Source organism: Oryx dammah, unplaced genomic scaffold, assembly GCF_014754425.2.
Source record: "Oryx dammah isolate SB20612 unplaced genomic scaffold, SCBI_Odam_1.1 HiC_scaffold_1, whole genome shotgun sequence".
Lineage (NCBI taxonomy): Eukaryota > Metazoa > Chordata > Mammalia > Artiodactyla > Bovidae > Oryx > Oryx dammah.
This window is the reverse complement of record NW_024070185.1, coordinates 75,407,446-75,479,534: the sequence shown is the minus strand read 5'-3', so window position 1 is coordinate 75,479,534 and position 72,089 is coordinate 75,407,446. Positions and strand designations below refer to the sequence as shown.

At 38.3% G+C, this 72,089-nt stretch overlaps 2 protein-coding genes across 3 annotated transcripts; both read left to right on the top strand.

The window, feature by feature from the left end:
* Nucleotides 1-12,709: 12,709 nt before the first annotated feature.
* Nucleotides 12,710-68,113, top strand: UBQLN1 (ubiquilin 1). Of its 2 annotated transcripts, XM_040244469.1 has the most exons (11): nt 12,710-13,197; nt 44,027-44,178; nt 45,575-45,690; nt 51,774-52,036; nt 52,621-52,779; nt 52,951-53,182; nt 59,803-59,945; nt 62,881-62,964; nt 64,157-64,272; nt 64,522-64,690; nt 66,122-68,113. In XM_040244469.1, the coding sequence occupies exons 1-11, from the start codon at nt 13,018-13,020 to the stop codon at nt 66,272-66,274; spliced, it is 1,767 nt and encodes a 588-aa protein (XP_040100403.1). In that variant the 5' UTR covers nt 12,710-13,017; the 3' UTR covers nt 66,275-68,113. The 2 variants fall into 2 exon arrangements, with proteins under 2 accessions (XP_040100403.1, XP_040100408.1); XM_040244474.1 differs by lacking the exon at nt 62,881-62,964 and having other exon boundaries at nt 12,715-13,197; nt 66,122-67,761.
* LOC120866691 (NFU1 iron-sulfur cluster scaffold homolog, mitochondrial-like) lies at nt 49,309-50,202 on the top strand. The gene has a single exon (XM_040244479.1). The coding sequence runs from the start codon at nt 49,322-49,324 to the stop codon at nt 50,081-50,083; it is 762 nt and encodes a 253-aa protein (XP_040100413.1). The 5' UTR covers nt 49,309-49,321; the 3' UTR covers nt 50,084-50,202.
* Nucleotides 68,114-72,089: the final 3,976 nt, after the last annotated feature.

Genomic DNA, 72,089 nt, shown 5'->3' with positions numbered 1-72,089 from the left:
AAGCATTAGCACTCTTGAGGCTCCATCATTTCAGCTACAAGCCTTTGGGACTGATGATTTTGCCCACTGGATACCCTGACAAGGCGAGGCAACTTCCATCTATAGGTGCCCCTTGGGGTTTTGACTCATAGCTTCCTAACAGGGCTGCCACATACACCCCTTTGAAAGAGCAGCTATTATCTTGCTACTGAGCTCTTGTTGAAGCCAGAAGCCTGACTGATAAAGGCCTGTCCACTCAGCCTAATACTTCCATCTTGGGGTGGGTTGACTTGGGCTGAAGGACACCAAGGAGAAGGGTTCAATAAGTCTTGCTCATCAATGGAAATGGTATGTTCAAGCATACCACTGTTTGGGCACCAGTGGCATTTTGGCTTTATATGAGAAAGCAGTTGCTATATCCCAGGAGCAAAGTTATTCTTTGTCTTCTCCTTCCTCAGGCTTTTCTGCTCTAAACAAAACCACTGGTTCAAAGGGACCCTCAATTCAATTTCCTCTAAATGCCTGGGTCTGATTCACTCGCTGATGGTCTGACTACCCTGAGACCTGACAGGGGATCGTGGAGCTGTTCAACCCCAGTGTTAATATGTACAACCAAAAGTGCACAAGGTCACTTCACTCAGTGGGCAGAATTCAAGGCTACTCTCTTATCTCTTACCAACAGTCCTCTTGATGAACCTTGTTATTTGTACTGACTCTTGGGCTGTTGCCAACAGCCTAGCTCTTTGGTCTGTACTTCGAAAACTACAGATTGGCAGATTAAATACACTCTTCTTTGGGGATGTGAACTGTGGAAACCAACCACAGCTGCTGACCCAACCACTGGGGTCTCTCATGTAGATATCTATGCTAGGGGCCGTCCTGATGCGATTGACTGGAGCCAAGCTGCTGACAGCATTGCACTGCCTTTACTGCCACTGTTGCTGCCTGTGTTCATCACTGTACGGGACATGATCCGCACCCATCATCATAAACTGGGCAAAGTAGAAGAGTCTATGTTTCTGATGCAAAGGCTACCACTGCATGTCAGACTTGGACTGCTGACAAAAGGTGACGCGTTCATTTCACAGGGAGTAAGGATACACTGCGTGAGTGTGGTCCCCACCCACTCCTGGCAATTTGATTACATTGGACTTTTGACCCTGTCTCAGGGCTGTTGGTAATGGCTCACTGCGCCTGACACCTTTTCAGCATTATTGGTCTAGTCCAATCAACTGACTCTAACCACACCACTGTGGCCCCTGAAAACTAATCTGTGTCATGTTTTTGGCTTTCTGGACCATGTACAGTCTGACAAAGGTACACTTTTTATTGCAAAAGTCACTCAATAATGGGCTACTGGCTAAGGTACTTAGAGCACTTTCCATGCTGTTATCCATAGACCTCTGGTATTGTTGAGCGTTGGAATGGTCACCTCAAAAATCAACTCAAATAGACCTCTTCTTCTATATCCCTCACCTAGTTCACATGCTTTAATACTAGGTATTTTGGTCACTGAATGGTCTCCAGAAAGGAAGCATCTCCTTTTGCCCACTTCCTCGGTAATGATAAGGATAAAGGGGATAGGAGTTTATAAACCAACTTTGAAAATTCAGAAGTCTACTGTGGGCAGGACACGTCTTTCTTTCCCCTACTGACAACTACTGGCTGGCCGGGTTGGTTCTGAGTTGGTACACTCTCTTGGTGGCAGCCCAGCCAAATGGAGCCTATGGGATTTGAATTCAAATCTAGTTCAGCTCCTTGAATTCTCTTATTGGATGGATATGGTCCTAGATTATAAGGATGATGATTACATAGTGGAATACTTGCTCCCTGAGTCCCCTAACGTGTTCCCTAAGGGCCAAAATGGGAGACATAATGAGTGCCTGTATGTTTTAGAAAAATGTTCCTGTCTTTTGCACCTACTCTTCTGAAACAGGAGGGAAGGGGGCAGGGCACAACCTTTGAAAGAATGACATAGTCCGAGGACACAACATAAATCAAGAATCAAATGGCTCCAAGATGGCAGACAACTCAACTTTGACTAGACCTTGATCTTCAATCAGCAAGCTAAATGACACACCCAGAGGCACTATGACAGTTCCAAGGCACCATCAAAAGACCAAAAAGAGTGGTGGCTCAATTTCTGGAAATCTCCACCTCTTCTCCAAAACAGTTGGAACAATCCTCCCACTCATAAGCCTATGAGATTACCCAGCCCATAAAAACTAACCATGCCACATTTGAAGCTGCACTTGCCCTCTGCAATGGCTCACACTGTCTGTGGAGTATGTTTCTCTCTGAATAAAACCACTTCTTACCTGTCATTTTGTCTCTCACTGAATTCTTCCTGCATTATCATCAAGAACCTTCATTAGGTCCTGAAACCAGGTCTGTGATTTCAGTTGAAAGACCAGGGATTTTGGCTGGGTTCGAGTCCTAGCCACATGAGTTCAAGTCCCAAGCAGGGTTTTGGCTGCGTTCAGGTCCTGGCTACGTGGGTTCAAGTCCCAAGCAGAGATTTGAATGGGTTCCAGTCCCCATCTGAGATAAATTGTTTCCCTTCCAGATAAGAAGTCTTGGTGTGAGTAGGTAGTGACTGGGGAAAAGTGAAGTTACCATTTCTGGAATGGGATACACTGATTTTTTTTGGTGGGGGAGGAAAACAATCCTAGCACTAGGAGAAGAAACATCTTGGACCTTGAGAAGCACAGGAAAAGATGGGGCATTCATGATCTTCTGTCTTTTAGTGAGATCCCTGGGTCTTTACTCATGAAGAAAAACATGGCTGAGGCTCTCCTGAACTAGCAAACACTAAATTTAACTCACTCCTAGGTCTGCCATACCTCACAAGATAACTCTGATCACAACTGCCATTCTCCTTAATTTAATAAGAAGCCAATTGAAAGTGACAGGGAATGGCTGGGTCTCTGCACCTCCCATGTAAAACGTGTCAATACCTCTGGATATCTTTCCCACTCCCATTCTATTAGCCCTTACTAGTCACCGGCAGGTGGCATAGATAAACAGAATAGTTTGGACTGCTGACCTATAGGCATCCCTTCATTAACAAGGACTAGATTCAATTATTCGAACTGAACTAGGAACCCTGAGGCCTTCCAACCAGCTGCCAATCATATTTAAGGGGTTTCAATAATTATCAACAACATTTTATTTCCAGGTACACCATGTGCACTCCCAGGACTGTATGTACTTCTTTTGTGGAAGTTAGGCATTAGCTTGCCTTCTCTTGAAATCACAGCGGCTTGCACCTTAAGGAAGGTCATAAGAGACCTTTAAGAAACACTGTCTGTAGATCACACAGCCCTCAGATTACTGGGAGAACTATCTAGACTGCAGCTGCCCTTGATAATTTGCAGGGGTTTCTCAGTGGGCTTACGCTTGTTTGCTATCTGTATGCAACCTGTGGGCAGTTAATTCTTACAATCAGAACCACTGAATTAGAAGAGGTAGTATAAAATTCTGTCCAGACTTTAGCTGAAGATTGATGACAATCACATCAGCCTGGAAGGCATTCAAGCCAGCCTCAGCTCACTGCTCAGGGTTGTTATGATCAGTAATAATTGCCCTGGATTTCTTTCTTGCAGTCCATGGCAAAATATGTGCAACTGCTAAGACATCCTGCTGTAACTAGAGTAATACCTTGGGCTAAGGGGAAAGTCAATACAGAAGCAATATCTAGGAAGCAGCCAAAGTAGATTCTGATCTTAATTCCAAGAACCTATCTGTCACCTTACATGCCACAGGGACTCGGTAGATGTGATTAAGGATCCTACTATCTGGGAGAAGACAAGAGGAGACTCTACACATGGACATCACCAGATGGTCAACACCAAAATCAGATTGATTTATTCTTTGCAGCCAAAGATGGAGAAGCTCTATACCGTCAACAAAAACAAGACGAGGAGCTGACTGTGGCTCAGATCATGAACTCCTTATTACCAAATTCAGACTTAAATTGAAGAAAATAGGGAAAACCGCTAGACCATTCAGGTATGACCTAAATCAAATCCCTTATGATTATACAGTGGAAGTGAGAAATAGATTTAAGGGTCTAGATCGGATAGATAGAGTGCCTGATGAACTATGGAATGAGGTTCGTGACATTGTACAGGAGACAGGGATCAAGACCATCTCCATGGAAAAGAAATGCAAAAAAAGCAAAATGGCTGTCTGAGGAGGCCTTACAAATAGCTGTGAAAAGAAGAGAGGCAAAAAGCAAAGGAGAAAAGGAAAGATATAAGCATCTGAATTGCAGAGTTCCAAAGAATAGCAAGAAGAGATAAGAAAGCCTTCTTCAGCTATCAATGCAAAGAAATAGAGGAAAACAACAGAATGGGAAAGACTAGAGATCTCTTCAAGAAAATGAGAGATACCAAGGGAACATTTCATGCAAAGATGGGCTCGATCAAGGACAGAAATGGTATGGACCTAACAGAAGCAGAAGATATTAAGAAGAGGTGGCAAGAATACACGGAAGAACTGTACAAAAAAGATCTTCACGACCCAGATAATCATGATGATGTGATCACTCATCTAGAGCCAGACATCCTGGAATGTGAAGTCAAGTGGGCCTTAGAAAGCATCACTACAAACAAAGCTAGTGGAGGTGATGGAATTCCAGTTGAGCTGTTTCAAATCCTGAAAGATGGTGCTGTGAAAGTGCTGCACTCAGTATGCCAGCAAGTTTGGAAAACTCAGCAGTGGCCACAGGACTGGAAAAGGTCAGTTTTCATTCCAATCCCAAAGAAAGGCAATGCCAAAGAATGCTCAAACTACCGCACAATTGCACTCATCTCACATGCTAGTAAAGTAATGCTCAAAATTCTCCAAGCCAGGCTTCAACAATACATGAACCGTGAACTTCCTGATGTTCAAGCTGGTTTTAGAAAAGGCAGAGGAACCAGAGATCAAATTGCCAACATCCGCTGGATCATGGAAAAAGCAAGAGAGTTCCAGAAAAAACATCTATTTCTGCTTTATTGACTATGCCAAAGCCTTTGACTGTGTGGATCACAATAAACTGTGGAAAATTCTTAAAGAGATGGGAATACCAAACCACCTAACCTGCCTCTTGAGAAATCTGTGTGCAGGTCAGGAAGCAACAGGTAGAACTGGACATGGAACAACAGACTGGTGCCAAATAGGAAAAGGAGTATGTCAAGGCTGTATATTGTCACCCTTCTTATTTAACTTCTATGCAGTGTACCTCATGAGAAACACTGGACTGGAATAAACACAAGCTGGAATCAAGATTGCCAGGAGAAATATCAATAACCTCAGATATGCAGATGACACCACCCTTATGGCAGAAAGTGAAGAGGAGCTAAAAAGCCTCTTGATGAAAGTGAAAGAGGAGAATGAAAAAGTTGGCTTAAAGCTCAACATTCAGAAAACGAAGATCATGGCATCTGGTCCCATCACTTCATGGGAAATAGATGGGGAAACAGTGGAAACAGTGTCAGACTTTATTTTGGGGGGCTCCAAAATCACTGCAGATGGTGACTGCAGCCATGAAATTAAAAGAGGCTTACTCCTTGGAAGAAAAGTTATGACCAACCTAGATAGCATATTCAAAAGCAGAGACATTACTTTGCTGACTAAGGTCCATCTAGTCAAGGCTATGGTTTTTCCTGTGGTCATGTATGGATGTGAGAGTTGGACTGTGAAGAAGGCTGAGCGCCAAAGAATTGATGCGTTTGAACTGTGGTGTTGGAGAAGACTCTTGAGAGTCCCTTGGACTGCAAGGAGATCCAACCAGTCCATTCTGAAGGAGATCAACCCTGCGATTTCTTTGGAAGGAATGATGCTAAAGCTGAAGCTCCAGTACTTTGGCCACATCATGTGAAGAGTTGACTCATTGGAAAAGACTCTGATGCTGGGAGAGATTGGGGGCAGGAGGAGAAGGGGACGACGGAGGATGAGATGGCTTGATGGCATCACAGACTTGATGGACGTGAGTCTGAGTGAACTCCGGGAGATGGTGATGGACAGGGAGGCCTGGCATGCTGCGATTCATGGGGTCACAAAGAGTCAGACACGACTGAGCGACTGAACTGAACTAACTGAACTGACTGACTATCTGGGAGGGACCAACATCATCTTTATAAAATCTTTATAAGGGAAAGAGGGAGGCAGAAAAGTCACAGGAAATTGATAATGGAAGCAGATGGTCAAGTGATTTGGCCACAAGCCAGGAATGTGGGCAGTCTGTTGTTGTTCAGTTGCTAAGTTGTATCCAAATCTTTGTGATCCCATGGACTATAGCATGCCAGGCTCCGACCTCCACTATCTCAGGGGCCGTCTTTAAAACCTGGGAAAAGCAAGAAATGAATTCTCCCCTAGAGTCTCCAGAGGAACATAGCCTTTCACGCTTAGCCCTTTAAGATCCATTTTGGACTTCTGACCTCCAGAGTTGCAAGATAAATCTGTGTTAAGCAAAATCTGCGCTGCTTTAAGCAACTAAAGTATGGTTGTTATGGCAGCAATAGGAAATTTATACAATGTCTTTGTTCTATTTTTTCAAGGATATTTGTATAGTGGTTTTTGAAAACATAGTATCTCCTTCCAGAGCAAAGGGCTACAAGTTTACTGCACATTTAAAAGATCTGGGCTCCCTACACTTGACATTACTCTTAAAATGCAACCCACTGCATGTACAGGTGCAAGAAAATGCTAATACACTGGCCACTGCTACCTCTGGAACGAAGTCTTAAGAGTCATGTGTCTTCTCCCAGTATTCCATGAAGCTCTTAGCTTGTACGTAGGGGAAAATCTCAAACCTTTCACGATTCTCATTAGATTATAGAACTCAGATAAGCTATCATATTATCATCTACCTTTCAAGTCATTTGAGAACCAAAGTTTTAAGAATTATTTGGATGAAACGAAAGGACTAGATGACTTAATTTTTCTTTAACAGGTCTCAGCTTCCTTTGTAAAATACATCAATAAATTGCCTTTTTGTGTGTGTGTGTGACTTTGCTGTGCTTCTCTGGGATCTTAGTTCCCTAACCAGGGATTGAAACGTGGCCCTTGGCAGTGAAAGCATACAGTCCTAATCACGGACTGCCAGGGAAATCCCTTTAAATTGCCTTTTTGTGTGTTACAAAGTTTCCCAGCAGCCGGAAACAATTTTTCCTCCCAGAAGCATTATTATTCTCTGAGATTCTTAGATGACTTGCTTTATAGATTTTGTACCCTTTAACTTCCTTCTCTCTGCCTTCAGAGAACACCTAAAACTTCCCCATGGCTCATTTGGTTAGTTTATACAAGATGGCAGACTCTTCACATAAGCTAACCTCTTCTAAGGTCAGGAAAAACATTCCAAATATTATGTGTTCTGAATAAATTTCTCCTCTGAAAAGAAATCATAAGGCTTGGAGTTTTACACAGCATAAAACCAAGCTTGAATCTAATTATAAAAATATTTATCTTTGCATCTGTATGTTTCCAGGAGAACCAGTCTTACCACTTATGTAAGATATTCAGTGCTTGCCCTAGGGACTGTATCTCACATTATCTGTAGTAACCTGTTCATAGGAGAGGTCAAAAGAGTATAGCCTATGAATATTTTTAGGCATTCTCTTAAGGCCTGAATAAATTCAGACTCCTGTTAATAGATGAGCAGATGAAATGTAATAACAGATTAAAAGCAAGTTTATAATGGAATCCTGGCAATACTTACCTATATTGGAGAAAACCCACAGTAAGGTTCATCATGAGTAATATAATCAATTCAGAATTAAATAAACTTGGTAGTAAAATATGATTCTTCGATAACTGATAACACTTGCTATTCCAATTTGTGATAGAGAAAGAGGAAAAATGTAGGTGGTAGGTATGACCCATCAGCTCTCTGTATAGCTTGTTTCCCAAGGGACATTTGGCAATTTTGAGAAACAGTTGTGATTGTCGTAATAGTGGTGGGGTGATAGTACTACCTGCATCTACTAAGTAGAGGTCAGCTTCTCTGGTGGTTCAGATGGTAAAGAATCCGCCTGCAATGCAGCAGACTTGGGTTCAAGCCCTGGGTTGGGAAGTTCCTCTGGAGAAGGAAATAAGAACCCACTCCAGTGTTCTTGCCTAGGAAATCCCAGGGACAGAGGAAACTGGCAGGCTACAGTCTATGGGGTCACAAGAGTTGGACACGACTTAGCTACTAAACCACCACCAGTATTTCTACTGGTTGTTCTTTGTACTGCCTGCATCTACTGAGCAGAGGTCAGGGATGTTGCTAAAAATTCTATAATGCACAGCACCTCCCCATTGCTTTAAACCAAGAATGCTGTGGTCTCAAATGTCAGTAGCATCAAGATTGAGAACCCCTGCTGTATAGGAATGACAAAAAATGGTGAGACTGATGATGGAATAGTTCTGTACCTTGGCATCTAGTTATGGTTACATGAATTTATACACAGGATAAAATTGGACAGATACACATGCACAAATCAATGAAGATTTAAAAATATGATAAAAACTGAATAAGCCTTATAGCCCAGTTAACATGTCAATTTCCTAGTTCAATATTGTGCAGCAAAAATTTAAGATGTCACCATAGAGGAAAATTAGGTGATGGGTACACAGGACTCTTTGGAGTACTGTTTTTGCTGCGTCCATGTGAGTCTATAATTATTTCAAAATAAAAAGTAAAAAAAAAAAAAGATGAGACTGTAACAAAATAAGAACCACAGGTGTTTTCTTCAGAGAGGCTTGCTATATAACTCCTTCTCTCATGCCACTGGTGGCTGGCACAGCTGTGGGAACCAACTGAGCAGCTTGTATTCAAAGTATATAGTGGCTGTAGATCTATTTGTAAATCCTAACCAGTGGTCTAGAGTTTTAGTTGACAAATTAATAAACAACCCTCCTCACCATAAACACTTCTCCAGGATTAAGGTTCAGAAACTTATTGAACATTTCACCGTTTTCCCTTTGCTTTGGAAGTAGCCCTAGAGATACTAATGGACTGTTCCTAGGCTGTGGACCACAGTTTAAGATCAGTGTCCTAGCAGAGTTTCTATTTCTCACCACTGCCTCTTTCTCATGAAGTTGCCCCTTTCAACACACTTAACCAAATCACATCCATTCCTTTACATGTGACTCAAATTCCTTCACTTCACTTTAAAATCCTTCTCTGATTTTCCTTCCTTCCCCTGCACCAAGCAGGAGGTGAAATAACATTTCCTTCCTCTGAAACTATTGCAAAGCAAATAAGGTTCAAGTTAAGTACTGTACATATGTATCGATATCTATCACTGTGACATAAACCTTGCAGGAGACAAAGGAGAATAAAATATGATTTACTGATTTAAATGAATTTCTTCTCTAGTGGTAAAAGGGACAGTTCAATAATTGATTAACTTTAGCAGAAAATGCTATCATGCCAAGAAATTAGCTTAGGCATTGTGTGGTACATATGACAATCAAGACTTGACCCTGTTTTCAAGGACCTTGTCTAATAAAACAAATGTGCACACAACTAAGTATAACACAAGGCAAAATGGGTAAGTGACACCAGAAAGGTAATAAAGTCATATGGGAATATACAGTATTTAGAGAATATGTCTGATCAAAAAAACATTATCAGGGAAAAACTGTTAGAGAAAGTCTCATTTCAGGTAAGTCTTGAAGGATGGGTAAAACAATTAAGTCAAAATGAGAGATAAGAATTTCAATTTGCAGGGAAAATTTTGTGTTGAAGCCTAGAGGCAGGAAAGTGCAAACAAGCTTGGAATGCTTAGTGGACTCACTTGATTTAGGGTTAAGATAGGAATGAGATATTATTTTGAAACTCTGTGGAGAGCTAATAGTGACAATTATCTGGGTATCATAATCAAAGCTTAGTTCTACAGGGATAACATATGGCACCAATAATAAATAGTTTTGAGGATGGTGACTTCAACCTGGAAGCAAGGGAATCTGGAGGAGGTTACTGTTGCAATCTAGGCCAGAATTAATGAGAGTGTGAACTAGACTGGTAACAGGAGAAATAGCTTTAGATAATAGAAGGTATGTTACAAGTGATGAATTGTCAGGTGACGTGTACAAATAATTATGGTGGAAGTCAGAGAAAAAAATGATTCTGCTTGGGTGTTTTCTATTAGGGAAGCAGCAGTAATAATGGGCACATGGGGAAGTGTATTGACTTGAAGGAGTGATCCTAGGTGAGAAAAATACAATGTACAAGTATTTCTAGAGATGAGAATAAACTTGTTTGACTGCAGCAGATCATTTCTATGAGTAATGGGAGTGAAGCTTGAGAGACTAGGAGTTAAGTTGTGGAAGGCCTTGTACCTAGTTAAGAAGCTTGGGCTTCATTTTTGAGACAATGGAAGCATGATCAATGCCTGTTATTTATACCACTTTTGGACATATGTACCATCTTGTGTTACTATGTAAGTTCCTGGACACAGGATTAAAGTTTGCTCAATAAATTCTTGTTAACTGATTGAATCCATTGACTCCTTTTGTCAAGGAAGAATTCTTCTACCATGTGAATAATAACCTCTTATTATAGTTGAATTTTGAATACTGAGACTTAAAAAACGGGATCTATCCACTTACAGATGGCTCATATTCACTTATGAAAACTTAATGATAAAATGTCAGGAATTTTGTAAGCAAGGACCTCAAGTTGGTAGCTTGAGATTGGCCATTTTGCAAGTATTTACATCAAGGGGATTGGGAAATGCTAAAAAAAATATCAAAGCTTATTTTCTGAAGAGTTGGTTTTTAACACATATCAGCATGGCACTGCTTATCTCCCCCTCCTTCCATTTTTTACCCCACATCCAACTTGCTTCTAAGTTTTTTGAGGGCAGAGACTGAATCTTATTCCTCTGTATCTTCAACATTAATGTACTCAGTGTTTATAATGAATGAAGTATGCTCTTGTAATTTTTTTCTAGACTATTAATAAACAAAAGATATTAAACAGAAAATGCCTCAAATAGACATTTAGACCTCCTGGGGCAAATTGGGTTTTTTTGTAAGTAGTTTTACCAGGACACAATCAGGCTTAGTCTTGTATGTATTGTCTATGGTTGCTTCGTCATATGAGGGCAGAGCTGAGTATTTGAGACAGAGAATGCATGGCTCACAAAGTCCAACATACCTAGGATCTAGTCTCTGAAAGTTTGCTAATCCCTGATCTAAACCCATGCCTCAAAGGTTTCTTACAGGGTAGGGCTGTTTCTAAAAAGGTCCATAATGAATTACTATACTGTATATGTTTACAGATAAATTATATTACTTCATAAATCGTGCATAGACATCCAAACTTTTTAGAAATTAATGTAAGACACAGATAATCACAGAGCAATTTCGTAAGTGCAGAGTTAAACGGTTTCCAACGGTGGAACTTTCTACCTTGACGAGTAATGATTACTTCACATCTAAACATATGTAAACAGCCATTCTTTAGCAGAAAGCTCTAATTTCTTCATGTTGTTGAAAAATGCTGCCAGAAACTTCGTTGATATGAAATGACGTCGCTATAGCAATTTACACGTTCAGAACTTTAGACCCAGATTTCAGAGTGGCTTTGCTAAGAAGTGGACTTCACGCAAGAGTACTTAAAAGAGCCAGAACAGAGTAGGACGGTTTAAGAACAGAAACACCAAGTGTATCTTTGCACATCTGGGTCACGGTGTGGTGTCAAAGTTTACATTTGTGCAATACTGGTTTATAAAGTTTATGTCCGGTGTTGTACATTCCTTGCAAGCCATCTTTAAAGGCAAGTGATGAGGTCATTTCAAATTTAATATTCTCTAGGGGAAAATTAACTTCCTGTTTATTTACACATGTATTACACTGAAAATAATTTTTGAACCTTTTGTGTCAACTAAAGTCTGCAACAGAGCAGTAAGTTAATTTGATAGAATATAAAATGAACACCTCAGCTACATCGTGCTGTCCCAGCCGGGAGGGCATGCCTTGGATACTATGTTTCTGCCCCAAACATTTAACGGGACAGTATTCACAGAGAATTCACAGGTGGGCTAGCGCGCCACTGTCAACATAGGAGACCTGATCACCTGACCAAACCTGGCTGACCAGGGTGGGAGGCTCTGGCCCCGGAGCAATGACTGCTCGGAATAGAGAAGGGTGGGCTACAGGGGCGTACTCCATTTTCCTTTCTTTATGATGAGGATTTTTTTCGTCCATTAACTTATCTTTCAATTCTAGCGCACCGTGTAGTAAAAGCAAGCGTTTAAAATTTTTAAAGTACGCGAAATTTAAGCACATTTAAATATCAACTACAAAAACCCTCGCGGGCATTTGTTCCAGACCCTCCTCCCAGTGGGGTACACCATGAAGCAAGCTCAGGCTCCTAGGGGATGCGCACCGTAACCGCCAGAGTGAGGTGAGAGGGTGGGGAACTATCTGGCCTGCCACCGCGCAGGCGCATTTCCGGCCGCAGCGCCCGGTGGTCTAGCTCCCTTTCCAGTAATTTCGCTAGCCGTGACGTCATCCTCGTGCGCCCTTAACGGTGCCTCCCAGAACCCCCAATTTATTTTTTGGTGAAAGGGATAAGGACGAATGAACTGACCTCTTCCACCCCACTTTGTTTTTAGTCCTTCACTCTGGACGCGCCTACGCTTTGAGCAATGGAGCAGGAAAAGGAAAGAAAAGCACTCAGGAAACCAAACCTCGCCGGCCAGGCATGACTCGGCGACGTCGCCAGCCGCCTTACCCGGCGTGCTCCGCGCGGCGCGGGCTGAGCGGCGTAGGGGGAGGGCAAGGGAGGAGGAAGCGGCGGTGGCGGTGGCTGCTGCGGATGTCGCTGCGACTCATCGCCGTCTGAACACACAGCGGCTGCTGAGCGCCCGACCTGGGCCTGCGCCGGAGCCCACGCCAAGCTCCGCGGCTCCTCGCCCGCCAGGGCGGCCCTGAGCCAGTTGTCACTGAGGTAGCGTGCCCCACATTCTCCGCTGCCCGGCCAGGCCGGCTCTGGCGTTGCCTGGCTCCCGCTCGCTCACCCGCTCCCTCCTTTGCGCCTGAGTCACCGCCGCCGCCATGGCCGAGAATGGTGAAAGCGGCGGCCCTCCGAGTTCCCAGGACAACGCCGCCGCGGCCGAAGGTGCCGGCGCCCCCGCCGCCACTGCCTCCACGGAACCCAAGATCATGAAAGTCACCGTGAAGACCCCGAAGGAGAAGGAGGAGTTCGCAGTGCCCGAGAACAGCTCCGTCCAGCAGGTGAGGGCCGCGCTAGGCTCGGGGCGGGGTGGGGATGGCGGCAGGACCTCCGCCAGCGGCAGGAGGAGACTGTTTTGCAAGGGCTTGGGAGGAAGGGGTCGTCTCCGGAGGTGCCCTCGGCCTTTCTCCGGCGTCTGATCCCAAATTAGATCACACCCAGGTTTGTGGGTTTGCTCCTGGGGACACCGCAGAGGTTTGTGGCGGGGCCTCTCGGCCTGTTTATGAGACGCGCCGATGCCCCTCTCCTCGGCGCCTTCCTCTTGCTCCGGCGTCCGCCGACCCCAGCCTCCTCCCTCAGCTCCCCGCCTCCAGCCGCCTCCCTCTGACTCCGCACAAAGGAAAGAGACCCGCCGCCTGGCTCGGGCGGGGTGGAGGCTGGGCCAGGGTTTGGCTTAGCCCGGTCTGCGGTTTTGTCTCTTGAAGGATAAAAAAAAGAGGGGGTGCTCATTGTTTTACCTGCCTGGGGGTTAAAGTAGATTTTTGGGATGAGGAGCACGTGTGCATTTAGTTCTGCGTTTTGACCGCTGAAATCTTTCCCACCTTCCAGTCTTTAAAGAAGAAAATGAGCTATGACGTAGAAATTGCTTTCAGCCAAATCTTAATAAACTAGGCTTAAGGAGAAAGGTGGATGACTTTCATTGACGAAATGCTGGTTCTGTTTTTTTTTTTTTTTTTTTAAGTGTATTTGTCATTCTTTAGATGCCGGTCGTTGGGGAGGTTTTTGTTTGATTTTAGAGGAATAGCAACGTTATTCACATGTTAGCAATTGCAGTCAGATGAAAGAGCACGAACCTGGAGCTAATGGAGGAAATTTAAAAGTATTTTACCGCTTAAAATCTATTCAGGAATACAGTTATTGCAGTTAATTAATGATCTTGAGGAACTTAAATCATTTTAGTTTTTGTTAAATATACGTCCCAGAATATTTCCGTAATTACTGAATTGATCTCAGACAATTGGTCAGCAGATATCAAGACAGTGTGAACAGTTTATGAAGAAGCAAAAATGAAACGTACCTGTAAGTTTCCCTTAAGGAACAATAAATAATTGCGATATTTGTTTATATGATTATGAACGGTGGTGTGTTCTGTCAAGTAGTAAGAATGTGTAGCATCGTGAGAAACTTTGACCACCTTTTGAATCCCTATTTTTTTGGTCTCTCAATTTTCCTATAAAAATTTCCCTTAATTTTTAAAGTATTTTCCAGCATACAGGAAAGTTGGAATAATTGTGCAGTGAACTCTTATGTGTCCATCACCTACATTTAGCATCTTGCTTCATTTGCTTTATCAAACAATTAATCATTTATTGGTCAGTTTTATTTTTTGGATGCAATTCAAAGCAAGTAGTAGTACATGTTACGCTTTTGAAGTGTGGTGTTGGAGAAGACTCTTGAGAGTCCCTTGGACAGCAAGGAGATAACCAGTGCATTCTAAAGGAAATCAGACCTGAATATTCATTGGAAGGACTGATGCTGAAGCTGAAACTCCCAATACTTTGGCCACCTGATGCGAAGAACTGACTCATTTGAAAAGACCTTCATGCTGGGAAACATTTAGGGCGGGAGGAGAAGGGGATGAAAGAGGATGAGATGGTTGGATGGCATCTCGGCTCAATGGACGGGTTTGAGTAAGCTCTGGGAGTTGGTGAGGGACAGGGAAGCCTGGCGTGCTGAAGTCCATGGGATCGCGAAGAGTTGGGTACAACCGAGCAACTGAATTGAACCCTTGAGTTCAGGTTTTCAACTTAAAATTTTTGAAGGTAAATTTGACTTGCGGTGAAATGCAGTCGGTTGCCATTCCACGAGTTTACACAAATACATACACCTGTGTAATCCGAAGTCTTCTGGTGTCTGCTTCTGAATATGCTATCTAGGTTAGTCATAACTTTCCTTCCAAGGAGTAAGCAAGCGTCTTTTAATTTCATGGCTGCAGTCACCATCTGCAGTGATTTTGGAGCCCAAAAAAATAAAGCCTGACACTGTTTCCACTGTTTCCCCATCTATTTCTGATGAAGTGATGGGACCAGATGCCATGATCTTAGTTTTCTGAATGTTGAGCTTTAAGCCAACCTTTTCACTCTCCTTTTTCACTTTCATCAAGAGGCTTTTTAGTTCCTCTTCACTTTCTGCCATAAGGGTGGTGTCATCTGCATATCTGAGGTTATTGAGATTTCTACCAGCAAGCTTGATTCCGGCCTGTGCTTCTTCCAGCCCAGCGTTTCTCATGATGTACTCTGCATATAAGTTAAATATAGAGTTTCACATAAATGGTATATGGTATACACTCTGTTGGGTAAGGCTTTTTCATTCAGCTTAGGGTTTTGAGACTCATTATTATGTTACTCCTTGGAAGAAAAGTTATGACCAACCTAGATAGCATATTGAAAGGCAGAGACATTACTTTGCCAACAAAGGTCCGTCTAGTCAAGGTTATGGTTTTTCCAGTGGTCATGTATAGATGTGAGAGTTGTACTGTGAAGAAAGCTGAGTACTGAAGAATTGATGCTTTTGAACTGTGGTGTTGGAGAAGACTCCTGAGAGTCCCTTGGACTGCAAGGAGATCCAACCAGTCCCTTCTAAAGCAGATCAGTCTTGAGTGTTCTTTGGAAGGAATGATGCTGAAGCTGAAACTCCAGTACTTTGGCCACCTCATGCGAAGTGTTAACTCAATGGAAAAGACTCTGATGCTGGGAGGGATTGGGGGCAGGAGGAGAAGGGGACGACAGAGGATGAGATGGTTGGATGGCATCACTGACTCGATGGACGTGAGTCTGGGTAAACTCCAGGAGTTGATGATGGACAGGGAGGCCTGGTGTGCTGTGATTCATGGGGTCGCAAAGAGTCGGACACGACTGAGTGACTGAACTGAACTGACTATGTATCATCAGTAGTTCTTTCTTTTTTATTGTTTTTTGTCTTCCATTGTATGAATATACCACCATAATTTATCCATTTTCATATTGAAAGTCACCTGGACTCTTTCCAGTTAGTTGCTCTGAACACTTCTGTACAACTCTTTTTGTTGGATGAATGCTTTTATCTCTTGTTAATGCTTAGAAGTGGAATGAGTGTGTGTAACAGGGAAGCTGAATGTTTAGTTTCATAAGGAACTGTGTTTTTTTTTAAAGTGCTTGTACTTTACAATCCCACTGACAGTGCATGGGAATTCCTGTTGCTCCACATTCCTACAAACATTTGATAATATCAGTCTTTTTTATTTTTGTTACTCTAGTCAGTGTGTAGCCACGTTAACTTCTGAAGACTGTAGTTGTTTCTAGGATTTCAAGTTCAGGTCTCCATTATTCTGGCTGCTTAAAGCAGCCATGTTTAAGCATTTTACTGTAAAAGATTAGAAAGAAAGTCAATATTTTATAAATAGAAAAATTCATTTAGATCAGTTTATTATACTATTATCTGTGAGGATTTTTAAACTTTTTTGATGGTGAAACTAGAATTTCTAATTCTGTGGAAGTTTTATTTTTACTCCTCTGTAACCAAAGTAAAAATTTAACAGATAAAGTCTTTCTGCAGCAATTTTTTCTCATGGTAGTTGAATTTTTATTTTGATAAATACTTTATTTTGAAGTAGAAAGTGTGATAAAAATTTAAGCTTATCATTCATTGCATTAAAAACCTGAACACAAATTGAACTACCTGTGGGCTCTGTTAGGGGAACTACATTTGCAAAAATGTACAAGAATAAGAAAAGTTGTTTTCACATGGTTTGAAAAATTCTACTTGAAGCACAAGAGAAGTTCTGTCATCTATAATTTTAAGTTTTTCTCTAAGGGTTTCACAGATTTAAACGGTTTACTACAGATTAAAATTCGTCAATAAAATAAGCTTAATGACGTTGAGATTGCACTGAACGTTTTTTGTAAAAAATTGGGAAGTATTTGGTCCTGAAAGTTCTTATGGAATCTTAAAGGTAAAAAGGATAAGCAGAAGACCTCCAAAAAATACTATTGAAGGCTTAGGCGTTCTGTTAAAACACATCCCATTTTCTGCAGCTTAACAATCTGTTTTCTTTGTGATGTAAATTCTTTCACTACACTGTGCCAAGATAGTATTAGGGCTTCCGTGATAGCTCAGTTGGTAAAGAACCCGCCTGCATTGCAGGAGACCCGGGTTCAATTCCTGGGTCTGGAAGATCCGCTGGAGAAGGGAAAGGCTACCCACTCTGGTATTCTGGAGTATGTATATGACTGTTTTAGTTGATTGGATGAAATTATATTACATATCTTGGATAAGGTATAAACAAGTTGTAAGGTGGTTACTAAGTTTCTTATTTTTCCCTCTGTTTCTGTTTGTAACAGGGAGAAACAGGATACTTTAATACAGTTTGTATTCAATTTTAACTCATTCCAGGTTGATGATAAAGCTTATAGTTTTTGAAATTAATGTGAAATTTATTTTTTCCTTGAGTGCTCAATGGGGTAATGTTTAAATTTCTACCTAAAGGTCATTGGAATATAAACTTTTACTATGTCTTTCCATGGTGGTTTCATTAGTAAGGGTTTTCTTGATATAAGTAAATAGATTTTTTTTAATGTGTAATGGCAAAATCCCTGTGTATGAGATTATGTTTTCTCTTACTTATTCATTATTTGCTATTGGAAACAGTTTGAGGATTTCTAAGTGTCAGCAAGCAAGATGAAGTCCAGGAGAATGTTGTGGTTAACATTAGTGCAGAGAAAGGACTGGACTTCTATATACTAGCTCCTAACTAGGTTGCTCTGGGATTTTTATAGTTCTCTAGACTGTAGTCTTAAGATTTTGAACTACAGTCATCTGAAGTAATCAGGCAGTGTATTGTAGTTTAGGGAAATGTCTTCATCACTTGAATCTTTTAGAAAAATATTAACATAATGTACATGTTATTAACATACTTAGATATAATGTATGTATTGTACTGAATAGAATTGAACTTTTCCTTGATAGGGGAAATTACACTGACTCAGGGTCATTCTCACAAACGTCATTTAAAACAAAGACTTTATAGTGTAGATCTAGAACTTCGGTCCACAGGCATGCCTCAAGCCATGCCTGAGTGTTGAGCCCTTAAAATATGGTTGGACTGATCTGAAATGTGCTGAATGGGTAAAATACACACCAGATTTTGAAAGCTTGTGCCTGGTTTCTTAAGAAGCACAATGTTTCCAAGATTTATCTGTGTTGTAGCATGTATTTTACTGCTGAATAATATTCCAGTGTATGTCACATTTTATTTCTCCAGTTGATTCATTCATCAATTGATGGACATTTAGAGTGTCTCTACTTTTTAACTATTATGAATAACGCCAAGGTGAATACTTACACAAGTTTTTTGTGGACATATTCTTGAGCATATGCCTTTTGCGTTGAATTATTGGGTCATGTGATAGCTGTCTATTGACCTGCTCTTGGGACTGCCAGACTATTTTCCAAAGTGGTTGTACCAGTTTTTATTCCTGCCAACAATACATGAGGATTCCAGTTACTTTCCATTGTCTGTAACACTTGTTACTGTCTGTCTTTGTAGCTTTCCTGCTATGAAGCGTTTTGTTGTGATTACTTGACTTTCTGTTACTCAAGCAGCAGTTCTTAATATGGTCTGGGGGTCCCCATAGCCCTTCTAGGAGGATCATAAGGTCAACACTGCTTTCATAATTTCCCGAGATATTTTTTTCATTCTAATTTTCTCAAAAACAAACAACATACTTTTTCAGAATCTGCAAGATGTGGGATACCAAGACGGATGTAAAACTCCAATTGTCTTCCAGTATAAGACTGAAGTTATTTACAAAAATTTAAAAGTTATTCTTCACACTAGGAAAAGCGTTATTTTTGGTTAAAAAAAAAAATGCTTCTATTAATGTAATGAGTTTATTATTGTGAATTAATATTTTTAAAGATTTCTTAGTTTTAATTTCTAGTATATCAGTGGTTTTAACCTGCTTAAAAGCTCCATGGAGTTTCAAAAGCTCTGTGGGGTTTCAAATCTGTAATAGTGGTGTCCTGAGGCCAAAAATTGCTGCAATGGGGTATTTAATAGATTATGTAGGTAGTTTTAAGATTGAGGATTGACTTCACTAAGTTGCCATTATTTTTACCTAGAAACTATGGTAGCCTACTGGTCAGTTCCCTCCCTGCACCCCCATTAACTCCTAGAGCAGTCTCTGAAAAAATTAATCAGATCATGTTACCCTCTACATAAACTAACAACTCCCCACTGGTCTTGGACTTGACTTTAATGGGGCCATGAGGCCTTGTGTGATAAGGTTCGTTCCTGCCTCTCCAGTCTGATGCCATCTTTCCTCCTTCGTCACTTGGCTCTTGCCTTATTGACTTTTTAGTTCCTTGGTCTGTTAATCACTTTTTTTTCCCCCCTGCCTGAGGAGTTTTGTGCAGTTTGTTCTTGCTACCCAGAATGCCTCTCACTCTTTGGCTATTCCCACTCGGTGCAAAGGTCACTTTCTCAAAGAAGTATCCTTGATTTTCCAGAGTAGGTTGAGATTCCCCATTGTATTTTCTCACAGTATCCTGGTTTGGGTCATAGTTTATTACAACTTAAAGCCTGTAATCATGTGATTATTTGATTAATTTTGTGTGTGTGCGCTAGAGAAGATCTGTGGTTGTTCCCAATAGTGTTACCAAAGGGAACAACCACAGATCTTCTCTAGCGCACACACAAAAAATTAATCAATATCACGATTACAGGCTTTAAGTTGTAATAAACTATGATCCAAACCAGGATACTGGACAGAGAAGGCAATGGCACCCCACTCCAGTACTCTTGCCTGGAAAATCCCATGGACGGAGGAGCCTGGTAGGCTGCAGTCCATGGTGTCGCCAAGAATCGGACACGACTGAGCAACTTCACTTTCACTTTTCACTTTCATGCACTGGAGAAGGAAATGGCAACCCACTCCGGTGTTCTTGCCTGGAGAATCCCAGGGACGGGGGAGCCTGGAGGGCTGCAGTCTATGGGGTCGCACAGAGTCGGACACGACTGATGCGACTTAGCAGCAGCAGTACATGGTATGGTCTAAGTAAATATTTGTTTATAACTGAATCTAGACCATATGCATGATAATATTACTTAGGACTTCCCTGGTACCTCAGCTGGTAAGGAATCTGTGATGCCAGAAACCCCAGTTCGATTCCTGGGTTGGGAAGATCCCGGAGAAGGGACAGGCTACCCATTCCAGTGTTCTTGGGCTTCCCTGGTGGCTCAGTCTGGTAAAGAATCTGCCTGCAATGAGGGAGACCTGGGTTCGATCCCTGGTTTGGGAAGATGTGCTTCCCTGGTGCCTCAGCTGTAAAGAATCTGCCAGCAAAGTGGGAGACACAAGTTTGATCCCTGAGTCGGGAAGATATGCTGGAAAGGAAATGGCAACCCACTCTAGTATTCTTGCCTGGAAAATCCCATGAACAGAGGAGCTTGGTGGGCTACAGTCCATGGGGTTGCAAGAGTCAGACATGACTTAGTGACTGAACCACCACCACCACCAGTTACTTAGTGTTTACTGAGTGCAGTACAGTTGTCCCTCGGTGTTGCCAAGGATTGGTTCCAGGACCCACTGTGGATACCAAAATCTGCAAATGCTCAAGTCCCCAAGTCTCCCTCTGCGTTTGTGAATTTGGACAGCTGGCTATACATAATCTCATTGTTTTCTGCTCTCCTCTCGTGGCTTCATTTGAAGCTGCTCTCCCTGCAGCTCAACACTCTTGACTGCCACAGGATGTTCATTCTCGCTTCTAGTTACTGAAACAATTTTTCTAGAAGAGCCTTTCTTTCTTTCTTTTTTAGAGCAGCCTTAACTGAGAAGCTTCATCTCAACCACAGAACCCAGAAAGATTTGAATCAGTTCATTTCAATCACTCACTTGTGTCCGACTCTTTGCCGACAAAAAAAAAGGAAAGAAAGTTTTAAATGACCGTCTGTTTTTCCAGCCAGTATGCTTTTAAATGCATAAGAGAGAAGTTAATTCTTTACCTAAGCTAAGTGGTGTGCTAGTAGATGGTTATCAGCTAGTTCTTTGTGGGGAAAACAGCACTAATTTGTAGTGTTTGCTGATTTCCATGGTAGTAAATACCTCTCCCTATGGAAGATTTTAGGCTATGACTATAAAACTGGTTTATTCGATTCCTGAAAATTAAGACTGAGCTGGTAGGAGCTGTTGCTTACAGTGAATGTCTTAAGGCACGTGTCAGCTAACTAGCGGAGAAGGCAATGGCACCCCACTCCAGTACTCTTGCCTGGAAAATCCCATGGATGAAGGAGCCTGATAGGCTGCAGTCCATGGGGTCGCTAGGAGTTGGACACGACTGAGCGACTTCCCTTTCACTTTCCACTTCCATGAATTGGAGAAGGAAATGGCAACCCATTCCAGTATTCTTGCCTGGAGAATCCCAGGGATGGAGGAACCTGGTGGGCTGCCGTCTATGGGGTTGCACAGAATCGGACACGACTGACGTGACGTAGCAGTAGCAGCCAACTAGAGTGAGCCAAATTCACCATGCCCATTCATCTTTATATTATCTGTACTTTCAGAACAGCCCATAGAGCTGAAAATATTTACTGTCTATCTCTTTACCGGAAATTTGCTGACTGCTACTATAGGGCATTAGGTCTCACTAGATCCAGATTTTGTCACACGGTTCCTCAAAACCTTTCTTATTGGAAAATTTTGCCATGACTTAAGTTTAACAGCGTGACTGGTAGAGATATAATGCAAGCTGCATATATAATTTTTCTCATAGCCACTTAAAAAATTAATTTTTTATAGAATACTTAGAACATAAAATTTACCATCCTAACCATTTTTGAGTGTACAATTAGTTCAGTGACCTTAAATACATTCATATTGTTGTGCAGCCATCACCACCATCCATCTCTAGAATTCTTTTCATCTTAAACCGAAACCCTGTACCTATAAACAATAGTTCTCCATTATCCCATCCTGCCAGCCTCTGGCAAGAACCATTCTGCTTTTTGTCTCTATGAATTTGACTACTTAGGTTTCTCGTAAGAGTGGAATCATAATATTGGTCCTTTTGTGACTGCCTTATTTCACTTAGCATAGTGTCCTTAAGTTTCATTCATGTTTCAGCATGTGAGAGAATTTCCTTCTTTAAGGCTGAAGGATACTCCATTGTATGGGTATATTATGTTATGTATATATCCCATTTTGTCTATCCATTCAGCTGTCAGGGTCACTTGGGTTGTTTCTGTCTTTTGGGTTTGTAATTGTAATATATATTTTTTAACTTAGTATATCTTAAGTATTATTTCAACATGTAACTGATATTTTAAAAATTAAGATACTTTTCTGTTTCATACCAGGTATTCAAGATGTGGTGTGTATTTTACAGGCACAGCATATCTTAATTTGAACTAGCCACATTTCAAGTGTTGAGTAGCCACTTTAGTTAGAGACTTCAGAATTCTATAGCATAGCTAATAAGGTCTTCATGCTTTGTTTCCTACAATTGTCCCTGGTCATTCACTGCATTTCAGCTGTTTTTAAGTCTTTTCCTCCAGCTATCACTAGCTCTTTGTCCTTTTGAGTTTTTGCTAATGCTGCTAATGACAGTAACATAATATTTACTACAGGCTTATTATACTAAGGCATATTGCCTTAATACTTTTTAAAGTTTCACAACTTTATGGTGAAAGTACTATTGTTACCTGTTATTTAAAAATAAACCAAGACTCAGGTTAGAAAAGTGGTTAAATGTATACACTTGTTATATGGTGAGCCTAGGTTGAAATCCAGTGACTGACTCTGGAGTCCACACCTTCAAGATGCCTTGACTTTTCTCTGGTTGGCTTTTCAGCCTTTAGCTTTATATAAGTATTAGTTCATTGAAGTTTGCTTGGACTTGCCACTGTAAATTAGATCAGTGACTATAATCTCTGATACCATTTTGTGATTAAATGGACTTATCCTTCCCTCCCCATACTGTAAGAATTTACAAAGATAGGGGCTGTTTTGCTTACCTCTTAATCCCATGGTACCTGCCTAGTATTGTACTTGGCACACATTGAGTAATGCAAATATTTATAGAGTGAATGAGCAAATAGTGTGTTAAAGATTTTTTTTTTGCAGTGTTTTGTGCTTAGTTGGGAATATTTTAACTGTGATTTGCTTAGAAGAATGTGACGTTTAGTCTTACTTTATTCAAGTGTCCAATAGCATTATTTATTTAGAAAAATATTTATCTTATTTTTTGGTTGTGCTTGGTCTTCAGTGGTGCACTTGGGCTTTCTCTAGTTGCAGAGAGCGGGGCCTGCTCTCTAGTTGTGGGTGTGCAGGGCTTCTCATTGTGGTGGCTTCTCTTGTGGAGCACAGGTTTGAGGCTTATGGGCTTCAGTAGTTGCAGCATTTGGGCTCTAGTTGTGATGCACGGGCTTAGATGCTTCACAGCAGCATGTGGAATCTTCCCAGATCAGGACTCCAACATATTCCCTGCATTGGCAACTGGATTCTTAGCCATTGTATCACCAAGGAAGTCCCAATGGCATTATTTTAGTTGTTTCTCTAGCTGAGCAACTTCCACTGTAAAAAAAAGAAAATCCCTTTAAAATTAGAATTGGGAGGTTTTTCAAGAGACTAATGTTGCTATCTCCAAATCTACTTGATGCAAAACTTACTGAGTTAGCATATCAGATTCCGTTTATTATAGGTATAAACAATATATATATGTGCATCTATTTTGCAAATAATTTTCATCACCAGAAGATAAGAGCTCTGGTTTGTTCTAGGTAAATTTATGCTGTTCTGAGTGAGTTTGATATCCCGTAGATATGACTACCTAGACTGCTTGATTTATGGATTAAACAACTAATGTGTAGATTTATAGACTGGTATGAGGTCTTCTGTTAGATTTTTTTTTTTTTCATAGCCTTTAAGACTCTCTCTAGTTTTTATAAAGAGTATGGCTTTATTAGTTTTAAAAATACAGACTGCAAGGAAAATGAAATACATCATGCATTCTGTTTAGGAAATTTCAAATGAGAAAAGTGTGAAATAAAACATATATGTGTATGGCTGAGTCCCTTTGTTGTTCATCTGAAACAGTCACAAAATTGTTAATTGGCTATACCATAATACAAAACTCAAAAAAAAATTTTTTTAAAGGAAAACCCATCCTTAAGTGTGTATCTAATTCTGTTCAGAAAAATACTGATATATTTACCCATATGTAATTTTCTACTTATTCCTGTTAAGCAGATAGATCATTACCCACACTTTTACCTTATTCTTTATTTGTATCTTCACAGTCTTTCTATGTTGGCATATGAAGAGCTAACTCATCCCACTGTTATTTATTGATTATTTGTATTTATTAGGTTGGTGCAAGTGTAATTGTGGTTTTGAACTATTAATTTTAATCATTATAACTAGGTTCAAGCACATCTTTATTAATCAAAATTGGAAACATTACAGTGAATACATTTTTGCCAACGAGAAATAAGTTTGTTTTTTCCTGTAGTGTAAAAATCTGTGCTTTAGGATTTGATGAACTTTTGAAAAGTATTTTCTGCCTCCTGTTGGTTGTGGAAGCATTTTGCCCGCAAAAAATTGTCAATACTTGAAGTGGTAGTCAGTTAGCAAGAGGTCAGGTAAACATAGCTAGTGAAGCAAAACTTCGTAGCCCAGTTTGTTCAACTTTTGAAGCATTGATTGTGCAGTGGGCTGTCAGGCATTGTCGTGGAGGGGAATTGGGTCCTTTCTGTTGATCAGTGCTGGCTGTAGGCATTGCAGTTTTCAGTGCATCTCATTAATTTGCTGAGCATACATACTTCTCAGATGTAACGGTTTCACTGGAATTCAGTAAACTAGTGGATCAGACCAGCAACAGGCCACCAAACAGTGAGCATGACCTTGTTTTGGTGCAAGTTTGGCTTTGGAAGTGCTTTGGAGCTTCTTCTTGGTCCAAGCTCTGAGCTGGTCATTGCTGGTTATTATATAAAATCCACTTTTTGTCACATGTCACAATCTGATTGAGAAATTGCTCTTCATTGCTGCATACAATAAAAGATGACGACACTTAAAAACGACGATTTTTTTGATTTACCGTCAGCTCATGAGGCCCCCACTTACTGAGATTTTTCACCTTTCCTATTTGCTTCTAATGCCCAAGACCATAGAATGGTCGAAGTTGAGTTCTTCAACAATTTCTCACGTAGTTGTTAGAGGACCAGCTTTGATGATTGCTCTCAATTGGTTGTAGTCAACTGAGACCAACTGATGGCTGGCCACTCCTCTCATCTTCAAGGCTCCTGTCTTCTTGAACCACCACTGCACTGTACATTCGTTAGCAGTTCCTGGGCCAAATGCATTGTTGTTGCGACTTGTCTCTGCTGCTTTGCAATTCATTTTGAACTCATAAAATTGCTCGATTTGCTTTTTGTCATTTCCATAGTCTAAAATAAAGTTCACAACAGGTAATATTGCTAGCAAAAAACAAGCTAGAAATGCACATTTAAGTGAGGTATAACATAACCACATTTAAGAATGTATTCCAGAATCAAATGGCAAAGTTTGATGCAAAGCCACAATTATTTTTGCACCAGCCTAATGCATAATATTAATATTTTTGAAGAAGGGGAAAGGGTATTGTCATTAGGAATATTGTGGTCTGCATTTTGGAGAAAGCATTAACCTTGGAATACAGCTTTACACCTCTGAGCCTCACTGGCCATATTCTTAACATGTGATTAAATACCTGCTTTACTAGATTATTTGAAGGATTTCATGAAACAGTATGTGAAAGTACCTAACTCAGAGTTTATATACTTGTTAATTGTACACTTGTTAATTATACACTTGAATTGGCTTCTTTCCTCTCGATCTTTTTGTTTGCCAGGAAATTGAGTCTTAATTTTTTGTAGTAGAAGAAAGCTCAGTTTGCTAGCATGTGAAAGTGAAACATTTAGTTTGTAGTTATTTATAAACTGCATTTATTTAAACATACAGTTTTTAAGAGTTTCCATTGATAATGCACTGTAACATTTTCGACTGTTCAGATTTATATTTATAAAAAGGTGCCCTTTTCTCATATAGCTGCTTATGTTTCTGTAGTTTATCTTATGCCCGACATCTTAATGTAAGATTTATGCACTGTTTTTTTAATGAGGGTATTTTAAGGTTACTCAGACCTCAGGCAAACGTATTTTTTACATTTTTTGTTTTTTTTTTTTTGAGAGATATAAGCAGTACTGAATAAAAAACTGATTAAAAAGTAGAGACTCTCAAAGGAACTGTGACTTAAAAATACTGAAGTAGCAAATATTTGAATGCAGTATGTTATTCACACAACTATTAGAAAATTCTTATTAAATGCTATTAATACGTGGTTCTGCAGGAAATGAAATTAAAGTGTTTTAATCTTTAGTTTTGGGGATTTTATTTTGAGCTTGCAAGATTTTTCTGTTTTTTTTTTTTTGTAAGGATATTTAATATAAGCAGAGACTGGCTATTCAAAAGTAAATTTGGATTGTGGGATATTGGTAAGGGATGACTGTTTCATAAAAGGATATTAACTCAATATTTTAAAGAGTTTATAGTTCAGAGTTTATCCTCACACAGTTAGGTTAGAAATATTTAAGTGTTTGCCTGAGTGTATTATGCCCAGATATATTACATTCATCACTTAATTGTCCCATTAGTCCTGCAGAATAATTATAATCTCCATTTTAGTGATAGAAAATTGAGGCTCAGAGACAGGTAACATCTTAGAAGTCATACAACTAGTAAGTGGCAAAAATAAGATTTGAATTCAGGTCTAACTTGTCTCATAAACATTCTTTCCTAATATGGTAATGCTTTGTCTCCACCCTACCCCACCATGTTTGTGTTTCTCATTTTCTTCCCCTAAACAAATCAGGAACAGGGAATAAATGAAGTAGCTGAGATTTGAACAGATGAGATTTGTGTCATAAAAGTTGATACTATATTAAATCTTAGATTTTTTCATTTCATACAGCATTCTATTTTATGTAGCCTTCTAATTCTTGATTATTTATTTGCCTCTTCTCCCTCAGATTAAAAATAGCAAATTTAGGGGGAAGAGAGTATGCTGTAAAGATAAGAATGTACTGGAAGATAAAAGGCAAATATAAGACAGTTTGAGAGTCTGGAACAGTATTTCTATATTGTAGGACAGCAGCTGATACTGTACCAGTAACTAACTCAGTATTGTCAGAAAGTTAAATTGTATTTGGTAGAATGGAAAGCAGTTTTGGTTTTCACATAGGCGTGAACATTAGCTGGATAATCCACTGATGTGAAACACCTTTCTTCGGATGATGTTGAGAAAATGAGAAGGCTACCAAATGTTTTGTAGATGGCTGAGTTGATTTCAGATCATTAAATACCTTACTTTGAAGTATGTTGAAATTTTGATTCTTGAGATTCTTGAGAATGTGTATAGTAGTTTTCACTTTTGAACTTTTAGCCTGTTGGAAATTTCTGTAGGTTGTCAAGAGCAAGACCAGAGTAGGAAACTTACATTTAAAAGAAATACATATCCTTAGAAACTCATTCCAGTATGTTCATTTTGAACTGGTGGTGGCCACATGAGCGGAAGGACAAAAATAAGCATATCTATCAAGGTAGTATAGAAATAACTAAAGGAAATTATGAAAATCCTTTTTGGTTAGGATTCTTCCCTAGATATATGGAAGCATTTTATATAATTTGTTGCAGTAAATTTTATGTTTCTACAGAAGAATATTGTCTGGGCTGCCTCCTGTCTAAAGCTGCTTTGAATTTTTAAGAATGCTAATCAAAGGATTCGTCTCCAAAGATATTTAAGCAGCTCATACAGCTCAATATCAGAAAAACAGCCCAGTCAAAAAATGGGCAGAACACCTAAACGGAGATTTCTCTAAAGAAGACATACAGATGGCCAATAAACATGAAAAGATGCTCCACATTGCTAATTACTACGGAAGTGCAAATCAAAACTACTATGAGGCATCACCCTGCACCAATCAGAATGGCCATCATAAAATCTACAAACAGTAAATGCTGGAGAGGATGTGTTGTTGGTGGGAATGTAAACTGATACAGCAATTATGGAGAACAATGTGGAGATTGCTTTAAAAACCTGGAATAGATCTACCATATGACCCAGTAATCCTGCTACTGGGCATACACCCTGAGAAAACCACAATTGTATAAGACACATGTACCCCAATGTTCATTGCAACAATATTTACAATAGCCAGGTCATGGATACAACCTAGATGTCCATAGACAGATGAATGGATAAAAAGTTGTGGTACATACATACAATGGAATATTTCTTAGTCATAAGAAGAAACAAATTTGAGTCAGTGGTATTAATGAGGTGGATGAACACCTTACAGAGTGAAATTGTCAGAGAAAAATATCGTATATTAACGCATATATATGGAATTTAGGAAAATAGTACTGATGAACCTATTTGCAGGGAAAGGATGGAGACATAGATGTAGAGAATGGGCTTGTGGACATAGCAGAGGAAGGAGAGTGTGGGAAGAATGGAGAAGGTAGCATCGACATATATACACTATCATGTGTCAAATAGATAGCTAACGGAAGTGTGTGTTTGAGTGTGTGTGTGTCTGTGTGTGTGTGTCTGTGTGTGTGTGTGTTAGTCGTGTCCGACTCTTTGCGACACCATGGACTGTAGCTGGCCAGGCTCCTCTGTCCGTGAGATTCTCCAGGCAAGAATACTGGAGTGGGTTGCCATTTCCTTCTCCAGGGGATCTTTCTGACCCAGAGATCGAAGCTGGGTCTCCTGCGTTGCAGACAGATTCTTTACTGTCTGAGCTACAGGGAAGTCTAGTAGCTAATGGAAAGTTGCTGTATAACACAAGGAGCCCATCTTGGCACTCTGTGATGACGTAGAACGGTACGATGGGGCAGGGAGGGGAGGCTTATGAAGGAGGGGATATGCATGCACACATGTGCTAAGTTAATTCTGTTGTATTTGACTCTCTGCAACCCTGTGGACCATAGTTTGCCAGGCTCCTCTGTCCATGGGATTCTCCAAGGAAAAGACTACTGGAGTGGGTTGCCGTGCTCTCCTCCAGGGGATTTTCCTGACCCAGGGATCGAATCTGCCTCTCTTATGCCTCCTACATTGGCAGGTGGGTTCTTTACCACTGGAGCCACCTGGGAAGCCAATGTATAATTAGGACTGATTTTCGCTGTTGTACCGCAGAAAACACAACATAGTAAGGCAGTTTTCTTCCAATTAAAAAATAAATTAAAAAATCCAACTTGATGCTCTTGATTTAAAGTTAAATTTTTCACTTAATGCAGAATTTTGAGCATTCCATGTCAATAAATACAGAATTGCATTATTCTAAAAAAGATTGCTAATTTTTTTCCTCTAAGTCAGTACTACTTAGTTTCTGATTTTTTTCCTTGTGTTCAATAAAAATATAATAGATAAAACAGATAAGTTCAAATATTAGAGATCAAATTGGAAAATTTGAAGCCACTGTAAACTATTTCCTCTACCTTTTGTAGAGTGCAGAATAGAAGTTTAAGGATGTATGAAGTACATGCAGGATTTTTGGCTCTTCTGTAAAAATATAACGTCATATTTGGATTAAAATTTTCTAAAATGTAGCTTATTTGGGAAACTAGAGCATATCTGATTTGGTATAATTAAAATTAAGATTTACTCGTTTTTGTTTTCAGTGGAGTGGCAGGCAGCTGAGAGTTATTGTTATACTTTGTTTTTGTAAAGTTTGTTCCAAGCTTTGAATAATTTACTCAGAGTAAACTAATGTTAGTCTGTTTGGGAGTAGTTCTAATTACCTAAATTGTTTGACATCAGTTATTTGAAATTTAAAATTTATTTTTATAAGAATTGGTTATAATAGGTAGTCACATTACACAGTTTCTCTTTGTACCTTACCTCTATCATAATGCTTTCCGATCTTCAACATGAAGTGCTATAAATTCTTATTTTGAATTTCCTTAGGTGCCCCTCAGAACCGAGAGTTTCATGAAGCTAGAAGATTCTAGTATCAGTGATGTTAATTTTCAACAATGCTGTAATTCTTTAGGAGAAAGTGATTTCTTTGAGTCTGTAAGGACTTTGGTTTCTTGAGATTTTTGTGAAGATTGAATGAGACGATGTGGGGATGTGGTTCGAGGCATGATGTAGCTGCTTAGTAAAATAATGATGGGTATAAGTGCATTTTGAACTGTGTGCCACTAAGATTTTAGCCCTTTGCATCTAGGCTATCAGAGAAGCCCCTAGTATGTCCAGAGAGCCAAACTATCCTTCCCAACATTGACAATTCATGGTTAGTAGGATTCTAGCCCTTAAATATTACTAAGGGCTCAACTAAAGCATTCACTACCATTTTATGATAGAAGCTTTTAAGTTGTGGCTGTTTTGGGATACCAGGTCTCAACTGTCTGTGCTTAATTATGCTCATGGATGACCATCTCTTATTCTTGGGTGATCATCTGTGTTGTGATTTCTGTGTCTCATAGCCACTCTGGTCTGCTACCTGAAACTAGAATTTTTAGACAAACTTTATTTTTAAGGTTTTTATTGAAGTATAGTTGATTTACAATGTGTTAATTTCAGGTGTACAGCAAAGTGAATGAGCTATACATATACATATATATATATCTCCACTCTTTTTTTAGTTTTTTAAGTCCATTGAGCAGAGTTCCCTGTGCTGTTCAGTAGATTTTTATTTCAATAATTCTATTTATTTATTTTTGGTTGTGCTCAGTCTTTATTGCTGTGCAGGCTTTTTTCTCTAGTTGCAGCCAGTGGGGTCTTGTCTCTAGTTATGATGTGTGGGCTTCTCGTTGTGTTGGCTTCAATAGTGGAGCCATATAGGCTTAGTTGTGACTCGTGGGCCTTAGGGTGTGCAGGCTTCAGTAGTTGGCAGTTCCTGGGCTCTACAGCACAGGCGCAGTATTTGTGACAACATAGATTGAGTTGCTCCACGGCATGTGAGATCTTCTTGGACCAGGGATTGAACCCACGTCTTCTGCATTGGTAGGTGGATTCTTTACCTCTTAAGTCAACAGGGAATCCCTGTAACAGTTTTTATATTGGACTATTCAGTGGATATATCACTAGTTCTACTTTGTTTTTTACTTATTCATTTTTTAAAGCCATTTTGTATTGGGGTATATATAGTTGATTAATGGATGGAAGTTTGGGGGAGAATGGATACGTGTGTGTGTGTGGCTGAATCCCTCTGCTGTGTGCCTAAATCTGTTACAGTATTTTTACTTTTTTATTTTTTACATTTTGCTGCGCTGGGTCTTCATTGTGGTGCATGGGACTTCTCTTGTTGTGAATCATGGACTCTATAGAGTGTGCGTGTTCACTGATTGCAGCACACAGACTTCTTTATTTGCAGTGTGCAGGTTTGGTTGCCCTGTGGCATGTGGGATTTTAGTTCCCCAACCAGGGATTGAACCCGCATCCCCTGCATTGGAAGACAGATTCTTAACTGCTGGACCACCAGGGAAGTCCCATGTCAGAGGTTTTAAAGTTACCCAATTATTATTTTAGGATTAGTCCCCTTCCTTTGTTTTTTGGCTATTTAGATTTCATTTTTGTGCAGTTCTTATTTCAGTCTATTGACTGGTTTTCAGTTGGGTTGTATTTTACTGGTTGGCAGGCTTTCTGTATAAAATCTGGGTTTCAGGGTCTCTGTTGGTTTTTGGTATTGTAGATATTTTCACTCTGTTGCTTAACATTTTACTCTGTTAATGATAGTTTAATTTATTGTGGCTTTTTTATGGCTAAATTTTTTTGTGTCCTGTCTGGGAAATCTTTTCCAGTTGAACTAGTATTTCACTGATTTACCTTTTTAATGCTGTTTAATTGCATGGTAGGGCTTACTATGTGGCTCAGTGGTATAGAATCTGCCTGCCAGACAGGAGATATGGACTCAGTTTGTTTCAGGATCTTCCCCTGGAGAAGGGTATGGCAACCCACTCCAGTATTCTTGTTTGGAAAATCCCATGGAAAGAGGACCCTGGTGGGTGGCAGTCCTTGGGGTTGCAAAAGAGTCAGACATGACTTAGTGGCTAAATAACAACAACTCCATGGTTCTGTTTACTTTGTGTGTGGAGTGCATGCTTTAAAAGATTTAAACCTCTTGAAATATGTTGACATGCTTTATGGCCCAGTATTATTATTGTTGTTTAATTGCTGAAAAGTGAAAGTGAAATTGCTCAGTTGTGTCCGACTCTTTGTGACCCCATGGACTGTAACCTACCAGTCTCCTCAGTCAATGGCATCCCACTCCAGTACTCTTGTCTGGAAAAGTCCCATGGACGGAGGAGCCTGGTAGGCTGCAGTCCATGGGGTCGCTAAGAGTCGGGCACGACTGAAGCGACTTAGCAGTAGCAACTTAGTAGCAAGTTCCTCTGTCCATAGCATTTCCCAGGCAAGAATATTGGAGTGAGTGGCAATTTCCTTCTCCAGGGAATCTTCCTGACCCAGGGATTGAACCTGTGTCTCCTGTATTGGCAGAGGATTCTTTACCTCTGAGCCACCGGGGAGGCCAGTAGCCCAGTATGTAAGTTTGTAAATGTACTAGAAAAGAACACTTATTCTGTGGTTGTTGGATACAGTGTTTTATATATGCCAGTTGAGTCATCAGTTAATTAAGTTGTTCAGATCTTTTTTTTCTTTTTGTCTGTTTTATTCTATCAGTTACTGAGGTAAATGTGCTATAAAATATGTTTCTGTACTTTTGGATTAGTTTAATTTTCTCTGTAGTTCTATTTTATTTTTGCTTTATGTATTTTGAAGCTGTATTATGATATACATGTACATTTAAAGTTTTCTTGTGAATTGAACACTTTCTAATGTTGAAATGTCCTAGTAGCTTTTGTATTGTATTAAAGTTTGCTTTGTTCTGGGAACTATTCAGTGTCCTGTGATAGACCATAATAGAAAAGAATTTGAAAAAGAATGTGTGTATATATTTATATATTTACACACAATATGTATAATTGAGTCTCTGCTGAACAGCAGTAATTAACACAACATTGTAAATCAACTACACTTCAATTGTAAAAATAAAATTGTCAAGTCTCATTAACTTTATTTGGTTAGTTTTTGCATAGCCTATCTTTACCCATTCTTTTTTTTTTCTTCCCTTAGTAATTTATGTGTATCTTTTTTTAAGCAACATGAAATTGGGTTTTTAGATACAGTCTGGCAATTTTGTCTTTGTCACATGTTGTCTGTTATGTAATTATTGATACATTTGCTTTACATTTCCCGTTTTACCATTGATTTCTGTTTTTCCTGTCTCTTCGATGTTGCTTTTTTCTCTTTTGATTTGTCTTATTCCAGCTATTCGCCCTCCCCCTTTTCCAGTTGCCCCTTTTATTAGGTTGGTAGATGTATGCTGTTTATGTTGTTTAGTAGTTGTCCCAGAGAATACCATATGCATCTTATAAAATGTCTAAATCAGTAAGTACTTGCACTTCTTTGCTGTTATTACAAGAACCTGAGAACAATTGAGCACTGTTTATATCTGCCTGCAGACTATATTTGAACCCTCCTCCTTCCTTCCTCCTTTGTCCTCTTCTTTTCCTCCTTCTAACACAAGACATTGTTAATACTTTATAAAGTCAGTTTTTATTTTGATTTATTCTTTCCATTGTTTTATTCCTTCACTTAGGAGAGGTTCATTTTTGTCTGTCTGAGGAACTCATTAACATTTCCTGTAGTCTTTATATGCTGGGTAACAAATTCTCTGTTTTTGTGTGTCAGAAAATGTCTATTTTGATTTCATTTTGGGGGAATTTGCACTGGATATGAAATTTTAGATTGCCAGTTACTCTTCCCGCTTTAAAATTTTTCTGAATTTTAAAATCATGGGTAACTTTATTCTTCACTTAAAAATAAATGAAAAAAAAATCATGGGTAATTTTAAATACTTAAAGAAGTAGAGATAATAGTAAGTTGACTCCCCATGAATCCTTCACCCAGATTTGACAGTTAATCTTAGAGCCAGCCTTGTTTTAGGTGTACTTAACCTCAAGGCTCCTCTCAGTTCCATTACCTGACTCATCTCTCACGGCCTTGAATATTTTAGCATGTATCTCTAAAAGATAAGGACCCTCTTTTAAAAAACAGAGTACATTATCCTGCCTTACCAATTAATACTGGCTAAATTGCATCAATCCAGAATTTCCCCATTGTCTCAAAATGACTTTTTAAGTGTAATGATAGCATGAATTTACTATATATTTTTGCCTTTTTAAAAAAAGACTTTTTAGAGCAGTTTCAGGTTTATAGTAACTTGAGCAGGAAATATGGAGTTCCCATACTCCATGGGGCTCCCCCCACACACACACACACACTTGAATCTCCCCATCAATATCCCACCCTGGGATGGTACATTTGGTATAATTGACGGACCTACATTGACGCATCCTTATCATTCAAAATTCTTAGTTTAAGACTCACTCTTGGTGTTTTGACAAGTGTATATAGTGTATATGCTCTGCCTCTACCCTAACTCCTGGCAACCACTGATCCATTTACTGTCTCCATAGTTTTCTCCTTTCCAGAATATTGTCTAGTTGGAATTATACAGTATGTAGCCTTTTAGATTGGCTTATTTGACTTAGTATGCATTTAAGGTTCCTCCATGGTTCTTTTGATGGTTTTATGGCTTATTTCTTTCTATTGCTAAATAATATCCCTTTGTCTGGGTGTACCATGGTTTATTTATTCACCTGTGGAACAATTTCTTGGTTGCTTCCAAGCTTTGACATTAATGAATAAAGCTGTCATATACACCTGTGAGCAGGTTTTGTTTGTCCATAAGTTCTCAACTCCTTTGGGTAAATACCAGGGAGAGGGTCCTTGTTGGACCAAATGGTAAGACTTATGTTTAGTTTTGTAAGAAATTGCTAAACTCTTCCCAAGTGGCTATACCGTTTTGTATTCCCATCAGCAATGAATGAGAGTTCTTGTTTCATTTCCTTGCCAGTATTTGATGATATTTCTGTTTTAGTTTGGCCATCCTAATAGTTATATAGTGCTCTCTTCTTGTTTTAATTGGCAGTTTCCTAATGGCCTATGATACAAATATACTTCTTTGCCATCTGTGTATCTTCTTTGGTGAGATATCTGTTAAAATTTTTGCCTGGTTTTTAAATTGTGTTCAGTTTGTTTTTTTTTTTTAAACCTTTATTTATTTATTTTTGTCTGCACTGGGCCTTTGTTGCTGTGCATGGGCTTTCTCTAGTTGAGTTGAGCTTGGGCTACTTGTCAGTTGTGGTGCATAGGCTTCTTGTAGTGACTTCTCTTGTGGATAACAGGCTGTAGGTGCACGGGCTTCAGTTGTTGTGGTGCCTAGCCTCAGTAGTTGCGGCCCACAGGCTCTAGATGCTGGTCTCGGTAGTTGTGGCACACAAGCTCAGCTGTCCCTTGACATGTGGGATCCTCCCAGATCAGGGATCAAACCTGTGAACCCCACATTGACAGACTCTCAACCTCTGGATCACCAGAGAATTACTTTAAATAACAGTCCTTTATCAGATGATCATTTCTAAGTGTTTTCTCCCAGTCTGGCTTTTCCCATTCCCTTGCAAAACATTTCTGTTTCAAGTGAGATGCAAATAAAGCTCATATGTTGCAAGTAACTGATCAGTGTCCTATTTTTTCCTCTTTTGTACTAATTATGCATTTGTTTTTCCTGCCATGTTGCATTGGCAGGAGGTTTCAATATGATGTTGAATAGAGAGCAGACAACCCCCTTTTTTTCCTTTAAAGTTTGTTTTTATTGTGGTAAAAGTCACATGATGTAAAACATAGCATTTTAACCATGTTTAATGGTACAGTTCAGTGGCACTAAGTACATTCACATTGTTGGACAACTGTCACCATCATCCATCCCCCCAGTTTTTCACCTTCCTAAACTGAAACTCTGTCTCCATTAAGCTTTTAACTCCCCATTGCCCCTCCATGCTTCCCGGCCCCTGGCATCTAGCAGTTAATTCTCTGACTCTGATAATTTGTCTGTTCTAGGTATCTTGTATAAGTGGAATCAATTATTTGGAGAGCAGACATCCTTGCTTTGTTACTGGGCTTAGAGGGAAAACGTTCAATTGGTCACCATTATTACTCCAAAGAGTAGATATTTTGTAGATGTACTTTATCAGGTCTAAGTAGTTTCCTTTTATTCCTGATTTCCTGGGAATTTTCTTAGAAATGAATGCTTTCTAATGCTTTTTTGTTATTGATTGTTAAGATGGTGTGGATTTTCTTTTCCTTTTATCAATATGGTGAATTATATTGGTTTTTCAAATGTTGAAATTTCTAGGGTAAACCTCACTTGGTCATTAAGAATTATTCTTGTTCTATATTGCTGGATTTAACTTGGTGGTATATTATGGAGCATTTCTGTCTGTATTCATGAGGAATATTGGTCTGTGGTTTTTCTTTTCTAGTTTTGGTTATCAGGGTAATATTGCCCTCATGAAATTAATTGAAATTGTTTCCTTTTCTATTTTCAGAAGAGAGTGTGTGAGTTCTAGTAGCTTGAATCTTTGAAGATACCGGTCCATCCAAGTTATCAAACACCTTGCATGGAGAGTTTTTCTTGAGCTTTTCTGGTGGCTCAGTCATAAAGAATCTGCCTGCCTGTGCAGGAGACTTGGGTTCCATCCCTGGATCGGGAAGATCCCTTGGAGAAGGAAATGGTTCATGGTATCGTAAAAGAGTTGGACATGATTTAGCAGCTAAACAACAACAATAAGGAATAAGGAATTTTCCTTATTATCCTTTTAATTGTGAGGTCTGTAGTCATTTCCTTTTCTTATTCCTGATATTGCTAATTTATATCTTCTGGCTTTTTTTTGGCCTTTGTATCTAGATTCTAATCAATTTTACTGATATTTTGAGAGATGTTTTTCTTATTTTTCTGTTTTTGATTTCTGCTATTTTTTGGGGGGGGGTTCATTTGTTGTTTTTCTGTTTTCTAAAGGTTGAAACTTGAGGCTGCTCATTTGTGACCTTTCTTAAATTTATGTCTTTAACGCTATAAATTTTTCTAGGTCTTGCTGTAGCTGCATCTTACAAATTTTGACATTGTAGCTTCATTTTTGTTCAGTTGAAAATATTTTTTTAATTGTTCTTCAAGACTTTCTTAATTGTTCTTCAAGACTTTCTTTTTGACCCTGACTTATTTGGAAGTGTTTTGTTTAATGTGAAAACGGTTCAGGTATCTCTCTGTTACCGATTTCTACTGTTATTCCATTAGTGTCAGAGAATGTACTTACATGGTTTCAAACTTACAATTAGTAACATTTCCAAGGTTTGTTTTAAGACCCAGTTTATGATTTTATCTTGGTTGAGTGTCCCATGTTTACTTAAAGGTTTCATTTTCATCTGTAGGTTCCTTTCTGCTTTTTCCTGTTAGCAAGTTATTTGTTAAGGACACCTTTTTTGTTGTTGATTTTAGTGACTGTTTCCTTTTAATGTCACTTACTATGTTCATTAATCGCCTGCAAATTTGGGGGAAATTTATTAGACCTAGAGCACTGTCCATCAGAACCATCTGATCACCTGGGAAGCTTGTTAAACATAGATTAAAAAAAAAAACAACAACAAAAACCCATAGCTTGCTGGGCTTCGTCCCCAGAGTTTCTGATTTGACTGGGTCCTGAGAATTTGCATTTCTATCAAATTAACCTGATAATGGTGAAAGTTGCTCATCTGGGGGACAGCACTTTGAGAAGTACAGCTCTAGAACAGTTGCTCAATCTCGTTATTGTTGACATTTGGGGTTTTAAAATCCTTTGTTGAGGCTGAGCTGTGTGTTGTAGGTTATTTAGCATTTTCCATCTCTACCCACTAGTGGTCCTTAACCCATGTTGTGACAACCAAAAATGTCCTCAAATATTGCCAGATGCTCCCCAGGGCAGATAGAGACCTCCACTCACTTTGGGAACCACTGCCTTGGATAACTATCTAGTGAAAACCCTTAAGTCCTTATCTCTAAGTTCTTTTGTTTTAGCCTAGTTAGATTTTCCTTGGAAACATTGTATATTATTATCTTTATGCTTGGATGTTTAAAGTCCAGATGCCAGTATTCCCTTTGATAGCTGTGAGGGGAATGGGGAAAGGCTAAGCATCTAGTATGTCTCTGTTGACTTAATCTTCTTGTTTTAGTGTTGTACTCCTGTTCTCGGTGTGTCTAGTATGTTCTTTAGTCTAGAGACCCTGTTCCCCTTCCAGAGGAAAAAAAATCCTTCCTTCTTTTTGTTGGGTTTGGGGAGGGACGATTGCTTGCTTAGCATGCAGTGAAGATATGTCTGCTTTGTCTTTCAAATCCTCTATTTTAGTCCTTCAGCATCTGTCACCTTATACCCTGTTCTCAGCCCCTGGTGGTACCATATTGAGTCTTCTAGGAATTCTGTAGATTGTGGGGATAGATTATGGGGATTGTATTAGCTTGGTTTTCTGTATTGCCAGTTGAGGATTCAGTTCTCCTGGGTCCATTGGATGTTTAGGATCAAAACTTTGTTCTAGTTAAAACCAAAAGGTCTCTATTTCTTCTATTTTATGAGTTGCTGCCTTGAAATGTTTCTTCCTCCAGATCGTATTCTGATTAAGAGACATATCTAGAATATATAAAGAATTTTTATAGCTCAGTAATAGAAAGGCAAATAACCCAATTAAAAAATGGGCAAAGGATGTGAATAAAGTTCTCCAAAGATATAAATATAAGCACATGAAAAGATGCTCAATGTCATTAGTTGTCAGGGGAATGCAAATAAAAACTACAGCACATCTACTAGGGTGGCTATTGAAAACAAATTAGGTAATAAATATTGGTGACAGTGTGGAGAGATTAGAACCTTATACACTGCTGGTAGGATTGTACAATTGTAATAGCCATTAAATACTTAGGATCACAGTCTGATGGTTCCTCAAGTGATGAAGAATTAACAGTAATTTAATTCTGCACCTGAGTATATACCCAAGAGAAATGCAATTATATGTCCACAGAAAAACTTGTACATAAACGCTTGTTGTTGTTTAGTCACTATGTCATGTCTGACTCTTTCAGGACCCCATGGACTGTATGTAGCCTGCCAGCCTTCTCTGTCCATGAGATTTCCCAGGCAAGAATATTGGAGTGGATTGCTGTTTTCTTTCTCCAGGGGATCTTCCCCGCTCAGTTTATAGCAACATTATTCATAATAGCCCAAAGGTGGAAACAGCCCAAGTGTCCATCAATTGATGGATAAACAAAATGTTGTATATTCATACAATAGAATGTTTAGCCATAAAAAGAGATGAAGTATTGATACATACCACAACATGAATGCACCTTTCAAATGTGTTAAGTGAAATCGCCAAGTGCTAACCACTGGACCGCCAGGGAACTCCCCAATTAGTGGTTTCTTATGGTTTGGAGTGATGAGGGGATAGGGAGGTCATAACTAAAAGGTATTGGTTTCTTTTTGAGAACATGAAAATCTCAAAATTGACCATGGTGATGGTTGAATGAAATCTGTGAATATACTAAAAAGCCATTGTACACCAGAAATGGGTGACTGAAGTGACTTAGCACAGAGTATAGTTAATCTGAGTTCATTTGCCCAGTCGTGTCTGGCTCTTTGTGACCCCATGAACCATAGCATGCTAGGCCTCCCTGTCCATCACCAACTCCTGGAGTCCACCCAAACCCATGTCCATTGAGTCGGTGATGCCATCCAACCATCTCATCCTCTGTTGTCCCCTTCTCCTCCTGTCTTCAGTCTTTCCCAGCATCAAGGTCTTTTCAGATGAGTCAGCTCTTCGCATGAAGTGGCCAAAGTATTGCAGTTTCAGCTTCAACATCAGTCCTTCCTTTAGGATGGACTGATCTCCTTTAGGATGGACTGGTTGGATCTCCTTGCAGTCCAAGGTACTCTCAAGAGTCTTCTCCCACACCACAGTTCAAAAGCATCAATTCCTCTGCACTCAGCTTTCTTTATAGTCCAACTCTCACATCCATATATAACTACTGGAAAAACCATAGCCTTGACTAGATGGACCTTTGTTGGCAAAGTAATGTCTCTGCTTTTTAATATGCTGTCTAGATTGGTCATAACTTTCCTTCCAAGGAGTAAGTGTCTTTTAATTTCATGGCTGCAATCATCATCTGCAGTGATTTTGGAGCCCAGAAAAATAAAATCAGTCACTGTTTCCCCATCTGTTTGCCATGAAGTGATGTGACTGGATGCCATGAATTTAGTTTTCTGAATGTTGACCTTTACGCCAACTTTTTCACTCTCCTCTTTCACTTTCATCAAGAGGCTCTTTAGTTCTTCTTTACTTTCTGCCATAAGGGTGGTGTCATCTGCATATCTGAGGTTATTGATATTTCTCTCAGCAATCTTGATTCCAGCTTGTGCTTCCTCTAGCCCAGTGTTTCTCATGATGTATTCTGCATGTAAGTTAAATAAGCAGGGTGATAATATACAGCCTTGACATACTCCTTTTGCTCTTTGGAACCAGTCTGTTGTTCCATGTCCAGTTCTAACTGTTGCTTCCTGACCTGCATACAGATTTCTCAAGAGGCAGGTTAGGTGGTCTGGTATTCCCATTTCTTTCAGAATTTTCCACAGTTGATTGTGATCCACACAGTCAAAGGCTTTGGCATCATCAGTAAAACAGAAATAGATGTTTTTCTGGAACTCTCTTGCTTTTTCGATGATCAGCGGATGTTGGCAGTTTGATCTCTGGTTCCTCTACTTTTTCTAAAACCAGCTTGAAGGTCTAGAAGTTCATAGTTCTTTTATTGCTGAAGCCTGGATTGGAGAATTTTAAACATCACTTTACTAGCGTGTGAGATGAGTGCAGTTGTGCGGTAATTTGAGCATTCTTTGGAATTGCCTTTCTTTGGGATTGGAATGAAACTGACCTTTTCCAGTCCTGTGGCCACTGCTGAGTTTTCCAAATTTGTTGGCATATTGAGTGCAGCACTTTCACAGCGTCATCTTTCAGGATTTGAAGTAATGGAATTCCATCACCTCCACTAGCTTTGTTCTTAGTGAGGCTTTCTAAGGCCCACTTGACTTCACATTCCAGGGTGTCTGGCTCTAGGTGAGTGATTACACCATTGTGATTATCTGGGTCGTGAAGATCTTTTTTGTACAATTCTTCTGTATATTCTTGCCACCTCTTTTTTAATATTTTCTGCATCTTTTATTTAGGTCTCTACCATTTCTGTCCTTTATCGAGCCCATCTTTGCATGAAATGTTCCCTTGGTAGCTCTGATTTTCTTGGAGAGATCTCTAGTCTTTCCCATTCTATTGTTTTCCTCTATTTCTTTGCATTGATTGCTAAGGAAGGCTTTCTTGTCTCTCCTTGCTATTCTTTGGAACTCTGCATTCAAATGGGTATATCTTTTCTTTTCTCTTTTGCTTTTAATCTGAGTAGATTGGTTCTTAAAATCAGACCTAGATTTCAAGCTTGAAAAAGAAAAGTGAAAGTGAAGTTGCTCAGTCGTATCTGACTCTTTCTGACCCCATGGACTGTAGCCTGCTAGGCTTCTCCATCCATGGGATTCTCCAGGAAAGGATACTGGAGTGGGTTGCCCATTCCTTCTCCAGGGGATCTTTGCAACACAGGGATCGAACCCGGGTGTCTGCACTGTAGGCAGACTCTTTACCATCTGAGCCACCAGGGGCTCCAGTTTCAAGCTTAACTTGACAGTTGATTAGCTGTCACTGTGAGAGGAGCATATTGAACCCCCCTCTGTTTCTATATCTGAAATAGGATTAAAAGTCATCTTCAGTTACTGAGGTTTAAAGAGCTGGCCTTGTAGCAGCTACTGTTTATTAAACCACCTTAGATACCTGATGCTTGAATTTTACATACATTCTCATTCGGTTCTTGTAAAACTATGTGCTAGGCATATTACCTTATTATTATTTGTAACAGCTGCCAAAGAGAGAAATGAAATGCTTAATAATATGAGAATGGTTAATTCATGATTGGACTTAATCTTTTTATATAGACTATTGTGCTAATGGTGCTTTAGCAAACATTTTCCTATTTTAAAATTGCTTATCTTATATAAAAGGGTTATATATCATATATTTTCAAAGGAAGGATAGTTCAGATGGTACAGGTCTGAAATATTTACTCAGTATAATTTCACATTATATTTATGATTTTTAAATAACAGTTACATTGAGTGTTATAACTTGGTTATGGAAAATTTCATTTATACACAAAGGTAGAATGTGATGAATTTTGGTTCACCTCTCTTTGACAGTGATTGACATATGATCTATCTTGCTTTATGTTTGTATTCCTCTACATCTCCCCTCCTACCCCTGGAAGAAAATGTTAGATAATATTTAATGTGTCTTTCCACTTATTGTGACAACCCGAAATACCCCTTATATTTCCAAAACATGGCCTTGATGATAATGTTATTGTCTATTGAGACCCATTTCTGTAGGGCATTGTAGTATGATGGGATTCTTTGAATTTCTTTACCCACCCTGAGATTTTCTGACTTCAGCAGTGGAATAAAACCTAAGTGCATAGGTGATTTTGGTGAAAGTGTGAGAAACTTACCTAGCATAGAATAAGTAAACTTTTCTTATTTTGGTTTGGCCAGAAAGTTTGTTCTGGCTTTTCTGCAAGATATTATGGAAAAACTCAAATGAACTCAAAAGTCCAGTAGTATGACACACTCTCCTGTTGTATGTTTCTGCATTTTATTCCCCTCCCTGGGAAGCCTTTTTTGAGGTTTTCTTGGCTTCTTCCTAATTACGTTTTACGAAAACTTTCTCTAACTATCCTTTGTGTTTCCTCTGTACTTTGTGGTTTACTTGACTGCTCGCCTTTCGGGAGGAATTTTTACTTTCTGTTTCTGCATCATGTGTGTGTTCTCGTGTTCAGTTGCTCACTTGTGTCTGACTCTTTGTGACCCTGTTGATTGTAGCCCACCAGGCTCCTCTGTCAATGAGATTTCCCAGCAAGAATACTGGAGTGGGTTGCCATTTCCTTCTCCAGGGATTTTTGCGGACCAAGACTCGAACACACATCTCCTGCATTGGCAGGTGTACTTTTTACCACTGAGCTATAGGGCAAGCCTGTATCTGCATGATACTGCTTGTTAATAGATGTTGAATGAAAGAGGTGGGGAATGAAGTCAGTATAAGTGAGTGAGTGAAGTCGCTCAGTAGTGTCCGACTCTTTGCGACCTCATGGACTGTAGCCTGTCAGGCTCCTCCATCCATGGGATTTTCCAGGCAAGAGTGCTGGAGTGGATTGCCATTTCCTTCTCCGGGGTATCTTCCTGACCTAGGAATCGAACCCAGGTCTCCCGCATTGCAGGCAGACGCTTTACCGTCTGAGCCACCAGGGAAGACTCCAAAGTCAGTATAATAGGCCAGTAATCAGGCCAATAATGAGGTTGGCTTTCTCAATATTCAAGTAGAAAGGAACAGAATTTGAGATGGAAATCTGAGGAAAGGAATATTGTAAACTTGGTAAGAGCTAGGTGTAGCTTGAACTACATTTAGTACCATTGATGTAAAATTGAATAAGGCTGTGACAAAGAAGTGGTTTATTAGGCCTTGAATATAGGATATATGCATCTGTAATAAAACATTTGCATTAGAGATGGGTGAAATGGTAATACTCATTTCCCACTAAGATCAAGATACAGACACAGAAAGGATATGTCTTCATATTGTTTGAGTTATTGTAGTATCTGTAATTGGGGGCTTTTTGAAGTACTTCTTCTAGAAACTAGACTAGCTGATGCTATGTAAACATCTATAATACATATTTATTTTATTCTTACTTAGTTCAAGGAAGAAATCTCTAAACGTTTCAAATCACATACCGACCAACTTGTGTTGATATTTGCTGGAAAAATTTTAAAAGATCAAGATACTTTGAGTCAGCATGGAATTCACGATGGACTTACTGTTCACCTTGTCATCAAAACACAAAACAGGTAAGTTTTTAGAAACATGTTAGCTGTAAACCATGAATAAATGTTTATAATTCCCTTTTAAAAATAACTAGTCTTGCCGTTAAATGATTGCTGTCATTAATGTGTAAATAGATTAAAATTCATTGATTTACTGCTGTTGATAACCAGATGTTTTTAAAAAAGCCAGTATGATTCAGTAATGCTAATACTTAAACAGTTGAATATTTTAACATGTTCATCATCATCATTATATTACTTGAATTACAGAATAAGCAAATTAATGTTTTGAGCTATGTTTTTTGGTCTCAGATTTTTGGACAAAGCTTAGAGATGTGACTCATCTTCTTTGCAAACCACAAATTAGTAACCATATTTCATTAAATCTAAGGCACTATTCAGTTCTTTAGAGTTACTTTTATTTGTGTACCAATAAGAAAAAATAGCACCCATTAAATTGGTATATTTTCTTTTCATTTAGAATTATTTTCTACTTAGTGAAAGAGCTCCTAGAGCTTCCTTAGACTTACTTGGATATGGTATTTTATCATCATTCAGATTAAGTGAGATTCAGAACTCTTAACTAGTGTCAGACGGAAAGGGTTTCTAATAAACTCTCCTTATCTTTTTGCTTGATATTAAATAATAATGAGTTATTATTTGTATTGATTTTGCAGTCTTCTTTGGTCAAGTCTCTTCTTTTACTTTCAACATTTTTAGTTCTGAGTAAAACTGCTCCCCAGTCCTTAAGAACTTAGGAGATAGATCAAAAATTGCTTATATAATCAGGATTTGTGATTGTGATCAGTCATTAATTCTTTTCTGTGAGGTGATCTCCCTCTCTTACACAATCAATCAATATGATTGAAATGTTTATGACATTTTTTATGTTTATGAATTTTTTATGAAATATTTACAAGTGTACTTGAGGTGGAGAAGGCAGTGGCAACCCACTCCAGTACTCTTGCCTGGCAAATCCCATGGACAGAGGAGCCTGGTGGGCTGCAGTCCATGGGGTCGCTAAGAGTCTGACACAACTGAGTGACTTCACTTTCACTTTTCACTTTCATGCATTGGAGAAGGAAATGGCAACCCACTCCAGTGTTCTTGCCTGGAGAATCCCAGGGATAGGGAGCCTGGTGGGCTGCCATCTATGGGGTCGCAGAGAGTCGGACACGACTGAAGTGACTTAGCAGCAGCCGCAGTATTTGAGGGGCAATTGAAGTATAGTTTGGATTTCATGGGATTTTACTATATTTGTTTATATTCTTGTTCCTTGTGCTTAATTATCTCAGCATATATACTTTATGATAATTTGAGTTGGTTTAAAATCTTTATTCGTACCTATTGGAATTTCAGAGCTCCTTTTGAAAATAATTTGCTCAAATGTTTATATTATGGTGTAAATTATTTTTCATAGGCCTCAGGATCATTCAGCTCAACAAACAAATGCCAGTGGAACCAGTGCCACCACATCATCCGCTCCTAGTAGTAACTCCACATCTGGTTCTGCCACTAGCAACCCTTTTGGTTTAGGTAAGTATTTTTAGTCATTTTGCATAAGGATAAAAATAAACAAATTTCCTTTTTCCCAGGATAGTTTTAAGTAAGATGAAGTTAAACATTAAGTCACTTTAGCAATGACAAAAACTTGTCTAGGTTATTTCTATAATTGTAGTTATTAAGAGGATATTTGAGGATACAGATGTGCTTGCTTAGGTTACATTTATATATAATAAGTGATCAGTAAGTGGCACGTTTCTTTTTAATAATGAAAGAGATGTACTGTATGTGTACCTAATTTGACCACCACATAATTGACTCTGGAAAAGAACCCCTTGAACACAGTTTTCTCCTTTGTAAAATGAAAGGATCAGATTGCATTAGTGATTTTCTAACTGTTCTAAACTCACACAGAAAGGCCTGATGCAAGCCCGGTGGTTAAGGATCTTGTGCATCAGCCAAAACTACTTTTCTTATATTAGTTTTTATACTGGGGTTCTTAGGAAGGTTTAGTTGGGGAATGGAGTGATCTGAAGCTAACAGAAGTTGAACAAGATAGATAAATGGCTTAGTGCTTCTTTTAGTTCCTAAGTTGTATGACAAGTATAATACCTTGAAATGACATTTTATCTCATTATTGACTGGGGGACTTTTGGCAAAAACTAACACCTGTGACCAGCAATTTTTATTTTGGGTAGCCAAAACTTAGTTCTGTTATTTTACTAATACTTTGCAGTTTATTGCATTGAGTAGTTACACCTGACATACCTGTGAAGTCTTTTCTAGCACCGTGAGTTTTATTTTCACTTTCTGTATCAGAATCAGTCACTAAAGTTTTCTTTTTGTTGGTCTAATATTCACATCATCTGAATCAGAACTGTATTCTAACGAACTGTCATCTTCTGAGACGGTAGCATGTATATCACTTGGACATTCAGAGAAAGTATTTGTGTAAAATTCAGCTATTAATTCTTCACTCAGAATTTCACGATGTGTCATTAAAAATTTTACAATAATAAATGTGAGTTTATAACATACACAAGGTTGGAACAAAAACCTGACAGAGCAAAATGTGAATAATGATATCATAAGTTGTGTAATGAATCCTTACACAGTTTTCATGTATCGAGGCTCATATTTTCTTTCACTTCCAGAAAAAGTTTTTTAGTAATTTATTGATACCAGTTATGTTGGAAACAACATTTAGGGCATGGCATTGAATCACATTCTCTCTCTCTCTCCCTCTCTCTTTTTTTCTAATGTTTGATTTAAACACATCTTGGGCTAAATTTGAGGCAGATGAGTTTTAGATGGAAAATTGATTAACATGAATAATCTGGAAAGATTAGGATGAAATTATTTAGTGTATTATTGAGGTAAATCTCTTCCCTCAATTTTTTTTAAAATATTATTTATTTGGCTGTGCTGGGTCTTAGATGTGGCATGTTAACTGGTAGTTGGGGCATGTGGGATCTAGTTCCCTGACCAGGGAGTGAACCTGGGGCCCCTGCATTGGAAGCATGGAGTTTTAACCACTGGACCACTAGGGAAGTCCCTCTTCTCTCATTTTATAGGCAAAGAAATTAAAACCCACGGAAGCTTTTAGTTAATTTGTCCCTTTGCTGCTTATTTCATTTGCATCCCCTCCTATCTTAGTTACTTTTCCGCATCAGTTATTCAGTTTACCCTGTATATTTGGCCTTTTTTTTGCTGTGTGTTTTCCTTAAGGTCTGTCCCATGTTTAAACGAAGAAGGCAATGGCACCCCACACCAATACTCTTGCCTGGAAAATCCCATGGGTGGAGGAGCCTGGTAGGCTGCAGTCCATGGGGTCGCTAAGAGTCAGACATGACTGAGTGACTTCACTTTCACTTTTCACTTTCATGCATTGGAGAAGGAAATGGCAACCCACTCCAGTGTTCTTGCCTGGAGAATCCCAGGGATAGAGGAGCCTGGTGGGCTGCCATCTATGGGGTCGCACAGAGTCGGACATAATTGAAGCGACTTTGCAGCAGTAGCAGCAGCATCTGCAGCATGTTTAAAAGCAACAGAATCCCACTACCACCTTTCTTTTTCTTTCTCAGCTATTTTTGGAAAAGATACATTCTGTTTTCTGTCTGTATTTCTCTTTCACTTAAGTTTGCTGTGCTCTATTTCTTGCCCCCATCAGTTCCCTTGATAAAGTCACCATTGACCTCTTAGCTTGCCAAATTTAATGGACACTTTTTCAGATTTTTAGATACTTACATTGAAAGTGTTTTAAAATCTAAATTGCTGTCTTCTAATGCTTATCAGTCTTTCTTTGAAATTTCTTTTCTTTAATTCTTGATATGCTTTTTCCCTGGTTAATTTTCTGACCAGTTTTTTCCTCTCTCATTTGTGGGTCTCTTCTTCCTATTCCTTTTATTAGTATTGTTCCGCCAAGTTCTGCCTTCTCTTTCTTCTGTTCTTTTATTCTGTTTTCCCCATTGACAATATCCTAACTGTAAATTGTTGACTCTAGAATCTTTACCTAAACCCACATCAATTCTGAACTCCATGCCTTGTATTCAGCTCTCTTTGATATTACCTGATGTTACTCTTAAGTACTTTAGCCTGTATGTTCCTTCTTAGAAAGCAAAGAAGAACAAAACAAATAAATAAATTCATCATCTTGACTCAGACTACAACCTCTCTCCAGCCAAGTCTCTTGGTCCATAAAATCTTTCCTCTCCCACCCCATGTAATGATTCTATTCCGTTGCTACTTCCTTGATGTAGCTCAACTTTTAAAAATGTTTATTACTCTATGTCATTTCCACACTGTTATTAAAAATATCTTAAGTGACTATCTTGCATTTGAAATGTATCGAGATTTTGTGATGTAGCCTCTCCATTTTCATTTAACATTCTGTACAAGTTACACTAGGATAGGCTGTCCAGTGGTAGTGTGTCTGCTTAGTTGCTCAGTCATATCCGACTCTTTGTGACCCCATGGACTGTAGGCCACCAGGCTCCTTTGTCCATGGGAATTCTCCAGGCAAGAATATACTGGAGTGGGTTGCCTTTTCTTCATGACTTTTTTTTTTTTTTTACTGAAGTATAGTTGATTTTACAGTGTGCCAATCTGCTGGACCGCAGAGTGACTCAGTTATACACATATATACATTTCAAGAAAATCCTTTTGCATTATGATTTTCCACAAGATGTTCAATATAGTTTCCTCTGCTGTACATTAGGACCTTGTTTATCCATTCTAAATGTAGTAGTTTGCTCATGCTTCGTGTGTTTCACTGGTCAGTGAGGCCTCCATCTACATAGTCCTCAGGGACTCAAACTAATGGAATTCTGCTATCTTGTAGCTGCATCATTTGGAATATGGCAGAAGATAGAGCTAAAGTGTTTTAAGCTGAACCTTATATTCTAAACTTGGGCCAGAAGTGACACATACCATTTCTTACAGTCTTTTGGCCTTAACTAGTCACATGGCAGTCTGTCCAACTGCCAAAAGAAAAGAAGACTGCGCAGGAGATGTTTGGTGAGCACTGTTGTCTGCTCTTTTGGTCATACTGAATTTTTTGTGGTTTAAGAATGCATCAGTTCTCATATTGATATCTGTGCTTTTATAGATAATGTCTGTTGTGCCTAGTATTAAATCATCCTCCCAGCTGCGCCCTCGGACTAAGATGGCGGCGGCGGCCTGCCTGGGCTGGGGAGTTGCTGCCGCTGCAGGGGGGCTGCGGAGGCGATTCTGTCATGTTACGAATCCATGTACAATTAAGAAACAGCTTCTGCATCAGTTTATCCAAAGACCGCTTTTCCCACTCCCTGCAACGTTGTATAACACAGTGAGATACATGTTTATTCAAACACAAGATACCCCAAATCCCAACAGTTTAAAGTTTATTCCAGGAAAACCAGTTCTTGAGACAAGGACCATGGATTTTCCCACCCCAGCTACAGCATTTCGCTCCCCTCTGGCTAGGCAGTTATTTAGGATTGAGGGAGTAAAAAGTGTCTTTTTTGGACCAGATTTCATCACTGTCACAAAGGAGAATGAAGAATTAGACTGGAATTTACTTAAACCAGATATCTATGCTACAATTACGGATTTCTTTGCATCTGGCTTACCTTTAGTTACTGAGGAAACACCTTCAGGAGAAGCAGGATCTGAAGATGATGATGAAGTTGTGGCAATGATTAAGGAATTGTTAGATACTAGAATACGGCCAACTGTGCAGGAAGTTGGAGGAGATGTAATCTACAAAGGCTTTGAAGATGGCATCGTACAGCTGAAACTCCAAGGTTCTTGTACCAGCTGCCCCAGTTCAATCATTACTCTGAAAAATGGAATTCAGAACATGCTACAGTTTTATATTCCAGAAGTAGAAGGCGTAGAACAGGTTATGGATGATGAATCAGATGAAAAAGAAGCAAACTCACCTTAAACTCATTTGAGTTTTCTGTGGGCCCTGCAGTTGGACTTGTTGATAATATGTACTAAGCTTTTATTATTAATCTGCTAAGCAGCTTGAGGATTAATAAAATATGTCCTTTCTTCAGAGAATGATATATTAAAAAAATAATAAATAAATAAATAAATAAATAAATCATCCTCCCAGCCCTCCCTACTTCTTGCCAACTTACTCATTTTCCAAATTCATTAAATGGCATTTTGTGGAAAAGTAGCCATTTTGCTTTTAATATATTATCTATTAATATATTAAGGTACTGTTAATATATTATCATGATATTCTGTGACAGTCTCTGTTGAAATACTTATTCTGCATTTATTTTGTCTTTCCTACCAGATTGAGTTCTGAGGGTATGCTTGTCTTTCTTGTCACCTTATTCCCAACATATAGCACAGTACTCAGTAAGTGAGAAATGAATGCATTTGGTTGATTATATACAAAGTTTTATAATAAACAGTCACCCTCCTGAATCTGTTAGGTTTCTCCATGATTTAATTGCTTCAGAGAGACATCTGTTTCCATGATGGGCAGCAGCTCTGTTCCAACCAGTCATTGGTGAATTCTACTTGTTAAACTAGTCATTGGTCTTCTGGAAAGAGATTATTAGAAATATAGTCTACTATATATTTTTCATTTCTTTTAGTGGGCATATTCTGGGATTTTTTTCTTTCTGATACCAGCCAGTTCTCCAACACTGCCTGGGTGGCTATCCAGTAGTTCAATTCTGACACTAACACCTGGAGTTAGTGTTAGATCCTGCAAGTTAAAGGACTTGGTCCCCTGTGACTGCCCCTGCTTCAGATACCAGTCTAGTCCCAGGCTACCTTTACTTCTGACTGACAGGCGGTAAATTGGGGGTTTCCACAACCCCTTATCAGGTTTGATGATTTACTCAGATCACTCACTGAACTCAGGAAAACACTGCACGTAAATTTACCAGTTTTTTTTATAAAGGATAGACCTCAGAAATAGATAAGTGAAAGAGGGAGAGAAGCATAGGGCAAGGTGTGGGTGTGGGGTGAGAGTACAGAGCTTCTTTGCCCTTTCTGGGCATGTCACCCTTATACAATGTAAATTTGTTCACCAACCCAGAAGTTTGTGAATCTCTTTGCACAAGAGTTTCACAGAATTCCATCTCTAGATCCTCTTCTAGCCCTGGAAGGTGGTGAATGGGCTGAACGTTCCAACTCTCAAAAAAATCACATGATCTTTCTGGCGACCACCACATTCTGAGGCTATCTGGGGGCCCCATCCTAAGTAATATCATTAACATAAATGAGGTATGATCTAGAGGGATTTGTTACAGATAACAAAAGACATTCCCTTCTGTCAGGAAATTCTAAGGGTTTTAAGAGCTTTATGCCTGGAACCAGGTGCAACAAACAACCAAATAATGTTTTTGTGTTATACTGTGAATAGGAAATATATGTTTATTTGGTTTTATTATTTAAATATCATAGTGAACACATTTATTACTAGTCTCAATTATAGAAACTAAACATGTACTTACGAAAGTAATAGGAAATCTAATTTTGCTTTAAGCTGAATGGTTTTCTGTTAATAGGCTATTGATTCAATTAATATTTTTGCTTCATCTTCATACTTTAGCACAGTTATATTAATGATAAAATTTCATTTGTGTTTTTTTCCTTTATCCTCTTAGGTGGACTTGGAGGACTTGCAGGTCTGAGTAGCTTGGGTTTGAATACTACCAACTTCTCTGAACTACAGAGCCAGATGCAGCGGCAACTTATGTCCAATCCTGAAATGATGGTCCAGATCATGGAGAATCCCTTTGTCCAGAGCATGCTTTCAAATCCTGACCTGATGAGGCAGTTAATTATGGCCAATCCACAAATGCAACAGTTGATACAGAGAAATCCAGAAATTAGCCATATGCTGAATAATCCAGATATTATGAGACAAGTATGTGAATAGTTTCATTTAGTTAAGAAATTATATACTTATTTTTTCTTATTTTCTGTATTTAAAGAGCTTGCCAAATACATAAGCTAAAAAAAATAAACCCTAATCCTTGTTCAGGAAAACACAACTGAACTTTGAATTTTGTGCTGTATTTTAAAGATTTTTTTTTTATAAATAGTTGTTTTGCAGATCTAAGGAACAAAGAGTCCAGTTCAAGAGATGGACATTCCTGCAGAGCACAGTGTTTCTCTCTTCATGTTATTTGAATGTTAGCTTGGTTTTTGAGGTGATTTTCAGCAGGAACTATTCACAATCATTTTCTTTTTAAAAAAATTTTTTTAATTTTTTTAACACCAAAAACATTTTGTTTTGGAGTATAGTCAATTTACAATGTTGTGATGGTTTTAGGTGAACAGCAAAAGGACTCAGCCATACATATACATATATCCATTCTCCCCAATTCACAGTACTTTTCTGATTTAAGTATTGAAGATTGCTAATTCAGAGAATTAGAAAACTTAGAAAATTAGCTCTGACAGTTAATCTCAGCATCTTTTACCTCCCTCTGGAAATCTTTTTCTTAGACGTTGGAACTTGCTAGAAATCCAGCAATGATGCAGGAAATGATGAGAAACCAGGACCGAGCCTTGAGCAACCTGGAAAGCATCCCAGGGGGATACAATGCTTTGCGGCGCATGTACACAGATATTCAGGAACCCATGCTGAGTGCTGCACAAGAACAGGTAATGCCACTGCTCTGTGCTTCAGGGCAAGGCTCCTGTTTTAACACAAATACATCTATGATTGAGTGTTGTTTTTGTATACAAAAATGCAGTTTTCATTAAAAAAGATTTCTATATCTGTTATTTAAGACAAAAACTTATTCTTCATGATTTTTTTGTCTTTTATTACAGTTCGGTGGTAATCCATTTGCTTCATTAGTGAGCAATACATCGTCAGGTGAAGGTAGTCAGCCTTCCCGTACAGAAAATAGAGATCCATTACCCAATCCTTGGGCTCCCCAGGCTGCTCAGAGTTCATCAGGTTCCAGTGGCACCAGCAGCACAGTGGGGGGCACTAGTGGCAGTGCTGCCAGTGGTACTGCAGGGCCGAGTTCTGCGCCAAGCTCGGGGCCTGGAGTAGGAGGTATGCTCGCAACAACTGATGCCTCTTCTCTCCTTATCCTGTATGCTTTTGTGTGTGTTCGAGGAACAACTTTTATGAACTACCTTTTCATGTTGTAAGATGCTTTTTTTTTTTCTTAAGGATGCTTAAATATGTAATGATGAGTATTAACTTGTGTACATTGTAGTTCAAGAGGTTACCAAAGATTTCCAGAGGCAGTTTTGTGGTTTTATCTTCTCATAAGATGGCTTGGGAGAAGTGGATTGTCTTCTCCTTTCAACAGCTTAGGGAAAGTGAACTGTAGGGGCAGCACAGTTAGCCATTACTCAGTCAGTGGGCACATTTTCCTTGGCTTTAGTCCAGTTTTGTGTTCTTTTATAGGACTCAGTGGGTATCCAGTCCTGACGCCAGGGCTAAACTTAGTAGCATCAGAGCACCTGCTGGCTTTGTGTTAAAAGTCAGCTTTCTAAGTCTTAACCTCAGACCTGTGATTCAGAATCTGCCACAGTGGAGTTTAAGATGTGTGTGTGTAACGATGCTAGAGATTCTGATGTGTAAACAGGTTAGGAATTTATTTTCAGTCATTTTTTTGTAGACTAGGTTCAATAAGTGGCTATCCTTTTCAGTTATTCAGATATTTACATGCTAAGCATTAGGTCCAAAATCAGTAGCTAGAATGATTATTTTAGTCTTAATACTTAGCATTTAAATGAGAAGAAATGAAAGCATGAGGCCACTTGCCTCGGGTGAGAGTGATTGGGTATATTTTAAAAGATAACTGTGTTTTGGCAGTGAAACTGGAAAGATGAGATGCTGTATAAGGAATTAAAAAAAATTCTTTACTGAAAGTTAATGATCAGAGTGGTCACAGAAGTATATATTCTTTTATAGAATACAGTGAGTATAATGACGTTTTTTGATAAAATATAAAGTGAAAGTGAAAGTTGCACAGTCGTGTCTGATTGTTTGTGATCCCATCAACTGTAACTTGCTTGACTCTTCTGTTCATGGAATTCTCCAGGCAGGAGTACTGGAGTGGGTTGCCATTTCCTCCTCCAGGGGATCTTCCTGATCCAAGGATCAAACCTGGGTCCCCTGCATTATAGACAGATTCTTTACCAACTGAGCCACTAGGTAGTCCTACCTACAAATTTTTACAAGACTACCTACAAAGTCGTTTTGTAAAAATTTAAATAATGCCATTTTTTAAAATTGAGGTATTATTGACATAAAACACTATATTAGCTTCAGGTATCAGGTGTAAAGTGAAATGATATTGCAAAATGATTGCTGTGGTAAGTCTTAGTTCAGTCGCTCAGTTGTGTCCGACTCTTTGTGACCCCCGTGGGCTGCAGCACACCAGGTTTCCCTGTCCATCACCAGTTCCTGAAGCCTGCTCAAACTCATGTCCATCCAGTCGGTGATGCCATCCAGCCATCTCATCCTCTGTTGTCCCCTTCTCCTGCCTTCAATCTTTCCCAGCATTAGGGTCTTTTCCAGTGAGTCAGTTCTACGCATCAGGTGGCCAAAGTATTGGAGTTTCAGCTTCGGCATCAGTTCTTCCAATGAATATTCAGGACTGACTTCCTTTAGGATTGACTGGATGGATCTCCTTGCAGTCCAAGGCACTCAAGAGTCTTCTCCAACACCACAGTTCAAAAGCATCAGTTCTTTGGCACTCAGCTTTTTTTATAGTCCAGCTCTCACATCCATACATGACTGCTGGAAAAACCATAGCTTTGACTAGACTGACCTTTGTTGGCAAAGTAATGTCTCTGCTTTTTAATATGCTGTCTAGGTTGGTTATAGCTTTTCTTCCAAGGAGTAAGTGTCTTTTAATTTCATGGCTGCAGCCACCATCTGCAGTGATTTTGGAGCCCTCCAAAATAAACTCTGTCACTGTTTCCATTGTTTCCCCATCTATTTGCCATGAAGTGTTGAGAACAGATGCCATGATCTTCATTTTCTGAATGTTGAGTTTTAAGCCAACTTTTTCACTCTCCTCTTTCACTTTCATCAAGAAGTTCTTTAGTTCTTCTTTGCTTTCTGCCATAAGGGTGGTGTCATCTGTGTGTCTGAGGTGATTGATATTCCTCCCAGCAATCTTGATTCCAGCTTGTGCTTCATCCAGCCTGGCATTTTGCATAATATACTCTGCATATAAGTTAAATAAGCAGGGTGACAGTATACAGCCTTAATTTACTCCTTTGTCCAGTTCTAACTGTTGCTTCTTGACCTGCATACAGGTCATGTCTAAATATCCAAAGTTAAGTCTAAAAATCCAAATAAACCATGTTTAAAACAAGGAAAATACTATCCTATTCTGATTTTATCAAATGCTTATTTGATTTTTATTGATAAACTTTTGAGAGATGCTTCCTTCACATTTTAGAGGTCTAAGAGCAGAGACAAAGGTTTAATAAGGTTTCCCAGCTGATAGACAAATTATTTTTAATTGTAGCATGGTGTCTATAGTAACAAATTTGTCTTAGAAACAAAATGGTCTTACAACTTTTTACTCAACTTTTTAATTTAATGGCTTGATATGCTATTTAAGATTTCATGTTAATATTTCCATCAAAGCAAAACAAGAAACAGAATAGTGATTGTACCACGATGGCCTAACATTGTTAGCATATTTTTATACTATTAGGACCTTTACTCAACTATTTGAAGTTAAGCACACATATACCCGAAAGGTGAAATTCTTTACTCTTCTTTTGCCCTGTAAGCACTCACTCTGGAAACTGAGGAAATTGTTTGCAAGAGTCAGCAAATTTTTCTTGCAAAGGGATAATAATACTTTAGGCTTTGCAGGCCAAGAACCAAAAGAACAAAATCAAGACTATTTTATTAAGAAGAGAAGGGAATTCTGGTGATCCCAGTGATTATAACTCCTTGCTTTCATAGCATAGGGCACGAGTTTCATCCCTGGTCAGAAAACTGGCCATGCAGCATGGCCAAAAAAAAAAGAATATTAGAAGACCAATCTCCACAAGTTCTTTTATTGATGGAATTAAAAATATAATAATCGGGTATAATACTGTTTTTGTTGTTCAGTCACCCAGTCATGTCTGACTCTTTGAAACCCCATGGACTGCAGCACACCAAGCTTCCCTGTCCTTCACCAACTCCTCGGGTTTGCTCAAACTCAGGTCCACTGAATCGGTGATGGATTATATTGTTTTACACATTCCCTAATCATAGGAATGGAATTCTTTTTAGGGATAACATTTTGCGTAATTAAAGTTCACAGTGTTTCCTTTCGTCAGTTGTGAATCATTTGTAAATGTTCATCTGTTAATACTGATAAGTAATGAGATTTTACTTTTTTTCATTTCAATTATGTATTGACTCCAAAATATGACTATAGCATATTCATTAGTTGGAAAGCATTTGTTAGGATTCTGTTAGAGTCTTCTTGGTTTTTTAACATGTCATTGCAGATTAATCAATTCCAGTTGAAGATTAGGTCATAGTGCCTCACTTAAACAGTGAAATGAATTTTAAAGTATGGAAATTTCTTTGTACTTGCACTAAGGTCCAAAAAATGCTGCTGGAACAATAATATAAGCTCAAAACTATATTTACTGCAAATCTGTGAAAAGAGATCTTGTTGGTTGTTTTAACTTGACAGCACAAGAATGTATAAAGCAGCTTGACATTGTTTGTGATTCAAACAGTTTCACTTGTTTTAATGCACTTCACAGTATGGGTTTGACATGTAAATATTGTTTTGTTTTCTAATTTAGGGAATTCATTGAGAAACATTACCAGGTTCTAGCAAAAGACAACTTCCAGAGTCATTTAGTGTTTGATAATGGTGATTGTGTGGTTCAGAAGAATTTCAGTCTTAGCTCTGAGCTTAAAAAAAAAATTGCAATAAAATGGTATCTTTTTAAAAACAAAACTAGAAAACTACTACTCTTAAGCCATCAAACTGCCATGTGCTTGGGCAAGTCAGGATATTTCTGACAAAAGTTCATGAAATTGACTATAGCTAAGTTCACAAGAGTGAAATGAAATTTATTATTGATAACTTTTGTCAATTGAGTAATGTTACAGTTCAAAATATTTTCCAGAGTACCTGCTGATGAATCAGTGGATCAGCTCTTGTCTAAATACCTTATATTTTTATAAGCAGTATGTCTTTGTCTAACTAATCCTTTTAATACTTAACGTGTTTTTATCATCATGAGATGTAGCACATCTTAGCAGATTCTACTTCAGGTTGTACCAAATGAATGTTCTCTTAACTTTGAAAATAGTTTTGCTTGTTGTTGTTTCATGCAGACTACTTATAGAAGCTAATTTTAGTTACTTCCATCTTGACATTGTTGCCTCACAAAAGAACTAAGCAGTATCAGTAACATTTATCTATCTGTTCATTAGGAACCAAGGAATACTACTAAAAATAATTCGTGTTTTTAAATTATCAGTTAACAGCTCAATGTCCCTCACTTTTGAGAAATTGTCCTCCTTGAAAGGCGAGTAGCCTCAAACAAGTTTATTTTCCCAGCACATATTTCCCTGGGTGCTGCAGTCAAGATTTAAATAACCATAACCGTACTAATTAATCATAACTAGTATGCTGCTTTCCTTGCTTGGCTTACAAATAAACCATTTAGGAACCTAACTTTGGTTGCAGCTTTATTTTCATTTTTTATTTTTGTGAAGAAATTTGGCTCTGATGAGATAATTGTATTTTATTTTTTAACTTAGTTACTTTTGGCTGTGCTGGGTCTTTGTTGCTGCACTCGGGCTTCCTCTAGTTGCGACAAGTGGGGGCTACTCTCTAGTAGTGGTGCGGAGGCTTCCCTTATTGCAGAGTGTGGGCTTTAGGGTACATGATCTTCAGTAGTTGCGGCATGTGGGCTCAGCAGTTGTGGTGCAGGGGCTTAGTTGCTCTGCAGCATGTGGGGTCTTCCCAGATCAAGGATCAAACCAGTGTCCCCTGCATTGTAAGGGGACTCTTAACCATTGGACCACCAGGGAAGCCCCAGTAATTGTATTTTTTTGACTTGCTTTGCTGTGGTAGTGCTTTGTCTAACAATGTTGAAGTGTATTTTATTAGTATCATTGCATAGTAATATGTTTTGCCACCTCATTTGATAAAATAATTCATCTTCTACTGTGCCTTAAAAGGAGGCACGCATAGTCCCAGTTCTCCCCCTTTTCTTCTTGTTCTGACATAAACAGTATACACTGATAATGAGAATAGAAATAGCAGTATGCTACAGTGATTCATGGGACATAAGGTATAACTGAGTTACTGATTTGTGGTTCACCCAGCAGCTGTGTAGAGTATGATAGTGCCACATGGGCCTCTGTCCAAACTTCTCGTCTACTATAAATAATAAATAAGGGAACATGACTGTGTCCCAACACAATGGTATTTATGGAACTTGAAGTTTGAATTTCATACAGTTTTCACGTTTCAAAAAAAAAATTTTGTGTGTGTGAAAAAAATTTTTTTTTTGCTACAGTGATTCATGGGGCATAAGGTATAACTGAGTCACTGATGTGTGGCTCATCCAGCAGCTGTGTAGAGTATGACAGTGCCACATGGTGCCTCTGTCCAGACTTTTTGTCTGCTGTATATAATCATTAAGGGAGCATGACTGTGTCCCAGTGAAAGGTTATTTATGGAACTTGAAGTTTGAACCTCATAGTTTTCACGTTTCACACACAAAAAAATTTTTAACCATTTAAAAGTGTAAAAACCATTTTTAGCTCATGGGCTGTACAAACACAGGTCACGTGCCGTGTTTGCCCTGCAGACTAGGTTCATGCGCTGTCTTAGAATATCCTTAGTCTCTGGAATGTGGCGGGGGTTGGGAGAGTAACGTAAATTGAAATAATGTGAGAGAATAGGAAAAGCAAAAATTGCTACAGAAAAACTGCAGAATTATAATAAACTAGAAAGTTAAGTGGGAAGAGTTAAATGCTTTGAGCCTGTTAAACTGCACTGAATAGAATAAGAACAAGGGGAGTGAAAAAGTTTGAGAATATATTTGAGTTTATCTAGTTGACAAGTGAAAATGTGGATATATGTTGAACAGATTAATTTCCAGAGAATATTGAATTCACATAAATTTAGCTATAGCTCTCTACAAAAAAAAATAATAGTAGCAAGTATCTACATTTTGCAGATGGGGAAACTGAAGTATGAAGAAGGCCCCTTAATTTGGGGTTGAATTCATTGAGTGCCAGGATTCAGTGAAAATGTCATAGAGGCCTGGGTGAGAAGGCTCCCTTCTCTTTTAGGTGGGAAGATACTGAGTGCTGAATATGATTGTAGTTAAGCGATTCTGGAGGAAAAGTTGGCTCAGACATTTTCACTTAATGAGATTTTTCAGTAGTAAATTTTGCCTTAAATTGATTTTTTAGAACCTAGCCTTTCCGTAAGATGTGATTTTCATGTAAATGCAACTAGAATCTTTAAAGTCAGTAAACCCTCCTTAATTGGTATACTTTTGAGTATGTAGTTTTAGAGATCTTAGTTTCAAAAATTCTTTAATTCAGTTGATAACTAATAGGTATGTTTGTCTAAAATTGCCAAAATTATTGTGTTTTAAAACTTTGTTTTGTTTATTTATCTTTCCCTTGATAAAATGTCTTCTTTTTAAAAAAACTTCCAGCTAGTATGTTCAACACACCAGGAATGCAGAGCTTGTTGCAGCAAATAACTGAAAACCCACAACTTATGCAAAACATGTTGTCTGCCCCCTACATGAGAAGCATGATGCAGTCACTAAGCCAGAACCCTGACCTTGCTGCACAGGTGAGTTTATAATTGTGAGCACTGTGTATCGAAATGGCCTAACCAATCATTGTGATTTTGGCACATTTGTTTTCTGTGTGCTGCCTTAATACACTAGAGAAGCAACTTGCATCTCCCAATTTTTTGGACAGTTTGTTTCTTTACAGTAAATTAATACTTCATAATATAATTAAAACAGCTTCATTTCCTCTGTCCACTGGGTAGAAAGAAGTTCAGGTTTACTTAATATCTACATACGTTCATGTAGGAGATGAATAGAAAAGTTTCTGATTGCTCTCCCTTTTGAAGCCTATTCTTCAAAATAGTGCTTCAGAATTAGTACTCTTTAGTGTAATGTAAATCTTGAAAGTGATTAAGAAGTGTTAATACATTTGAAAGACTTTTATTTATTAGATCACACAGATTCTGAGTGTTAGTCATGTTCAAAATGGCAGTTATAAAATAGCCTGAAATTGTTCAGTATGGGCAGAGAGATTTATGGGATCAGTATTCTCATTCTTTCCACTATAGATATCTTCCATCCAAAGTTAGTACACTGGTCCTTCATCAAGTAATTATTTTCTAGCTTGTTTCAGAAGAGACCATAACTAAAAAAATAAGTGAATCTTAACACTAGCTGAATGTTCAGGATAACTTTGGAAATTTTAAGATTAAAAAAACTGTTTTTTAGCCCCACTCTCAGACAGTTTGATATAACTGTATTGGATTTTTTTTTCCCAAGTTCCCTAAGTGATTCTGATGTACCCATAAGTTAAGAACCACTGGGTTTGAAAAACCTTAGAGAATATGAACTAAACCTTGATCATCTATAATTTATATTTGCTGTTTATTAAAGATGGTTTCTGTGGAATGTTGGGAATTTAAAATAGTTTCCTGTAATCTCTCTCCATTTCCAAAATTTTAAAAGCTCTGAAAGTTAAATCACTTGCTTCATTATAGCAAATGAGCTAGTTTTTACATTTCTAAAATCTGGAACCATGTTGATTCAAGTATATAGCAGATATGTTTGAGTTAACAACCCTCAGTAGTAACTTCTATTCTCTTAAAATTTGTAAAATTGGAAATAAAGATTTTTTAAGGTACATTTTTATATACTTTTAATTTGTATATTGTAGGTATACTTTATGAAATATTGTTTTATTCATTAGAAAATTGTTATTAGTATTAAATGCTTCAGCTTACTGTGATGATAGCACTTTAAAATAAATGTGGAAAATATGTATCAGAGTGGTCCTGTTTGTATGGTTTTAAATACATATTTGCCTATTTAATAATCATTAAATGTGCATCTTGCTTTAAAATTTTGACTCTAACAAGCACATTCCCAGCCATTTAAACTAACAATTTTACATTTGTAAAGTGACTTGAGCACTTTTGTATGTTGCTTTTTTTACTTTAAAGCCAAAGGTTGAAACAAAAGTAAGCTAGATGTGAATTGGCTTTTACAATATTGATAGATAATTGTTAGAAACATTTACAATGTACTTTGGTTACCAGTGTATTAAAGTTTGTAGTTTCTCTATTCTGATTTTCATTTTTAGGTATTCAAAAAAGTCTGATTGTAAAAACTGTTTATACAGTCAGGTAAGTTAGGAGAAAAATCTTAATCAAATGTGATAACAATTTTCTGAAAAAATATGAATCAGCTTAAGTTGACACACTTTTTCAAATAACATGAATCCTAAAAGATAAATGTGATAACTTTATTGACTGGAGCCATTAAAAAAGCAGGTTTGTTGGTCTCAAGTAGATTTTACTTTATTTACTGTGAACTTACTGGTCACTTCAAAATAAATGCTGTATATTCATAAAACTTGTCTGACTTCTTCCTGTCTTATTTTGTTGAAATTAACTAAATCTACTTTGCAACAGTTGATAAACTGAGGGAGGGAGGGAGGAATTCTCTCTACTTTTAGCAATTAACATGTAATTACTCTCACAAGTAGTTAATTATTAATACTTGAGGGCAGGGATCATCCTCCACACCGGCTCCCCCACCAGACTTTGGATGTGGACTGGTAAATAGGCTATCAGTAAATCATTGTTAGTTGACTTTTCACTCTGTTTGGGGAAACTGATAATAAAATTTGTCTTTTTTGAAGCTATGAAAATTTACTAGTTTCTGGTTATGCTATTGTGTATTGTAATCTTATTTTTAGGTATACAACACATTAATATTGGCCCTGACTCTGACTTTTTAACTCATTTAACTCACCCATTTGAAGGTTAGCCATGCCATTTTTTCCATCTCTGGTGATAGTGAGGTGAAATATAGAGGCTAATTTTGGTGTTCTCAAATGATTTACATCGTTTAGGTCTTATTAAAGCATTTTAATACTTTATCCCCAGAGATCTATCGGTTCTATTCCTAGGCTGATTTTCACTTGGCAGCTCCATTTCTCTGGCAAGTTGGTTGCTGTTCTGCAGTGTTATTTTTCTGGACCTAATATTAGCTCTTTTGCAGTAGGCAGGTAGATATAGTTGTTCCAGATCTGGATTTTCTCTGTGCTTGCCACTTGTGTGTTGAGGTGTCTGTGCAAGCCATGTATAGTTCCATGTATTGATGCTTAACGTTTATTCTGTGAGTGTAGCAGAAAATGTATCTTCATGAATTTCAGTTACTCCCATTTTTCTTTCAAGGGCAAATATTCACCTTTACTCAAGGAAAAGCCTAAGAAAATGATTGCTTTTATTTTTTAGGATATCGCATGACATAATCATAATCACCATACTCATTGAAAGAGAAGATGCCTCATTTTTGTTTTTTCTGGAGATCCCTCTTGTGGACAATATCTTCCCTTTTTTATTCATGTTCTACCTTCCTCCCTGTTAAGTGCCAGTTTAGGCACTGTGGGGGGAAGATAGACTATTAAACAAGGTACATTACTTGTTTCAGATATTTCCAGTTAAAATTGTTTGAACACTTGCCCCATAGATGATGCTGAATAATCCCCTATTTGCTGGAAATCCTCAGCTTCAAGAACAAATGAGACAACAGCTCCCAACTTTCCTTCAACAAGTGAGTAAGAAAAGATGCTAGCTGTCTTCGGTAATGATTTGCTTGAAAAAGTTTGATGGTAAACATTTTCCTTGCTTTTTCTCTGGCTGATAGCAAAATGTAGAATAGAGTCTGCTGTCAATTTGCAGAGAATTCAGCTTGATTTTTAACTGAGCCCCATTTCACCGCTGACCTTTTGCTTCTATTTTTAAAAATATAAATTCTGAGGAAAGGACCATTTGGTTTTTGCTTTTGAGGATTTTTAGGATTTTGAATGCTTTGTTAATATCATAAACCATTTCCTTTCACTTTACTAACTTTGAAGTACTTCATTGTGTCATGTTATGCTTTATGGTTTAACTAATCTCGAGTAACAGGAAGAGAGCTACCCTTTACTTGTTTGGTTCCTTCGTAATGTTTTAATTCCTCCAAATTAATAGAATGCCTGTTTTCCAAGGGGTAGATCTCATTCCTCAAAAATTGTCAGTCTTGCCATATAAGGAAGTTATTTTAATTAAAAAGTACTTGAGATTGCCATGGTATGTTACTATTTAAAAAGAAAAGGGAGTCAGTCTTGGTGTTTTGAAACTGGTAGTTCTAGGGAGGGCTTTTAAATATTATCCAAATGATCCTCTGACCTATAAACCATTATCTAAGGTTAGTCAGTGTCTTTGGTTTATTGTAATGATGTAGGCCTATCTTTTTTGGTTAGTCAGGTGGTGTATATTTGGAAGTAGCGAAGCTGAACCACCACATGTGTTAACTTCAACTTTGGAACTATTGTCTTAGAGTGTATCTGATTGGTAAAATTGTTCCATCAGCAACAGATTAACACTTGGTCAAGGAGGAATATGTGACTTTCACCATATTACCATGTGATATAAACTGTGCATTTGGAGGTCGTCTCTTAGAAACAATGCTTTTTATCTGTTGGAAAACGAGGAACAACTATGGCTTCCAGAGGAGCTCCTCATTGTGTTTCATTATGAAAAATGGTTTTCACAATGGACTTGGGAGGTCAAGTGATGATTCGCACATGAGATTGCTGTCAAAGGGGAGGTGCTTGTGTTTATATTGGGGAAGAAATTACAGATTACCAGTGTCTAGGAGTGAGGCTTTAGATTTTCTCAAGGAGCATAGCAAAGAAAACATTTCCATTTTACCTTCACTAATTGTAATTCCCTTGTAACCCCTGGTTTTCTTTTTTCCTTAGATGCAGAATCCTGATACGTTATCTGCAATGTCAAACCCTAGAGCAATGCAGGCCTTATTACAGATTCAGCAGGGTTTACAGACCTTAGCAACTGAAGCCCCCGGCCTCATCCCAGGGTAGGCTTATTTGGGAAAGATTGTGAAAGTGCACAGTGGTTACTTTCTCTGAGAATTTCAGATTTAATGGCCATTCTTTTTTTGGGTTGAGATTGTTTGTAAGAGAGTTTTCAAAGTTAAAAATGCTTCTTTTAAGAAAATAACTTAGCTAACATTATATTAAATTATAACTGATTTGCTATTAGCCAGCCTGGTCTGGCCTCTTATTTTTAGGAGTATAGATTTACTAACAGTTGGTGCTTTCTCTAGGTTTACTCCTGGCCTGGGGGCATTAGGAAGTACTGGAGGCTCTTCAGGAACCAATGGCTCTACTTCTACATCTAGCGAAAACCCAAGTCCCACAGTAGGAACCACCGAACCTGGACACCAGCAGTTTATTCAACAAATGCTGCAGGCTCTTGCTGGAGTGAATCCTCAGGTAATGATTCTTTTCTGCTCTTCTTAATGGTATAAATTTCAAAGAAGTGAAGAAAGTGGTCATCTTAAGGGGCTTAGCTTGTAATGAAAAGTTTGTTCTTAATTATATTGATTCTAAAAAATAGGCATTATAATTATTAACTTTAGTACTATATTAGACATTAAAGGAAGTGTTATAGTTGTAGGGAAGAACTGCTCTGCTGTAATTTTGGAAATTGCTTTTTAAAATGCATTCTTTTTTGGAGTCCGTGTTAGAAAACTGAAATAGATTATATTTTGTAAAAGTTTGTCAGGGAGGAATAGAAACTGATTATTCCAAATACTTCCTGAACAACTATATTCTATCTGCTCTTTGTATTTTGGCTTAAAAGTTGTAAGTACTTCACCGCACCTGCTACTGCTTCCTAGAGTAACTTATGTTACATATATACACCTCACAAATATGGCTTAAAAATGTGAACTCCTAATGTTCTTGCATCTAGAATCATTTATTTACTAAGAATATGCCATTTTTACAGATGATTGCAAATTCAAACCTGTTACAGTAGATTGTGCTCAAACTACTACATGGTGAAAATACAGCATAGTTTTTTATTTTAAGCCTTATTCAATACAATAAACAGGTCAGAGTTTTATCTTACATGAAGATTTGTATTCCTGATAACTAGCATGACTTGCTGGCTCAGTAAATGTTCTTCGAATTAATACGAAAAAGCAATTTGAGGTATTGGGCAGAATTGTTATCTAAGTTGAACAATCTATAGACTTCACCATTACCATGTTGCCCAGAATTGAGTGATCATTTATGTATTTCTGTAGTACATCATTTCTGAAAAGGAGATGCAGCTGAAAAAATGAGGAGTATAGTATGTACATCTGAAACTGGAACTTTTTTTTCTGAAGACTTTACTGGCTGATACAGAAATTAAAGACATTCGAAGCCTCATTAGATTAGAACTTTAGAATTTTGTACATGAGGACACTGGCTTTTACAATTACCCAACTGGTTGATAGCTCCAAAACTTTTTAAAAAATTATTTTTTTAATAATAAGAGTATTTTATTTTTCCGTTATTTATATATTTTTAGTTTCTTGAATTTTTTAATTGGATGATAATTGCTTTACAATGTTGTGTTGGTTTCTGTTGTATAACAATACGAATCAGTGATAATTGTATGTATATCCCCTCCCTCTTGAGCCTGCCTCCCACCTGTCTTAATTTGTAACAGAGCACCAGGCTGGGCTCCCTCTGTAAATAAAGTACTAATTGGACTTTTAAATATGTTGAATATGTTTCAAGAGAGGCCAGTGCTTTTATATCGCTTGATAGATTAGCAAATGTTAAAAAGCAATTAAAATTTTAAAAGATTATTTAGGTGTGACATGGACTGATTTTCCTTAGAGCTTTGGTTTGTTTGTTTTTGTTTAACAGCTACAGAATCCAGAAGTTAGATTTCAGCAGCAACTGGAACAGCTCAGTGCAATGGGATTTTTGAACCGTGAAGCAAACTTGCAAGCGCTAATAGCCACAGGAGGTGATATCAATGCGGCTATTGAAAGGTTACTGGGCTCTCAGCCATCATAGCAGCATTTCTGTATCTTGAAAAAAATGTAATTTATTTTTGATAACGGCTCTTAAATCTTTAAAATACCCGCTTTATTTCATTTTGACTCTTGGAATTCTGTGCTGTTATAAACAAACCCAATATATGATACATTTTAAGGTGGAGTGCAGTAAGATGTGTGGGTTTCACTGTGTTTTTTGTTTTCCTGGAACAGTGGGAATCAATGCTTTTTCATTTAAGGCTACTGCATGCATCAGACACTTCTGCATTTATTGTAATTTTTAAAAAACATATCACCTTTTATAGTTGGGTGAACAGATTTTTGTCCTGCATCTGTCCAGTTTATTTGCTTTTTAAACATTAGTCTCTGGTAGTAATTTATGTAGAATAAAAGCATTAAAAAGAAGCAAATCATTTGCGCTTTATAATTTGTGATACAACATTGCTTATTGTGACTTTGGCATGTATTTTTGCAAACAAAAATGCTGTAAGATTTATACTACTGACAGTTTTTGCTTTATTTGTATACAATGTATGTATGCACATTTGGGACAGCATCTCTAAAAACATACTACAGTAGATCATCTGAGCAAAACATCTGTAATGGAAAAAATAAAGATAAGGAAATACTTCAAAGCAGAGTATTTCTTAATTGTGTAGAATCTTACAGCATCTTTGATGAACATCTCAGCAAAAGTACTGGTTAGTGAGGCTTGTTGAAAATACAGTAGAAAAACTGATTCTGGTTGTCTCTTTAAGGACGTATTAATTGTACAAACAAGATGATGTAACATTGTCTCAGCATTCACAGATTGACTGTAAATTACCTTAATCTTTGTGCAGACTGAAGGAGCACTGTAGTATAACCCCAAAGTGCATTTGCCTAGGACTTTCAGCTTCTCCCATAGGTAGTTTAACAGGCATTACAATTTGTAATTGAAATGTTGCTTTCACTGAAAGTGTCTTGATGTTTCAGTTATTTTTAATCGCCATATAAAAATAGAACTATCTTCGGGGTTTATCAGTTTTCTCATGCACAGGCAATACACGAATTTAAAATGATTTGTGAGCCACTTGTTTCTGAAGTGTTTTGGTAGTTCTATTAAGAAATAGTTAAATATTGTGCTTTTCAGAGCCTGAGAGAAGGGGAATTTTGGGGGTGGGGTGGGGTTCTGTCCTGGATTGGGCCAGCCTAAATAATACTGGCAACCAAGATTCTGTTAGGATTTCTGTGCATATAGTGTAGTAAAGAAGTATCATTCAGGGGTGAAAACAAAGAGCCGTTTTAACAATGTTGAGTACATTTGGCTGTTCTACAGCTTTTTTCTTCCCTCCCCAAGGAAATTCTGTTTGCCTAACTCAAACTGTTGGGGTGGTACATTCCTTTAGGACCAATTAAAACCTAACTTTGGGGTCAGTAATATATTTGGTTGACTCTGGTTCAGTATTCTCTTAGGTCATTATATTCTCTCATGTACAGTTAAGGGAAATTAAAATGTTAAAGTAACTAAAATTAATTCAGACCAGTAAAATCAAGGGAAATACAAGTTGAATTCCATTACTTCTGTAAGTTGCTTGCTATTAAAAAAGGTGAAGAGGCAGGTTGCCCACCATTTCGTGCACTGTTTTGACACTGACCCCTGGAATAAAACAGGTACAAAGGTTAATTAAGATGGAGGCATGACTAAGAGGAACTCGTTAAGGATGATATTTGTGCGTCTCTGCTCTCTCTGCCTTATGCCTCAGTATGGTTTTAAAACTTCTGTACTAGCAATTGGTGGTATACAGTGTGGGGTAGTGTCATAACCAGTTTGACAATTTATTAATCACAAAATAACAATAAATCTCTAGCTTTTACACTTGTTTGTCTTGCCTTTTTTGTAGAAAGAAAAAGATGTCTTCAATTTACTTTCGGTAATCATGTCTCTTAAAGACTACTGGAATTGATTGACCCCCAGATTTTCCTACACTTGAGATTATTATTCATTAACTTTTTTGTTTCCTCAGTTAAATTCTGTGTGTATATACTATATTGTGTGTTAGAAAGAGAACCAAGTGGGACATCAGGTAACTTGGGCTTTTGCTTGCTCTTTTTGGTTCTTGACTAGTTATTTGGAGTCAGGGCATCATGACTGAAAGTGGTGGTGAGGCCTGTTTGGCACACCCACCTAGGTGATTCTAAAGAACCTTTTAGTTGTCACCCTGGTGTGATTTTTTGTTGCTGTTTGTTTCTGATACGTTCATCTTAGATTTGAATATCTTTTAAGGAGTTTAAGATACTTAAAATTCTCCAAAGCCTTAAAAACAAACCAAAAAACCCTCCTAAAATACTGTAGACTTAAATTGTTCTCATATTGGGTTTGAATGGTGAAAATAACATTTCAGGAGTTTATTTCCCAAGTGGAATACTTGTGATCCTACACAAATTTTAGCAAATGAGATAAATGACAACTGGCCTCTGTATTCAGAATTAGTGTTTCAGACTTGGCCTAAATGTAGTCATGAAAGGAGTTTCTTGTCTGAGAAACATTATTACCATGTTAATTTAGTAGACAAATTACAACAAAATAGGACGGATAAAAATGTTACTAACATTAGTGATAAAAGTGAAGCTGGAGCACATGTCTGTGTCCTTGTGCAAAACAAATTTATATTGTTAAGGCAGAGAAATTATGTGCATATCATACTTCCTCTCAACATTAAACATGTTAATTAAGTCAATAAGTCCTGCATTAAGGAAACCTTTATAATACAGCTTTGTCCTATTCTCTACTGTCCTTTTCACTTAACTGTTCTTGGTAGGTCCAGTGAAAGAAAACACACTTGGGGAAAATTATACTTAGCAAATGTCTGCTTCTCTAGTATTGCACATGGTATTCTCTCCTTTGGAATTCTGTCTGTCTTCTTTGGCTTATATAAAGCCTAGTGTGCCTCTGGGGTCAGTTTTGTAGGTTTTCTAAACTTGGCTAACCAGTTGATATACTCTGCAATGTTAACTGCTGCATTCTGCTTCTCTCATTCACTTACAGTTTGGAGGATTTTTGTTTTTCTGCTCTTGAAATCTTCTTGGCAGTTACTTAAGTAACATGAAGTGATTCTCCTCAACTTCTTTTTATCTTTCCTCTAGTCAACCATATGCAACCATTTTGCTTCAGAAAGTGAATATTTATTGAACATCTGTTGAGTAACAGGTTCTTTTCTAGTTGCTCAAAGCATAGGAGTAAATAAAGTTCTGTCCATATGGGGTTTACACAGTGGAATGTAGGGAAACAGTAAACAAAACACATATATGGCCGGTTAGGTAGTGATAAGTGCTTTGGTGAAAAACTAAGATTAAGGAGACTAGTTCAGGAAAAAGGTATTTTATTTTATATAGGGTAGTCAGAAAAGGCCTCACTGAAAAGATGACATTTAACTAGAGACTTGAGGAATATCTGGAAGGGTGAATAGCTTTTCAGGAGGAGAGGCAGCTAATGAAAATGTGATGTAATGTGAATGTTCTGAGTGTGTTTCTAGAACCCAGGTAGTTCAGTGTGATGGTCAAGGTGAGCTAGGGAGAAAGTGGTGTAGGGATTGATTGGAGAGATGGGGACAGGTAAGTGGTGCAGGTGTTTGATGTGCAGAGCTTAATGCCCTAAAATTTTTATGGCCCACCCCTAGAGTTTCTGATTTGCTAGTCCTAGGCTTGGAGGAGAATTTTCATTTCTAACAAGTTCCCTGGTAAGTAAGAACCACTGAACCAGGGTGGAAGCAGAGAGACTGTTAGGATTTCAGAGTTAATACCAGCTTGGGTTGGACTGGTAGCAGTGGCGGTAGTAAGAAATTGTAGTCAAAATGTAGTAAGAAATTGGGGTATGTTTTGAAGGCAGAGCCAGTAGATTTTACTGATGAATAAAAGTGTGAGAGTTGAGAACAAGAGAGATGCCAAGCAAGGTGAGCAGGGTACATATGGGTTGGGGTGTATGTCAGAAGTCTAGTTTTGATGTGTTAAGTGAGATGTACTTGATTAGATGTATAATTGGAGATAATGAGAAGGCAGCATGAGGAGAGGTTCAGGCTACAGACAAGTTATACAGCCGCCAGTGTATATAGATAGTATTCAAAGCCAAGGATGAGGTCTGTGGTTCTCAACCAGAAACAACAAAGGGGGGGGGGGGCTTTTGACAATGTCTAAGAGAGACCTTTTTGATATCATAGTTAAGGCTACTGTTGGCATGTCATGAGTAGAGGTTAAGGATGCCACTGAATGTTCTCTGATGCACAGAGCAGCCTCCCACAGCAAAGATACCTGGTCTCAAAATGTGAACAGTGCCAAGGTTGAGAAATCCTGACTAGAAGAATTTTAGAGTGTGTTGATAAACACACTTTGGGAAGATTTGAGTCCTGGTTTGCTGTTTACTTCAGCTTAGAGAGATGAGAGTAAACCAGCAAAGGACATGAACAGGCAGGTAGGCTGAAAGCACATGGAAAATTTTTTCACAAGGAGAAAGATGGTAAAGAAGTGTGTTGAATGCTGTTGCCATTAAGTACTCATCATGGATTGACTATTAACCTATGGATTTAGTAAAGGGAAGGACCTCTGTGACTTAAAGAGAATCCAGAGAAATGGAGAACAGTAGCTGGGGTCGCTAAGAGTTGGACACCACTGGGCGACTTCACTTTCACTTTTCACTTTCATGCATTGGAGAAGGAAATAGCAACCCACTGAGTGTTCTTTCCTAGAGAATCCCAGGGATGGGGGAGCCTGGTGGGCTGCCGACTATGGGGTTGCACAGGGTTGGGCACAACTGAAGCAACTTAGCAGCAGCAGCAACTATGGTGAGGGAGGTGGTGGCAGTGTAGAGGAAGTTTGCCTTTTGTGTTCTGTTAAGATGGGAAGGTGTGTGTGTGTGTGTGTAAGGGGACTTTCTTTTGGAGGAGAATATGGAGTAATTGTTTTCTACCAAAAACTATAAAGAAAAAGGAGTTAACCATCACCTTTGATCCCTAGAATAAATTCGACTATAGCTCTAGATAAGCACACAGACACATTTGTTGTATGGGCTAAAGTGCGAAGGAAAGGACTTCTCTGTCTTTCAAACCATCATTTTCCTTAGCTAGGTAGCTAGCAGCCTTTCCTTGTCAGTAGGAGTGCTACCTTCCCAGCCCATCTGAACTGCTATTTATGGTCAGCCCTTTTGGAAATGGAGGAAAAGCATCTCTTTCCAACACCTTTGTGTTGGTGAGATTGAATAGAATAAGGTGGAGATTTTTTCCAGAGCTGAGGTAGTAATGAAGCACATTCTCATCTCAGTTTGTAATTCTAGCTTATAAGCTGTTAACATTTGTGCCTCAAACCCCTTAATTATGATGTAACCTGTCCCAGAGCCACAATCCAGTCTGTCTTGCTTACCACTCTATAAACTAGGCATTTATGGGAGTTCCCAGTATATTTTCCCTCAGAAGGCCAAAGCTGAATGTGGGGGCTAATTCTTTCATGAGATACATAGTAGCTGTATATTCAAACTTATTTTTTCTTTTTCTTAAAGCTATTCAGACCCATTCTCCACTCCTAATTTCTAGAGAGGGAAGAAAATTTCCAGTGTGTTGTGGTTATTTAATGCTTCGTAACAAACTATCCCACAGCACAGGGGCTTAGAACAAAAATCAGTCGTTAATTTTATTCATGATTGAGCACTTTGGCAAGGATTGGTGAATACTGCTGGAGCAACTTGACTGGGTCTGGAGAATTTACTTTCAAGAGAGCTTATTCCTTAGCTGTCTCAATTACTATGTACTTTGATCTGGGAGTGCAGTTGGGGGTCTCAGTTCCTCTCCACCTGGGCCTTCCTACAA

Excerpts from the sequence above, each read along its gene's own strand:
- UBQLN1 (XM_040244469.1), top strand. The coding sequence starts at position 13,018 with ATGGCCGAGAATGGTGAAAGCGGCGGCCCTCCGAGTTCCCAGGACAAC. Across the intron at positions 64,273-64,521 it reads GCCCCCGGCCTCATCCCAGG|GTTTACTCCTGGCCTGGGGG; the intron begins GTAGGCTTATTT and ends TGCTTTCTCTAG. Across the intron at positions 64,691-66,121 it reads TTGCTGGAGTGAATCCTCAG|CTACAGAATCCAGAAGTTAG; the intron begins GTAATGATTCTT and ends TTTGTTTAACAG.
- LOC120866691 (XM_040244479.1), top strand. The coding sequence starts at position 49,322 with ATGGCGGCGGCGGCCTGCCTGGGCTGGGGAGTTGCTGCCGCTGCAGGG.